The sequence below is a fragment of the Rhododendron vialii genome, chromosome 2a (assembly GCF_030253575.1).
Source record: "Rhododendron vialii isolate Sample 1 chromosome 2a, ASM3025357v1".
NCBI lineage: Eukaryota > Viridiplantae > Streptophyta > Magnoliopsida > Ericales > Ericaceae > Rhododendron > Rhododendron vialii.
The window spans coordinates 18,883,825-18,955,913 of NC_080558.1; the positions used below are offsets into that span (position 1 = coordinate 18,883,825).

At 39.9% G+C, this 72,089-nt stretch overlaps 3 protein-coding genes and 2 non-coding genes across 8 annotated transcripts; 4 read left to right on the forward strand and 1 right to left on the reverse strand.

Moving 5' to 3' along the window:
* The first annotated feature begins 2,645 nt into the window (after positions 1-2,645).
* On the forward strand, positions 2,646-4,094 carry LOC131317257 (uncharacterized). Its single transcript, XM_058346821.1, has 2 exons — positions 2,646-3,975; positions 4,090-4,094. The coding sequence occupies exons 1-2, from the start codon at positions 2,646-2,648 to the stop codon at positions 4,092-4,094; spliced, it is 1,335 nt and encodes a 444-aa protein (XP_058202804.1).
* Positions 4,095-12,250: 8,156 nt separating this feature from the next.
* On the forward strand, positions 12,251-30,152 carry LOC131312047 (helicase-like transcription factor CHR28). Of its 4 annotated transcripts, none has more exons than XM_058339761.1 (12): positions 12,251-12,763; positions 15,077-15,173; positions 15,329-15,799; positions 15,905-16,986; positions 21,764-21,835; positions 22,433-22,510; positions 22,626-23,523; positions 25,870-26,000; positions 26,166-26,387; positions 28,404-29,000; positions 29,103-29,312; positions 29,591-30,152. In XM_058339761.1, exons 1-12 carry the CDS (start codon positions 12,623-12,625, stop codon positions 29,693-29,695), a joined length of 4,104 nt encoding a protein of 1,367 aa, XP_058195744.1. In that variant the 5' UTR covers positions 12,251-12,622; the 3' UTR covers positions 29,696-30,152. The 4 variants fall into 4 exon arrangements, with proteins under 4 accessions (XP_058195744.1, XP_058195754.1, XP_058195762.1 ...); XM_058339771.1 differs by having other exon boundaries at positions 12,269-12,763; positions 15,377-15,799; XM_058339779.1 differs by having other exon boundaries at positions 12,269-12,763; positions 15,077-15,116.
* Positions 27,367-27,474, forward strand: LOC131318332 (small nucleolar RNA snoR100). The gene has a single exon (XR_009197655.1). It is a non-coding gene; the product is annotated as a small nucleolar RNA snoR100 (small nucleolar RNA).
* A 2,252-nt stretch (positions 30,153-32,404) lies between the features above and the next one.
* TRNAQ-CUG (transfer RNA glutamine (anticodon CUG)) lies at positions 32,405-32,476 on the forward strand. Its single transcript has one exon. It is a non-coding gene; the product is annotated as a tRNA-Gln (tRNA).
* A 5,373-nt stretch (positions 32,477-37,849) lies between these two features.
* On the reverse strand, positions 37,850-40,027 carry LOC131312065 (caffeoylshikimate esterase). The gene is made up of 2 exons (XM_058339799.1): positions 39,301-40,027; positions 37,850-38,429 (listed from the first exon to the last, which is right to left on the reverse strand). The coding sequence occupies exons 1-2, from the start codon at positions 39,937-39,939 to the stop codon at positions 38,115-38,117; spliced, it is 954 nt and encodes a 317-aa protein (XP_058195782.1). The 5' UTR covers positions 39,940-40,027; the 3' UTR covers positions 37,850-38,114.
* Positions 40,028-72,089: the final 32,062 nt, after the last annotated feature.

Consider the following 72,089-nt stretch of genomic DNA (forward strand, 5'->3'; position numbering starts at 1 on the left):
TATATTGGATTGTAAGTTTTTTTTTTCATTAAGTTTTTCTAGATCCACCATTGCATGCTATTGTGACTCAATAACCCTCCCCACCACATATTCTTATGGGATCTATACACGTGGTACTGGAGCTCTACAAGAATGTGTGTAGAGACTCGTATTTTGAGACCCATATTTTTATTTAAAAAATGTATAGCTTGTCGAGATGTACGGTGTGGATTTACGGTGAGGCGTATTCGTGGAAGGATATAAGAGTAATTAGGATAGTGGTGCATGTGTGAATGTGTGGTGTGAGTGCGTGGGATAATTTTCCCACCACTCATTCAATAATTTCTTCAGGGGAAAACTTTCCCCATTTCTCATTTCTCTCTCGGCAGTCTCTCTCTCTCTTCCACTGTCATCTAAATCTTTATCTCTCATTCTCTTAACCAAAAACCCTCCAAATAACCAAAAGACCCAAGAAATTCAACCTCCAATATACCTCCTACATGTGATTTCAACCTCAATTTCAGTGGTTTTAAGCTTGGATCGAAGTTTTCCAATTGATTTCAAATTTTGGAGTCAAGGGCTTGGGTAATCTTGTGGGTTCGGCCTTGAAACTCGAGGTAGGGATTTCTTGCACATATTATGTGTTTATATGAAGTTTATGTTGATAGATCGTGCTTATTATTGTTATTAAGGTCATTTGTTTGCATTTTCTGAAAATCTATTGAACTGAGAAAAATCGTTTGAAATTTTCAGGTTCTTACGGTAGAACTTCATCCCTACCAGTAGAAATGGCCTCCTACTGGTAGAACTCCTTCCCCACCGGTAGCAAAACCTATGTGCTCTAGTCGTGTCCCTTCTGACTTCATTTTCTACCAGTAGAACCACTTTCTTACCGGTAGAACTTCAGTGTTTTCTAGCAACGAATTTGGTGGCTTCTCTGGATTGATATTGCATCGGTAGGACTTCTCCCTTACCGATGGAGCCTCTTAGGTTTCCGAAAAGCTATGCTACTCTGCATTTCCTTTCGTTCCGCCGTACAATACATTCCCTCATATGATCAGTTCTAGTCGCTTTCGATTGGTGTTTCGTCGTCTCGACTTCCAAGTATTTGGAACACACTCAGGGTATTCTCACTACTACAATAATAGATATGCGTCACACTAAGGAGATTCACAAAGATCACAGTTTTCAGTAAAGCGTGATAAAAAATTATGCTTAAAATTTTTTATCTCAGTTTAAGTCTAAAGCTGAGATAAAAAATGGGTTTTAGCGCGAAATAAAAGATCTCGCTTTTGTGGCGAGATAAAAGAAAAACAACCTTACCCTTGCGGCGTGATAAAAGATTTTAGGGCGGAAAAAAATAAGATAAAAGATCTCGCTCTTATGGCGAGATAAATTAAAGAGAAAAAACCTCACTCTTGTGGAGTGATAAAAAAAAGAAAAGATCTCACCCTTGTGGCGTGATAAAAGATTTTTTTTTAGGGCGAAAAAGAATGAGATAAAAGATCTCGCTCTTGTGGCGAGATAAAAGAAAAAAGATCTCACCTTTGTAGTGTGATAAAAAACTTTAGCACAGAAAAAAGTGAGATAGATGATCTCACTCTTGCGACGAGATAAAAAGCTTACACATTTAGACGCGCAATCTGAATTTTTATGTGGGCGAGTTGTGATCTTTATGGTTTATTGTAGTAGTGAAATTTAGTTATTTCAGATGCCTTCCAAGTATACATTTGACGTATTAGATAAAAAAAATAATTATATTATTATGGCTTAACCTTGTCTTAAAAGGATTTAAATCCAATTGGAAAGCTACCATTGAAATTGAAATTTCAATATAAATACAAAATCCATGTGAAATTGTTAGTTTATAAAAAAAAAATCTAAAGTTTGTCAATAATGTGACAATTTGCAGGCTATGATAATTTTCATAAAAATACAAAGTGCACACTACAACAAAAAACACAATTGTCTACTAAATTTACTAGGTAAAACTAAATTTTTTGCCCCAAGAAAATCCTTTGGTGACCAACAACTAATTTTGATTGGCAAAAGATTTGTTGTTATATTTAAATTTTTTTTAAACAATGCTTATATATATACATTTTAATACTCCCTCCGTCCCGCAATGTTTGGCACTTTTGGGAATTCCCACTTTTAAGAGAAAAAATTTGATGTACAACTGTGAGCTAATTTTCCAATTTTGCCCTTATGTAATTTCAACACTATTTGAATTTTTTTCAAATTTGAGGCAGAGACCAAAAAGTATTGGCGGTAATTCTGACTCCCAAATTGAATTGAAAATTGAATTCAGTCAATTTTTGCCGCCAGATACAGCTGACAACTACCCAATATAAATTCAATTTCCTTCTCAAAGTGTCTCTCTCTCTCTCACCACTTCCCTGTTCCCACTTCCCACTTCCCAGTTCCCACGTATCTCTCCTTCTTTTATCTTTTCCTTAATTTTCTCCTCTAATCACAACTATTCTCCTTCTCCAAGCATAATATTTTCCTAAAATTTAGCCCATTATCTCTAATTACCGTCTCTCTCTCTCTCTCTCTCTCTCTCTCTCTCTCTCTCTCTCTCTCTCTCTCTCTGTTTTTTCAGTTTTTTTTAATGGGGTAATTTCCTACTCTAAATACTCCACTTTTCTCCTCCAAAATCAATCATGAATCATGCACTTGAAATGGCCTCTCTTCATCCAAGAACAAAAAGAAATCTAACTAACCAACAAAGAGAAGCAATTTTTGAGGCTGTGTTGCTACAAAGTGTGAATGGAAAATTAAAAAGAAGTTCTGTAAGGGAGGTTGCTGAATTGTTCTCGACTAGTGTCAACACAGTGCGTCGAATTTGGAATCGAGGGATGGCTTGTATCACTAATGGAGTGATGGTCAATGTTTCCAGCAAAATGCCTTCATGCGGTCGCAAACGAGTACCAATCGACTTCACCAAAATGAGGGATATTGATCGTGCCCGGCGAACAAACATCCGGTCATTGGCAGCGGCAATGAAAGTTCCAAAAACAACCATTCACAGGCGAATTAAAGAAGGTAAAATTCGGCCTCATTCCAACGCATTGAAACCATATTTATCGGAACAAGCTAAGAAGGCAAGACTCCAGTTTTGCCTTTCAATGCTCGAGCCCAGTGATGATGCAAATCAGCCAAGAAAATTCAAGAGCATGTACAACTATGTTCACATTGATGAAAAATGGTTCTACATGACAAAAGAAGCGGAGAGGTATTATCTACTCCCGGAAGAAGAAGAACCTCACCGCACTTGCAAAAGTAAAAGGTTCATCCCGAAGGTCATGTTCTTGGCTGCGATAGCTCGGCCTCGATTTGATGCTAACCAAAATGAGGAATTCTCGGGTAAGATTGGTATTTTTCCTTTTGTATTCAAAGAACCAACCCGACGATCTAGTAAAAATCGCCCCGCGGGTACATTGGAGACAAAGGCAATATTATCGGTAACCAAAGATATTATTCGCTCTTGCTTGATTAATCAAGTTTTGCCTGCAATCCAGTCTAAATGGCCACGTTATAGTGCACATGAAACCATATTTATTCAACAAGACAATGCAAAACCACATATCCAACCATTCGATCTTCAATTTGTTGAAGCGGCAAAGAAAGATGGATTTGATATCCGTTTATCGAATCAACCTCCAAGTAGTCCGGACATGAATGTTTTGGATCTTGGTTATTTTGGAGCGATTCAATCATTGCAACATCAAGAGGCGCCTAAAACCGTTGATGAGCTTGTCAATGCGGTGGAAAAATCTTTTGAAGAATTATCGGCGGATAAGCTTAATCGTGTGTTTGTATCATTGCAAGCGTGTATGATTGAAGTGATGAAAGTTCACGGGGGAAACAATTACAAGTTGCCTCACATTGGAAAAAACCAATTGATTCGAAGTGCGATGCTTCCTTCTCAACTCGAATGTGAAAGTGGTATCATGGAGAGTGCATTGGCTCATTTACAGAGTTTAAATCAAGGTACTCCATGTTTCTATTTTCCTTCTTTTTGTTTAGTGTTACATTCTCATTTTCTTCAAATTTTTTTTCTCTGTTTTATGCATTGGTGATACTTTCTCTTGGTTTTTTTCCCAGGTTAACTCCAGAAGAAGCTGCTAAATTTTTGGGGCCAAGTCCTTCAATCAACTGTGGTGGTTTTTTGTAAAGTCAAGTTGAAGTGAAGCATTTCCAGTATTTTTTTGTTACTGAAAAAAAAGAACATGGAGTTTTTGTTGGCCAAGTTCTTCAATCTTGTTGTTAATTTCAATTGTAAATGTTGACAGGGCCGTATGTAAATTGGTAGTGCATGGGGTAATGAAAAGTGTAGTTTTGTTCCTTTGAATAGATTGTTGTTTAGTGTGCAAAAGAAAATGGTTTAGTGTGCAAAAGAAAAGGGTAAAATGGGAAGTTCACATAATTTTGCTATTGACTTTTCAAAGTAGCCAAATATTATGGGACAAGAAAAAGCACCAAAGTGTCTAACATTGTGGGACGGAGGGAGTATCATGTTAATTGCATTTCAAAAAATTCAGCAAATTTTAAGGAAAAAAAAAGTTCACACTTTAGGAAGTAAATATAAATATTTTTATTTTCCTAATATAACATAAGTTCTTGGCTAGCTTAGTGGTAAGGGCTTGGAAAATCAACTTAGGGTGTGTGGGTTCGAAACTTGGCAATGGCAAGAAAAGATGGTCTAGTAGATACAAAGAAAAGATCACGCGCAATGGTTTTCCATCTCAGTTTATGGTGTGATAATTTTGAATTTTCAATCAATCACAGTTATAGACCGTAATCTAAAGTGACATACAATCACACCCAAAAAAGAGAAACAATCACGGCTTATAACCGTGATAAAAGAGAAACGATCACGCATTTTGGCCGTGATTGTTTCTCTCTTTCAATCACGGTTTATAACCGTGATAAAAGATAATGACTTACAATCACACTCAAATCCATCACGGTAGCAAAAGCGTGATGGAAAACTTACAATCACGGTCAATAGCTGTGATCTTTATGGTTTATTGTATTAGTGTCTAGAATTACTTTCAAACATGATTGTTTGTGTTCCACTGATTCGTTGGACATTTCTGCTCCCTAGACACTTGTAAGGTGTTCTCTTAGAATCGTGGGAAATAGAAGAAGTACCATAAGGTCGATTAGGAGTATATGAGTGTGCCGAGGTGAGCATCAAGGATAGAATGTAGTAGAGATCTTTATGAGCTAGAGCGTTGTGTTATACTCGGGGATAAGATATGGACTTATGTATCGATAGACGTATATGATGGTTGATTGTCGGTTATGAAAATGGGATTACGAATTGTTGTTTTATTAAAACGGGATAGTGGGAACGTGAGTGGATATTATGACATGAAATGAGAATGATTGATTCTCTAATATTGAGGACACAACGTGTGTGTGTGTGTGTGTGTATATATATATATATATATATATATATATATATATATATATATATATATATATATACACATATATCGGGGCGGTTCCGGGGACACCCAAAAAAATACCTAAAAAAATACCTCATAGTTTCCGATCAAATTTTTATGATCCAAGCCGCTCAATGTGATCAAAACGTGATTTTAAGGGTACTATTAAGAAATTGGCCAAAAAAATGACCGGGAAGGGCTTGATCCGAACAGTTTCGAACAATTTTTTATTGAACGGTTCCAATAAAAACTGCTCAAATCAAGTCTTTCCCGGTCATTTTTTTTGCTAATTTCTCGCGAGCACCCTTAAAATCACATTTTGCACACATTGAACGGTTCGGATGATAAAAATTTGATCGGAAACTATGAGATTGAGATTTGGGGTGTTTTTTTAGGTGTTTTTTTTTGTGTCCCTTAAACCGTCCTGTATATATATATATATATATATATATATATATATATATATATATATATATATATATATATATGATACTCGGATATCACCGTTCGGCTAGAATCCGATATGGTGAGATGACCGTCATGGACACTGTCGATTCCGCCATGGACATTCGATGAGGTAAAAGGAGGAGCAACGCTACAATGGGTATCACTAATATGTGATATGTCCCGGAGTGAATGGGTATCACTAATTATGTGATATGTCCCGGAGCGAATGTGTGTCACTAAATATGTGATATGTCCCGAGGTACGCGTGATACATGCGAAAACTGTTGTGCCGAACATGAAATTGAGAATATAACAAATCAACAAGCGATAAACAAAAACACAAGATTTACGTGGTTCCCCAAATTGGGTACGTCCACGGGAGAAGAGCAAGAGGATCCTTTATAAACAGGGAGATAACACACAGAGTCGGCTATACCCGTAACTCTCGTTGAAGTATCCAATTACAGATATCTAGGGACAAATTTCTGGCGGAACCTGATAGGGATACTAAAACCCTAGATGGAACCCAATAGAGCATAAACCAAAACCCTAATATCTAATTTTCAATATGAGAGATGATCCCCTAGGAGCCTCTCCAAAGGGATTCCCTTAAGAAGTCCAAAACCTAATGAAGAGAATAAAGCTATATTTATTATAGCCACAGAGTCCTTCCTAAAATCAATACTTGGCCAAACAAAATTCCTTGCACCCAAAGTCTAAACCAACAAGGAAACAAATCTTTTAGGAAGTCAAATACCTTTCTTCGACCATCCCAAATTCAAGGCATATCTCCAACAAATCTCCACCTTGACTTAAATTCTCTCGAACTCAATACTATCGGCAATCCTCTCCTTCAATCGCTCTTCTCAATGGCCAAACAAAAATCCCCCCCCCCCCCCCCCCCCACGGGGCAACAACGGCCAAACAAAACCCCCCACGGGGTTAATCACCAACGGTACGCACGAGCAAGGCTCAAGCACGATTGCTTGACCTTGTAAACGCGACTATGAAAATCTAGCTGCACGTGCCTCCAAAGTGAGCTTCCATCTTCAAACGGGCACCGCCCACCCAACGCATCCCTCCCGGATACACACGAAGATCTACTCAAACTCCCCACGGAGTTAACAACCGATTCCACCACATAGTTACTTACCGAACAAGTATACCGGTAAATGTAGTCTCCTCTTCAAAGTCTTGACAAAACTTTATACTTCTCCTCCAACAAAAACCCTTGAATAATCCTTGTTGAACAAACTTCTCAACTTCGTAATTTCGAAATGAGTTGCCATTGAAACGATCACCAATTGCACAATACGCAACGGAAAATAAAAGCCTCGGATTAAAACCCAGAGCTCTGCTACCAATTTGATGTGCTGAACACGAAATTGAGAATATAACAAATCAATAAGCGATGAACAAGAACACAAGATTTACGTGGTTTTCCAAATTGGGTACGTCCACGGGAGAAGAGCAAGAGGATCCACTATAAACGGGGAGATAACACACAGAGTTGGCTATACCCGTAACTCTCGTTGAAGCATCCAATTACAGATATCTAGGGATAAATCTCTGGCAGAACCCTATAGGGATACTAAAACCCTAGATGAAACCCAATAGAGCATAAACCAAAACCCTAATATCTAATCTTCAATATGAGAGACCCCCTAAGAGCCTCTCCAAAGGGATTCCCTCAAGAAGTCCAAAAACTAATGAAGAGAATAATGCAGCCACTTTGTTCGGTTCCCATTTCATTTTAGTTTTAGTTTTGTTTTCAAATTATTACCCTACTTCTTTCTCCAATCATTACCCTATTTTTTCAATTATTACTTTCTCATATCTCTTTATCTCTCTCCAATCATTACTCCTATTTCCAATCATTACCCTATTTCTCTCTCTACCCACTATCAAAACTAAACTAAACTAAACTCTCAACCAAACAAAGCCGCTATATTTATAGCCACAGAGTCCTTCCTAAAACCAATACTTGGCCAAACAAAATTTCTTGCACCTAAAGTCTAAACCAACAAAGAAACAAATCTTGTAAGAAGTCAAATACCTTTCTTCGACCATCCCAAATTCAAGGCATATCTCCAACAAAAACCTTGATTGATGAGTTATAAGATCTCAAGAAAAAGAAAGAAAAACTGGTTTTTTTTTTTTTTTTACTAAATTGGATTGTTTAAAGGGGAAAATGATTTTTCTATTAAAAATCATCCGGTTATTCTTGAACGAATCAACGGTTTTCGATATTCGTGCACAGAATCAATGGACTCCGGCTATTCAAAACTTGAATCAACGGAGCTTGACTACTATAGGTCACGTATTTCTATACATTATGCCTATTTGGAAACAAAGGAGATTTTGACGACAAATGAGAATAAAAAAAGGAGATTCGATGATGACACGAGAAATATGAAAGATTGTGATATTGGATGAGATGTGATAGTATTGTATCAAAGCCGATGCTGACTTGTTATTTGGATTGATGTGAGGGTATTAATGGTCCTCATATGGGGTATATACAGTAGGGTATTGCGTATTTAATTGCTTAAAATCCTTTTGCCATAGTGAGCTTCTTGTCGATAGTCATAAATACTTTGGGCGTACCTGTCTAAACTCATTCACTCTAGAAGCATACTCAGCATATTTTCTTATAACTTGTGCATAGATTTCTCTATTGGGCGTATATTTGCTCAACCTACCATTTCAGGTTCCTTGCAGGTCATGGTCATGGAGTGCTTGGAATACATACTGACATTATCGAGTAAATCTATTTTGGAGAGTACTTTATTATTTTCTTGTAAAACAAACCGCTTTGTTATGAAATTCCTAATTTGGAAGATTGTATTTGTAGACCAGTTTGTGGAATTGGAAACTGTATTGTATTTTGGGGTAATGTACGTACGATTGTGATGATTTTGTATTTCAGATGGTATTCTTAATTATGTTAAAAATTAAGGGCGTGACAATGTGAGATGGTGAAGGGTATTGGAGTATCATGTGGTTGTGTCCCGAGACCATTACCTATCATTCTCGACAAGTGCGCAAACCAAACGCGAGAGTCTTTGAACCAGAATCGTAACGTGCCCCCAAACCACTAAACAATCTCTGAACCAGAATCGTTTCCTATGATTTTGCGAGTTCCTTCGAGTCTTTTTCATCTAATCTAACGAGGAAAAAAACGTGAAAAAAAAGGGGGATGACACCCACGTCAGAATGCATCCAAACGTTTTGTATTGACTAGTGCATAAAAAACTAATCAAGTCAACATGTGCTAATTATTATCGAAAAATCTATGAGTACCGACCATTGGGGGAGGGAAAACGTACCGACGGCCGCCGGCGGACCGTCTCCGGCCACCGGACGGCCGATCCGAGCCGTTCAAAAATTCTACAAAATAAAACCGAGGGGGTCAACGCGGGAATCAAGGGCATCCGAGGTGTTTAGGGTGCTTGATCAAAGCACCCTTTTTTCGTGTATATATGTATGTGTACATATATACACGAAAAAAGGGTGCTTTGATCAAGCACCCTAAACACCTCGGATGCCCTTGATTCCCGCGTTGACCCCCTCGGTTTTATTTTTTAGAATTTTTGAACGGCTCGGATCGGCCGTCCGGTGGCCGGAGACGGTCCGCCGGCGGCCGTCGGTACGTTTTCCCTCCCCGTGGTCGGTACATATAGCAATTATTATATATGCTAACAAGATTGGAATCGTATATATTCTTCATCAAATGCATACTAAATTTAACATATAGTAACAAATTAAATCACTTTACCTAATGCACTTAGAATTATTAATGCTAGATTAAAAGTGTGATCAGTAGATATTAAATTCACACTAGTGGAACAGTCTCATCTATGTCTGACCAATAGTCTCATAACACACGATACAGAGTATCTTTGAGAGCGTCAAAATGGTAATTTACTCATAAAACCTCGGCTTCAAAATTAAGGATGTCAATTTTTTTTTGAAGGCTAGCTTGTGTGGTAATTTGATATGTTAAATTTGAATATACCTTTAAGATGCCCACTCCAACCATCGTGTCAAATTTATTATTTTAGGAAGTTTTAGAGAATAAAGCAATGAAATATAAAATTTGACATGAGAGAGAGAATGCCAAATGGTACATAAAATATTTTACGTTTTGGTTGGAGTTGCTTGGCATGTCAATTCTTCAACTTGGCATGCCATGTCATATTTGACATTCTTATTGGAGATCTCCAACACTTGACTTCAAATTGGAGATGCCAATTTTTTTTTGAAGGTTTATGTGGCATTTTGGCATCTCTAATTTGACATTTAAACTTCATCTCCAACCCTTATGCCAAAAAAATAGAGCTCAAAAACTTAAAGGAAAAAAAAAAAAACTCAAACTTGCACTATGTTTGAACTCAAAAGGTAAGTTTTTGAAAAGGAAAAAACTCAAATGGTAAGTTTTGTATTTTAAACAGTTAGAATTTGAAAATTGGCATAGGAGCTAGGGGTTGTCAAAATTGGCAGGTGGGTAGGTGGTGTCAAAACCACGTCAGCTTTGACATAAGTGAAGTCATATGGATTGAATTGAGAGTCAATATCAAAAGTGACCGTTAACTTATCTACCACAGCTAGGAGATGCTCTTAACTATGTAAGAAATTATGGATTGTGAAAGTAGACTTTGAACACTCGTTAAATAAAATGTAGCAATTTGTTCAATGCTCATAACTTGTTTCTTTTTTAACTATCCTTATAAACACTACTTGTCAAAGAATATCCAACAATTTTCAAAGCCAAAGCTATCTTTATGATATTTACGTGCTGAGAGTTTCGAAATTAGACGAGAAGTGTGATGGACACAAATGTTCAAACATATATTAAAATATCAAATGTGTTCAGAACCACTGGATTCACGTGGGTCTCATACAATGCACATGGAACAAGTACACATTGTATGGTACCATATGCATTTTGTGTTCGTATATATATGTATCAAAACATATATGTCGCAAATCATGTGTCCTTATCAAGTGCTATCAACTCCTTTAAGTCTAGTTTATACGGAAATTCGTCCCGATTTTAATTGGGTCCCCGGCCCGCGGGTGGATGGTAAGATTGGTCGCTTATGAAAAGTCGATGTATATATAAGTTGGTCCAGATACCCAACTTATTAAAAAAAAAGAAGCATTTTCCTTGTTAGATAGTGATGCTGCAATGATTAGTGATACTCCGCAGAATGCGAGAGCAAAATTTATTTATCATCTTTTGATTAGCGAGAGCCATATGGCTCACCTTTCCGGGATTAGGAGGAGAGAAAATTTTGGGTTGAGCCATTTTGCATGAAATTACCAAGAAGGGAAACGCCAGAAAAAGTTTTTGAGTGCACAAAATTTGGTACCAAATTTAGAGATGGCAAATGTTTTCGTTGAAATTGTGACTTTAGCAAAGGTGATGAGCCAAGAGATTATAGTGGAGTGGAATTCCTTATAGAGCAGTGCAGAGCAGTTGATTCGACAGTCGTTCATCTCGGCAATCGAGGGCTCTGATCTTAACCGTGCCATGGACAGTTTAGATTTATATGCGAGAATTCGATTTGAGCCGTTTGTGTCAAGATAAACGACCGGATCGACTGCTCTGTACCCGTTCGACAGCATCCCCAGGTTAGTGCAGCGGTGCAAGCTCGGCGTTTAAAAAGAGTGATATTATCCAGTTCGAGCCTAAGAAGCCCTCTCACACGTGAAAAAGCATGTCAATATGATGCTGCTAAGTGTATAGTAATCACCAAATAATTGCCCCCTCCGAAAAGAAACTACTCCTCCAAATTCAGGAATCATTTCTTTTGTATCAAAATTTTTCGTACTTTTGTACCGGTGTATTTTCGGCCATTAGATCGCATAAAGACCCAAAACTCAAAAAATACTTGCAATAATGCTACTCACACAACAATTCAAACATAACAATTTACACAATTTCTCACATATATATGAGGCCCACACATAGTAGTATATGTGTGAAGCTCATATGTATGTGAGAGGTTGTATTTGATATTGTGTTTAAATTATTACGTGAGTATCATTTTTTAAATACTTGTACAAACTAAAGACTCAAAACATCTCAATCAAAGGTACACCAATTTTTCGGTACGAAAGAGTGCCAAATCCATGCTCCTAGTGTGAAAAGGACACCAGCAAAAAAGAACGAAGAAAAGGCGCGGAAAGGACAACGAATAATAGTAATACTAACCGACTTTTCCCACCCTCTCCCAGTTAAAATTACAAATACCCAGAAAACAAGGAAAACGCACGAATCAGTCCTTAACCTGCGCACTCCCCCCTTTCCCCTATCCCCCTTCAACACCCCCCCCCCCCCCCCCCCCCCCGTTATCCCGCGCCTCACCCCGTCCTTCACGACAGACTCTCTCTCTCTCTCCAAAATTTATCACAAACACAGAAACCGCAACGAAATTTCTCGCTCAACGAAATTTCTCGCTAAAAGCCCCTAGAATACGAAAGAATCAACTCTCTCTCTCTCTCTCTCTCTCCCTCCCCCACATATATATATATATATATATATATATATATAGATATATGCGTGTATGGATACATATCATACGTAAGTTCGAGAAGTCTTCCCAGTGGTTTCGTTGATAAGGAGAATTTGACGTTGTCTCTGGAGTCCATGCTTCGTCCGTCGAGGGTTTTGTGATCGAAGGCCGGAGATACGGAAGACTAGGGTTTGCGGTTGATTTGAAGGAATTGCGATGTTGATGGCAGCAGACGATAGATCGGACCTGTGGCAGCAGAGCATCGACATCGACGACGGCGACGACGGCCTCTCCATCGACATCGAGTCGCTGTGGGAGATTCTCGGCGAGAGCCCTCCTGACCCCGGCCCTTTGCAGGTCGGTTGTGATTCGTATTGTTAGGGTTTTGTTTGTTGTGGAAGATTCGCAAGTTGATGCATGTGTGGTGTATTAATCGTAAAGCGCCTGGAATAATTCAGTGTTGTTTGCTTTCTTATGATATCTGAAAGATCATGTTAAAATTACGGGAATGCTAAAGAGAGCGCAATGGGCTTTTGTTAAGGTTGAAAGGGTGTATTGAGATGTGCGGAAAGTGTAGTGAAAAGCGTAAAAAATGTATTGGACGTTGTGTTTTTTTTTCCACTTTGTTTAGCTTAATGAAAACCTAGTGGGCTTTCGATGGCAGTACCCTAAAATGACATTTGTCATGCTCTATCTGCTTTTGAACTATATAGGGCTTGAGTGGAAGTAAGTGAGCTATTGTAATTTAAAAAGGTACACGTGTTGTCAAGTAGTAGTAATTGGTTTTGGAGGTGTACATGCTTACATATTTAGACATCTACGGAAATATTACTTCATATGAACCTGGCATCTCTTCCCTCCGGGTTTGGACTGCAGAGGGCATTCCAAGAACTCGGAGCCGTCCAAAAATGTTTTCAATGTAAGAAAGTATCTTACCGGTAAGTATCTTTTGCAAATCTGGACCAATGATCATCAAAATGGATGGTTGAGACGAGACTGCTTCCGGCAATCCAAATGCGGACTGAACAGAGAAGCCAGGTCCTCATAAATGGGTGATTTTGGGAATTGGGTTGTTTGTTCGGGTGTGAATAGGTTTCAAGTATACACGGGAAACGGTTGTCCAGGCTGGAATTCAAGGGTTTTTCTGTACACGGGAATCGGTTGTCCAGGCTGGAATTCAATGGTTTTTCTGGTTTGTGATAGCTGAAGAACCATGTTGAAGAGCATGACATGTTTAGGTTTTATTGTGAAGTTGAGATGCATATGAGAATTAGTAGTGAAGAGTTTGGAATTAGGTGTTCTTTGGTTTGTGATATCTTAAGAACCATGTAAGAGATCATGACTTGATTCGGCTTTGTAGTAAACTATTCAAAGTCTGGAGCAATTAGGATACACATTTGTTGTGGTCCTGTGGAAGGTTTAGATACAGGAATCAGTTGTTAGAATTCTGGAATTCAGATGGTAGGTAAAAGGCTGGAATTCTGTGTTCTTTGCTGTGTAATACGATTAAATCTAAAGAATCATGTTAACGAAAAACGAGGATAGCTATTTGAGTAGATTACTATTTTTTTTTCCAGGTGTAAATAACTGGTTAGATATATTACCAGAAAACTAGATTTTACAATTTACAATGAAGCTTGTTGCACTTCCCCAAAGGGCGCACATCCGAGCAAGCCAACTTCAATTGGAGGAAACACTCGGACTAACCCAGAAAGATTACTCTCACAACCCAAGAAGCTAGGAAAAACCACATCTCTCAGTGTCCCAAACGAGAGGAACATAACTGTACTTCTATCTGTTGAGATACTTGAACTTTGATCTGATATATTGTAATTGTTATATCGAAAGATACACTTCATTATTTTTTTTTTTTGTACGTTTACTTGCCTGTATACTATAACATTTATGTACAATAAATTTTGTTAATAGTTTGTCAATGGGTGCTTGGGTTAGCTGATTAGAAATGATATTTATTCTAGTTATAAGAGTTCTGATAATGTAGGCCAGAGGGTATGCAGTGTGTAGCTTTTGCCTATAGTGGGATGATTTTCGGTTTTTTTGTCGTTAAAGAAAATTAGGTGCAGGGTATGGTGTTTTCAGCGTTTAGTGGCTTTTACTTAGGAGTTAAAAAATAATATAACACATCCTTGAATGACAGTTTGCTAGAATGAGATTGTAGGGGGTAAATGTTGTGGGTAAGTTGATGATGCAAGGGAGGATGGGCCAGTTTTAATAATTTAGCTATGTTATTGCAAGTAGCCAACCCCAATTGATTGGGACACAAGGCTTGGTTTGGTTGGCTATGTTATTGCAATAAAGAGTGCTCTGTTTCTTCAAGAATTTTTTGTCTGTTTATGTGGTTCCATTATACGCTTGAACATGTGGTTTCTGCATCTATTTGCAGTTGAATTTTTTCCTTTAAATTCAGTTATATTGCTGCAGGCTGTCACCTCAAAGTAATTTCACATCCTGAGTGACCCATCTTCTCCCACTGTTTTGCTTTGAGAAAGGGGTCTAAAAAATGAAAAGAAAAAGTAACATGTTATACAAGTATTCTGGCAGTAGTTGTTGTTTTTCCATCTTAAGTTATTGCGTAAACAAATTAGTTGTTTTAGCTTCTTCAAGGAGCATACCTGTCTTAGACACTGAACCACACAAGCTGATTTGCAGGATAATCCGGGGGATTTATCAGGAGGAAAAGTGCAGCAAGGTCAGTCACCGTCTGATTCAGGCAACAATGAACACTCCATCCTTGGATTGGATAAAAGTGTGATTACCTTGTTGATATTTTCTTAGGGCTTCTCGTTTTTGTGTGTGTGTAACTGCACAAGTTTCCACTTTTTCTGATGAAGTATTTAGGGGAACTTGTTTTTTATTAAGGTTGTTTTCACCATGCTTGTTCTTTTCTACATTGTTTTTTAGGATTACCCGAGTTGGAATTGAGATCTTCATTTGGGGATGGGTTACCAGGATCTCTCACTTTCTCCCCTTCACACAACTTTGAAGCTCCAGATTCTAGGATGGGGACTCCTGACGATTCTTTTGAGTCCGCTGGGAACTCTGTCACATTTGACCATGAAAAGCAGGGACTGCCAGCTCAGTCTGGTTCTCCAGCTAGCTGCTCCGGAAGTCTAGCAGATTGGATGCTGCCAGCTTCATGTCGTCATTCTTCAATTGCAGGAAGTAATGGAGTTATTCAAAGTGTTTTGTCGTACGGAAGAGATTACTGTGAAGAAACTCAAAATGAGATTCCAAATTGTAGTGCTGCATTTAGTTTCACTGCCGGAGTTGCTAATGATGCTTCAGATTTTCGAGAGGTGTTGGATTCCAATCAACTGAAGAGTGAGACTGAATTTCAACTTGGGCATTCGGAAGGGGATACTTATTCCCAACGTATGTGATTGTCTTTGCATAAACGTTTACTGTCTGACATTTCTGTTGTGCATTTAAACGTACTGCATTGATGATTCTTGTTCATTCCATTTTATGGCATTTCAGATGGATCTCTCCACGCATTCATGGGAAAACCAGAAACATTGGAAACTTCCATGATGGGTATTGATGCACTCTTGCCTTGGGCTTTGCATGATGGTTTCAACCTTCCATATATACCCAGCAGTGATGAAATGACTACCTATATAGAGGATGAATTAGAGGAGCTTCCAAATCAGACTTCTCTTGTACAAGGTGCCACTGTGTATGAGGCTGAGGAGGTAAAAGCAGTTGGATCTGTCTTCGCAGAACTGATGACCAATGAGCCTGATGTTAGTGGCCTTAATGTCAAATGCAAAAGTTACAATCTGCTGTCACCAACCAGGGGAGACTCTTTTGGTAACACTCATGATATAACAAAGTCTACGAAGGCATTTTTACCGACCTTTACTCCTACTTTGCCAAACATGTCTACCATAAACCCAATGGTTTGCGTGGAAGATGAAAAAAATGATGAATCTGTGCTAGCTCTGAGAAGGGGATTTGATGTTAAGTTGTTGCCGCCTAATCTGCCTTCTAATTCAAGTAAGAATCTTTTGTTTCGTGCAAAGGATGAAAAAGAAGATCTATTCATTGCATCTAAGAGAGTTCGGCATCATCTTGATAGCAATTATTGTCTGGATGCAAAGAGCTTAGAGAAACCTCATGTGCAGCCATACACTTCAATGAAGAAGATGGGTTATGATGACGTAGAGTGTGAACTGATTCAACCTAAGAGCATGGAGACTCATATTTCTAATTTCAGCTGCCAAACAATTCAGAGTAATGCCAAGGGTAACAGCTACTGTGTCGATGATGATGAAGATATCTGTATTATTGAAGACATCAGTGCTCCTTCACGCTCAAATCTATGGTCTATGAATTGGAAGGCCCTTGTTACTCCACAACACTGTACAACTGAAATACAAAATAGAAACCACTTGTCAGGTGAGAAGCAGGAGGAATTCTGCAGGCAAGCACAGGCTGTACTTGCCCGAAAGGAGCAGCATGAAAAGGCGAAAGTTGTTGACCCCCTAAACCCCATGGGGATGGGAGGTGTGAAGCCTAGAGCAAATGAGGAACAGCTTATTGTTCAAGTTGTGTTGCAGGTGAGGTGTGATAGCATATACCTACTTTGCTTATAAATTGGAGTTAAGTGACATGCAGATTTCCAATGGTTTAGACTCCATGTCTGAAAATAGTTTCAATCTATTTATTCATGACCCTTCGGAATATCCTTTTGTTGAAGTAGTTCGAACATTGGAAATCTTTCTCAGTACTTTTTTGGTCATACCCCATTCATCCTTTACGAACCATGGATATTTATTAAGGGGATTCATGTTCATATTCTATCTTTATTTGACACCATATATGCTTTGGAAATTCTTTGCAAGTTTTATTGTTCTTCTACTCCAATGTGTTCCTTATTTGGGTAGAAATAGTTTGAACATTGGAAATTTTTCTTAGTACTTGTTTGGTAGTACTCCATTCATCCATTATGAACAGTGGCGGAGATAATTGAGGACCAGTGGGGGCACAGAACCCCACTGCTTTTTTTTTTTTTTGGGATTTGTAGAAAAATTTCTTAGAAGTTTTATTAGTTTATCACCTTTAAAAAAGGAAAAAATTATTGAGTGCTCTTGGGGTGCCACCACATGATGTTGCAACGCCCTTCTCCACATATTTATGCAAGACTCAAGACTATATGTATGAGTCTCACCTAAATATGTGATTAAGAAGAATGTTAGGGCACCTCGTGGCAATGCCCTAAGACCAGCGAATAATTAATTACTCACAAGCAAAGCCCCGATTCATTGAATTTTCGCCTCAAAACTTTCATGTGTTTAGGGAATTATAATTACTGTATTATCATAAAGTGTAAGTCAAATGAGACTCTTTTTTACATTTTCCCTCATCTCTCTCTCTCTCTCTCTCTCTCTCTCTCTCTCTCTCTCTCTCTCTCTCTCTCTCTCTCTCTCTCCCCCCCCCCTTAAATCTTTCAATAACTCTTCTCTCCTTTATGTCGAAAAACAATTAGTTGAGAACTAAAAATTGAATTGTTTTACGTATCAAAATTATAACTGTCTAGTACATGACATTATTTTTTATTATTTTCTTTGTAGCTATTTTAAGTGTGGTAGTTAAATGTCATATTTTTTTACAGTCGGTCCAAGCCCGGATAAAAAAGTAGGGTTGTGTGTTATGACAGCCATCATGTAATAGCCCCGTTAGATCTCTCTGACATGAATCCTAATATGAATACGCGAAATGCTAGGGTGTTCCCCTAAAGAGGCAAAACCCTTCGGGTGTTTCGAAAAATGAGCAAGGGGCGCCACATCGGCTCGCGGGTGTGGTGATAACTGAGCAAGGGTTTTCCTGCATTTATTTGGACGAGCGCGGGTAAAGAAGTTAGCCTAGGAGTATAGGGTTAGGTTAGCAACTTGGAATATAGGTACATTATCGGGTAAGACTATCGGTAAGACTATGGAACTAGTTGATACTATGAATTGGAGAAAGATTAGTATAGCTTGCTTACAGGAGACTAAGTTGTCAGGAGAGAAAGCTAGAGAGATAGAGGACACAGGGTATAAACTCTACTATACCGGAAAGGATAGACATAGAAATGGTGTGGGTATCATAGTAGCTAAGCATCTTAGGGATTGTGTAGTTTCAATTACGAGGAATTAGATGGGATTATTTTGGTTAAGCTTGTGATTAGTGAGAATATAGTTAATATTGTTAGTGCCTATGCGGTCCAAGTAGGTCTAGATGATCTTCCTACAGAGCAATTTTGGGATAACATGGATGAAGTGGTACAAGGGGTACCTACGGGAGAGAAGCTATTTATAAGTGGCGATTTCAATTGTCATGTTGGAGTTAATAGGCATGGGTATGAGGAAGTTCAGGGTGGTTTTGGGTTTGGTGACCAAAATGAAGTTGGTAGAAGTATCTTGGATTTTGCAGTGGCTTTTGATCTTATAGTTGTGAATACTTCAAGAAGAGAGAGGAAGAGGAACGCCTAATTACCTTTAAGAGCGGGTCCAATAGAAGTCAGATAGATTACTTTTTTGTTAGAGGCATTGAACGTTTGGTATGCAAAGATTGCAAGATTATTCCCGGAGAGTGCCTAGCGACTTATGGTGTTAGATATTTGCTTGAAAGGACAACATAGAACAACGAATGAGACTAGACACCCATGAACTAGATGGTGGTCTCTAAGAGGAGAGAATCTAGAGATGTTCAAGGGCAGGATGCTTTGACAAGTAGGGTGGGCATTAGATGGTGATAGTAATAGTATGTGGAATACAATGGCAGACACTGTTAGAAGGGTATGGAAAGAAGTTATTGGAGAGTCAAAGGGGAAGAAACTTGGTGGTGGAATGACGATGCTCAAACCATTGTAAAAACAAAAAAGGAATGCTTTAAAAAGTTGCAAAAGGATCGGAATGAGGATACTTGTAAGAGTTATAAACAAGCCTACAAGGAAGCTAAGAGAGCCATTAGGGATGCTAAGATGGGAGCTTATGATAATTTTTATGCTAGATTAGATAGTAAAGATAGAGAGAAGAACATTTATAAACTTGCCAAGCTGAGAGAGAAGAAAACTAGAGACTTCTCTCAAGTTAAGTGTATAAAAGGTGATGATTCGAGGGTGTTGGTGAAAGATGAGGAGATCAATGATAGATAGAAAATGTATTTCGAGAAGCTGTTGAATGAGAACACTTAGACATCTTTGGCGAGGAGGGATTTGGTGGCCCTGGTGAGAGTCTAGAATATGAGTTTTATCGTCGGATACAATAGTCTGAAGTGGCCAATGCTTTGAAGCGGATGAGAATAGGGAAGGCCTCAAGTCCAGATGGTATTCCTATTGAAGTGCGGAAAAACCTTGGTGCAATGGGGTTGTCTTGGTTGACAAAGTTATTCAACAAGATTATTATGACTAGGAATATGCCTGACGAGTGGAGGAGGAGCACCTTAGTACCTACATTTAAGAATAAAGGGGATATTCAAAGTTGGAACAACTATAAAGTCATTAAGTTGATGAGTTATACAATGAAGTTGTGGGAAAGAGTTACTAAGCATCGCTTGAGAATGGTGACAATAGTGTTGGAGAAGCAATTTGGATTTATGCCGGGGAGATCAACCATGGAAGCAATTTATTTGTTAAGGAGGTTGGTAGAATAGTATAGGGATCTCCATATGATTTTTATAGACTTAGGTGGCCTTCCGCTAAGCACTTTATGCACTTTTTTTGGGCTTTTTCTTGTTTTATCTTGCTTAAAAATAATAATTTTTTACTTTTCCTATTCGTCTTGACGAGACGAATCGAAAAACCAAAAAATTGACATGCAAAACTAACAAGCGCGAAAAAATTTGAACAAGGGCAAAACAAGAAGAAGCCCAAAAAACTTAGTAGAATGCCACCTTAGAAAAAGCCTATGATAGGGTACCCAGGGTTATCATTTGGTAGGTTTTGGAGCCAAAGGGAGTGACAAAAGGATATATTGATGTGGTTAGAGACATGTATGAAGGTGCCCTTACTACTATTAGATCACTAGTAGCGGAAACAAGCGAATTCCCTATTGTAGTAGGGCTACACCAAGGGTTACCTTTTTACCTTAGTTATGGTTCTTATGGATGGGCTGACTAAACAAATTCAGGATGATATTCCATAGTGTATATTGTTTGCAAATGATATTGTCCTAGTGGATGAAACTGCAAAGGGGGTTAATGCTAAATTAGAAATTTGGAGAGAAGCATTAGAGTCCAAAGGATTTAGGATAAGTAAGAGTAAAATTGAGTGCATGCACGGTAAGTTTAGCAACAATAGAAGTGCCCAGACAGAAGAAGTGAGGATTCAGGGTCAAGAGATACCAAAGAGTGAGCATTTTAGGTATTTAGGTTCAATTTTTAGCAAAGGTGGAAAGATTATGGACGATGTAATCGATAGGATCCAAGTTGGGTGGCTTAAGTGGAGAGCCGCTTCGGGTCTTAACAAATTGAAAGGGAAATTTTACAGAATTGCTATCCGACAAGCAATGCTTTACGGGCGGAGTGTTGGCCTAGAAGTGAAATGAGGATGTTGAGGTGGATGTGTGGTAAGACTAGAAGTGATAAAATAAGAAACAAAACTATTTGTGAGATGGTAGGAGTTGTACCTACACAGGATAAGTTGATAGAAAATAGATTAAGGTAGTTTGGACATATTTATCGTAGACTTATAGACGTTGTAGTCAAGAAGAGTGACATGATAGTAGCGGATAGTCGGGCTAAGGAAAGAGGAAGACCTAAATTGACTTTGGATGCCGTAATACGAAAAGACTTGGGCTTACTAAATGTAAGTGAAGAGGTAGCCCTAGACAGAACTCAATAGAAAAACAGTATTCATGTAGCCGACCCCAATTGATTGGGACACAAGGCTCGGTTTGGAATCGTTAAAACACTTTTCAAATAGGAATATCTCTTGAAGAAAAATTCAAAGAAAATCAAGACATGTTAGATTCTTAAAAAAGAGCGATTTTTTTTCACAACAAAGTGGTGTGTATGGATTGTGCCCCCACTACTACAAATTTCTGGCTGTGCCACTGGTTACGAACCAACCATGGATATATATTAAGGTGATTCATGTTCGTATTCTATCTTTATTGGACACTTTATTCTTTGGAAATTCTGGATTAGTTCTTCCACACCAATCCACTCCTTATTTGTTCTGGAAATCGCCATGTATAACTGTATACAGATCATAGTAGAAATGTTCATGCTTTGAAGGATTTATTGAGACCGACAGAGTTGCCTTTCTGCTGACTGGCTTTCATTTCTACCATGTTTTTCTGCTGTTGTCTTTGATGGCCGAACTTTTAATGAGACTGGTTTTGTGGCTTTCAGGATCTTTCTCAGCCGAAAACAGAAGCTAGTCCGCCGGATGGGCTTTTGGCAGTACCTCTTCTAAGACACCAGGTTTTGAGCTCTTTATTGGTTTATTTTATTGTGTAATATGGGGTTTAGTTAGCATTGGTTCACCACCAATTTGGAGTTTGATGCCTATCTGCATATTCATTTTAGTACCATATTTAGCATTGTTCACCCATAGATGAATGACGCAGAAACGTATTCCTCAAATTTTCTTAGAAGTAAAGATATTGACTAGGCGGGTGGTTGACATCTTGTGTGGAACGGTATATTTAAGGCGTCCGTTGTAGTGAAGATAAATGTACTGTATCATGGGATTTTGTTTCTAGAATGGCTTCCAGAACAATTACTCAGTTGCTTAAAGTGAATTTGGTTGGGTAATGGTGCACGTAATCTAGTATTTTTGGTAGTTATTTCGATGAAAACAAGACAAACGTTTATGAATTCAGTCAACAAGGATACATGGGGTCGTTTATGGTAGTCTGTTATCTGAATCAACCTGTTGTAAAGTGGATGGCGTTGTCCTAAACAGGCCGTCTGTAGTTACATATGAACTAGAACCTGGTTTACTTATGTGTTGGTGGCGTGTGCATGTTTTCATGCCTTTTTCATTGCTAAAATGACATTGGGTGAATTTCTGCACAGCGAATTGCTTTATCTTGGATGGTCCAGAAGGAAACAGCCAGCTTACCATGCTCTGGAGGGATTCTTGCAGATGATCAGGTTCCTTTTCTGGGCTTTTTGAAATTTTGATACTTTTCTGGTGTTAAGTGAGGATATTTTAGCAAACAAACCTATCTTGATGTTGTTCTTAGCTTGTGCCGTCATGCTCTGGCAGGGACTGGGGAAGACTATCTCAACGATAGCACTTATACTCAAGGAAAGGGCTCCATCTTCTAGAGCTGGTCCAGACCATTTGAAACACAGTGAAATGGAAACCCTCAATTTGGATGAAGATGATGACTATGTGTCTGGGGTTGATGGACCAAAGCAGGATGTAGAATCGTTCCAAGTTTTGGGTAATGGACTTTCACAGAAAAAGAGGGACACTTTTGTGCAAACAAAGGGCAGGCCAGCTGCCGGGACCCTTGTTGTATGTCCTACAAGTGTCCTACGTCAATGGGCTGAGGAGCTCCTTAATAAGGTGACTAAAAAAGCTAATCTATCTGTTTTAGTATATCACGGCGGCAATCGAACAAAAGATCCTTGTGAGCTGGCCAAGTATGACGTGGTCCTCACAACATACTCAATCGTGAGTATGGAGGTCCCGAAGCAGCCTCTTGTTGATAAAGATGATACCGAGATCGGAAGGCAAGAAGCTCATGTTGTTTCATCTAGTAGGAAGAGGAAATATCCTCCTACTTCTGGTAAAAGATCTGCAAAGGACAAGGAGGGAATGAACAACGGAATATTTGAATCAAGTGCTAGACCTCTTGCTAGGGTTGGCTGGTTTAGGGTTGTACTGGATGAGGCACAGAGCATAAAAAATCACAAAACTCAAGTGGCTCGGGCTTGTTGGGGGCTCCGTGCTAAACGAAGGTGGTGCTTATCAGGGACGCCTATCCAGAATGCAGTTGATGATCTGTATAGCTACTTCAGATTTCTTAGACACGATCTATATGGTGTTTATAAATCTTTCTGCTCCATGATAAAAGTCCCCATTAGTAAGAATCCAGTTAATGGCTACAAGAAGCTACAAGCTGTCTTAAGGACAATAATGCTGCGTCGCACAAAAGGTGAATCAATGATGAGGATTTTTTCTGTGAAGATAAATTCTTTATTAAGTGATTATATGAGATGAAGATAAATTCTTTGCATGACAGCTACATGAATTTAAGTAGTATGGTCTCTCTCTCTCTCTCTCTCTCTTTTCTTTCTTTCTTTCTATGCATGCTTTCTAGTCAAACTCCATGGAACCTTTTCCGTTCCCTCTGTATATCTTATGGTTGCCACAGTTTTATTTTCATCCATGTCCCCCTCCTAAGGTGTATGAGTTGGGCCAGGCATTTAACATTCTAGTGGTTGAGCATAGTAAAGGACTTTTTGGACCTTAATTATTGCGATTGCTCCAGGATTTTTGAGTCCTACTCATTTCTGGCTAGTTGTCATATCCTGTGGAATTACGTAGTTATAGTTGTCCTGTTAATCAATCTTGGATTGGACTACTATTTTTCCATATGCTGTTTAAAGGGAATAGGTACAGTCGTGGTCTGGTTCACTTCGCCCTAGCACGTGAGGAAAAATTGTGATCCCTGATTTCCAGTCTAATTGCAAGCCAATGGGCTTGCTGTAGACTGTGCTATGGTAGCACCCATTACATGTACTCTTTCGATATGTAGATCAGTCTGCTATTAATTTTTGTTTCAATGATATGCATATCTTGTGGATGCCCATACTTAGGGCTGTAAACGAACCGAATCGAGCCGAACCCTGTTAAGTTCGGCTCGGGTTCGGCTCGAGTTCGATTCGAGCCTGAACAACTTGGCTCGAGTTCGGCTCGTTAAAATTTTTCAAGGCTCGGGTTCGGCTCGGTTGGGTTCGTTAAGATACTAGTCTGGCTCGAGTTCGGCTCGGATTCGGCTCGGGTTCGATTCAAACTTGAACATCTTGGCTCGAGTTTGGCTCGTTAAACTCAAATGAATCGAGCCGAGCGGAATCTAAGCTCGAATTGAGCTCGTCAAGACTCAGGTTTGATTCGGCTCAGTTCATTAAACTCAAGCAAACCCAAACTCTCATTGATCGTATAGAATTTGGGAGAAAAATAAGTATTGAATTATATATACAACCTTAAAATTTTTTACATTTACAAATAGATCCCTATTGAATTATTAATTAAATTTAAGTATAGGTTCGCGAAACTAACCGAGCCGAATACCGTTAGGCTCAGGTTCGGCTCATTTACGGAACGAGCCTAGAATTGAGGTTCAGGTTCAGTTCGTTTAGCAGACGAATCGAACTCGAACGAGCTTTTACCGAACCGAGCCTCGAACAGTTCGCGAATGGCTCAGTTCATTTACAGCCCTACCCATACTTACTAGGAGCAGTTTAGTTTTGTATTAGGTATTTGCAATTGTGTTACATCTGTCAGCATTTGCAATTCTAATTACATGGATAGAAATGTCTTTTCTTTCAATTTTTTAATGATGTTTTGTGAACTGCAGCCCCTCAAGTTTTAGAAATTCTACTTTTGCCTATATTTTGACGAAACTTCCATACATGCCCTTTGAAACTGACACGTGCCCCTAGATTTTCTATGAACCCACTTTTCTTTTCTTTTCTTGCCCCCACAAAAACCCTGCAATTTGCTTGAAAACTGCTTTCGATTTGTCTGTTGTCTTTGGTTCTCTCTACGTTGTTTCTTTCTCCACTCACCCTTATATTTCGCTAGAAGTTTACTATAAGTTGCTTTTATTGTCGAGGAATTTATTTTTGCACTCCGCTTTTGTCCACTTGCACTCCCTTTTCCCTATGTGAAGTCACGAAACTACAGTTTAATATGGTTATCCCTAACTACTTTTTCAACATGGATGGACGAAATTGTAATTCTACTTGAATAAGGCCAAAAAGGGGTGCAGGTGAATGAAAGGAGAGTGAAAAAATCATTACCCAGAACATTGACCTATCTATCGGGATAAAGTTGTCAGATGTCGTTACTTGCTGCTAAGTGTTGAATTCATCTAATTCTAATGCCCATGCACAGTACCACATTTGCAAAATACTTATTCTATTTATTAAGGGTGGAACAATTGTTACTAAAATAGAGCATTGTGCGTACATAAAGGGAAGTTCTCTACATTTATAGTAAAACGTTGACATTTATACAGTCTGGTGCATGTCCCACAAGGCATAGTGTACACATCCCCTGATGCTATAAGTTTTGAGGTTAAACCTGGTAATTCCAAGAATTTAGAATATTTATTTAGCAGTTGCACATATCAAACCTCTATCTTTATTAAGTTTCCACAATTCTGTTGCAGTTTCGTTAGTGGTCTTTTTTGCGTAAATTGCAATTAGGACAGCATCAATATATGATCTGGTCCTGGTATTTATGGTTGTCATTTTGTTGTAATGTTTTTCTCTAGGCACGCTTCTTGATGGAGAGCCCATCATCAACTTACCGCCGAAATCAATAGAATTGAAAAAGGTGGAATTCACGGATGAGGAGCGGGATTTCTACTGCAGATTAGAGGCTGATTCCCGGGCTCAGTTTGCTGTATGCTTTTACTTTCAAAATACTATCTAATTTTCAATTTATACTTGGTCCTGCTCATGAGACTTAATGGTGTTCGCGTTCTTAATCTTCCTTTTCCATGTGTTTTTTTTTTGCTAGGCCCTTTTCCATGTGCTTCCTTTAACCTTTTGATTGGTGTGCTGACAGGAATATGTTGCTGAGGGAACTGTCAAACAAAATTATGTTAATATTTTGTTGATGCTCCTGCGCCTCCGACAAGCTTGTGATCATCCACTACTTATTCGGGGATATAATTCTAGTTCTGCGTGGAGATCTACTGTTGAGAAAGCAAAGAAACTTCCTCGGGAGAAGCAAGTTTGTCTTTTGAATTGTTTGGAAGCTTCTTTGGCAATTTGCGGCATATGTAATGTATGTGGTTCCTGGCCCTTTTATGGAAACTTTTGGTTTTTATTCATTTCCTTTTTCTTGATTGCTGAAAGAAACTCTCTGCGATGTTCTAGTTGAAGATGCCACTAACAATACACAAATGAACAAATTCCAAGTTCATAGAAAGGGTAAAATAGGATGCATTTTGCTTATGTTTCATACATTTTCTCTATTAGGCTTCATAGTTGTTCATAACTTAGAAGTTATCAGGAGGAATGAGACCTCTTAGGTCTCTTAATTGATCTATGCTGATTTCATAGATTCTTGATTCCAATTTTTTTTGTTTTGTCTTTTCTCATGTGATGTGGAACTCTTTGCCCTTTTACATTTTTTCTTCCTTTTCACCCTTTCTATGTTGTCATCCCACTAGATGTGACCTACACTGACCTTGTACATGATGCTCTTTTTGTTGTTTGTGATAGATCTGTGACTGATCTAGGTGACCTAAATTAAGTATTCAAAAAGTTTTGTTTCCTTGTATGTTGGACGAAATAAGGAAGGAGCACACAATAGAGGTCTTAAGTCTTTGAAAGAACAAACAAACGTTACATGAAAATAAAATCAGGACGATTAAGTTAGAATTTCCTAAATGAAACATTCAACACTGGATTCATTTGGGTTTGATCCCAATTAATCAAATAAACTGACCAAAGTCAATTGAAGGCAAGAAGAATAAGCGGGAAAAGCCACTTGTTGAGTTCCAAATAGGAAGCCATTGGATGAATTATTTTCTGGAAGGTTTTTGCTTTTGGATCCTTGAGCCTGAATTAGGTGAAGGTTCGCATCATCAATTGGATATAATACTACTGTCTCTGGTAGGGTGCGTTTTTTCTAGGTCTTGCCACTTTGTCCTAGTTTCCTGTGCACTCTTTCTTGGAGGACCCCTCGTGGGCTGCCTTCTTATTGGTTTATATTTCACTCTATCTTATTGTTATTTATTTATACCGATGCTCTGGATTATCAATGAAGGAAGCATGGTAATGTGCACATAAATTGATTTGGGTCTCTAGGCCTGCCCTCTCTGATGCCATTTGGCTTTGATTTGGGGGCATGGTTCTACAACAAAACGTCCCTGTAGCTCCTCGGTTCTTGGAGGTTTAGGGGGGCCACTGTTTCAATGATATTCTAAGAGCAGCCACTTTGTGCATATATTGCCAAAGGTTAGGTCTGTCTCCAATCATTCCCCGCCCATACCCCTAATGATTGGGGTCTAGATGGGTTATGTTATGTTGTTGTTGTATTTATTTATTTACATAGAAGACAATGAACAAATACCTATTGGGAGGTTCTAATGTACCATTTTACAAAGCATTGGTTCATCTCCTTCGTGTTCACAGTTTTTCCTTACAGACAGTGAAATGAATAGAACATAATTTCTGTTTATGGCTGGATATATCCTTATTTAACGGGAATCTTTTGACTAAGGCACAATGACCCTTTAGGTATGATGAAATCTCAGTAATGGAAACTAGAGATGTTCCATGCCTTTACAAGTGGGAAGTTGCAAAGATCGAGTTTGCAGCTTGTCAGTCCCAGTTCTAGTTTTAGCATTATGAATTGGAAAATGGATGGTATATTGGCCAAACTGCAATAGAGGGAGCATGCTTTGGTGGAACATAAGATGCATCCATGTTTGGATGCCTTAGTTCTGCATGTGGGCAATGCCTCCAGGTTTCTAGATGCTATCGTTGTAGATTAGTAGAGCAGTAGCTTTTAGAAACATAGATTATAATTATATGCTATTGATCTGCAGTATAATAGCAGTTGTATCCTACTTTAGTGCTATATTTGATATTGATGCAATTTTAAATGTAAACTTACATAACAGAAGCTGTACACTGTTTCTTGTTTTCTTGTTTTCAACATACATGGGTTTGATTTCATATAGAATCTGATATTAAAGGATTATGATTACTGATTGAATCTTTCTCAAATTTACTTCCTAATAAATTGGCGAGGTACTTATATCTTGATATATACATATGGTTGCATTCATAGGATCCACCCGAGGATGCTGTTGTTACAAGCTGTGGGCATGTCTTTTGCAATCAATGTGTCTCTGAACATCTGACAGGTGATGACAACCAGTGCCCGACCACAAATTGCAAAGCTCAACTCAGTGTTTCTTCATTGTTTTCTAGAGAGACATTGAAATGCTCTCTCTCTGAGCAACCTGCTCAGGATAGTATCCTCGATTGTTCTGGTTCTGAGGTATCTGACAAGCTTGAGCCTGGTTCCTGGAGCCACTCTTTTGATTCCTCCAAAATCAAGGCTGCTCTTGAGGTCTTGCAGTCACTTTCCAAACCAAGAGATTGTACACCCCGACCTTGGTCATTGGAATCTATTGAAGATGGCGCCACTCATCTTGAAAACTCATCAGATCCTCTCTTCAGTGGTTCGGACTTCGTTAAAGGTTCAAATGATTTGATTAGAGTTGCGGGAGAGAAAGCTATTGTCTTTTCCCAGTGGACAAGGATGCTGGATTTGCTTGAAACTGGTCTTATAAAGTCTTCCATCAAGTATAGGAGACTTGACGGGACAATGTCTATTACTGCCAGAGATAAAGCTGTGAAAGATTTTAACACCCTACCTGAGGTTTGTGGGACTTTTGGCTTTTGTTTTTAATATAGGCTTTAGAATATTTAACTTTCTTGTAGTTGAATTCTTGATTATGGTTGCATTGTACTTTTGGTGTAGGTGTCTGTTATGATCATGTCTTTGAAAGCTGCTAGTCTTGGACTCAACATGGTTGCAGCTTGTCATGTTCTTCTTCTGGACCTCTGGTGGAACCCTACAACTGAAGATCAAGCAATAGATAGAGCCCACCGGATAGGACAGACCCGCCCCGTTACAGTTTTGAGGTTGACAGTGAAGGATACAGTTGAAGATCGCATTTTGGCTCTTCAGGTATATATTCTATGCAAATCTTGTAGGGCTTTTCAAAATTCATACCTGATTTGCATTAGTGTGGTGAGATCTGGTTAATATTCTCTCTTATTGGGTAGTTTCTGTCTAAACCATTGAACATTCACAAGGGAAGTTGCGTTTACAAGGTTTTATAAACCATTTTGTACATCATATGAGAAACGTAGTATGCACAATTTGAGTGGCCGAAATCAGTTCTGAAATTGGTTTCAGTAATCCTGCATCTTGTGGAAATTCTCATGAAATATTTTCTTTTGCAGCAAAAGAAGAGAGAGATGGTTGCATCTGCATTCGGCGAGGATGAGTCGGGCAATCGCCAGACTCGTCTTACAGCGGAGGACCTGAATTTCCTCTTCATGAGTTAACTAGGCCATTCTTTTCACAGTTTAACTGCCTCTGCCCCCCCCCTTTTCTTTTTTTTTTCCCATTGATTCTTCATGAGAAACACCACCTTCACAGTTGAAGCTGACAACAGATCCTTAGAAGTAACTAGAAAAGAAATTCTCATTTACAAAGAGATCATCGGAATTGTTATTGGATGAATTCATATTGACCTCAGATTGACAATGTATAGGGTTTGGTTTGAATAGGTTGATAGGGAATATAGGTTCCTAATGGCAAATTTTTTACGCCGGACTGTAAATTGTAGAGTTCCTTTTTTCCAATTGTCCCAATACAGATTGCTGCAAAGTTTTAGTTAGGTTGGTAAACAAGATCATTATTTCCTGTAGTGTTGGCGTTTAATAGTTGAGCTTGTTTGTTCCAACTTCCAGTTATGCTGATATTAGTATATAAACATTGTTGAGAGCTTGGTTGGATTGATGTGGCCATCTTTTTTCTTTCTGATTACATGTTCTTCTCCAATCAAACGGATAGATTTGTTATTGTGAGGACTCTGCATTCTTTTTCTTACACTTGTGTCTTGTCATCCCGGTTTGGTTGTATTTTTGCTGCTGGATAAATGTTCGGCGGGGCAGTATATCCTCCGCCAAATGGGCCTTGCAGCTGGGACATTCGGTTCCTTAATTATTGTTGGCAACTTCTGGTTGTTGGTACAGATGTGGATTATTACTAGTAGTTCATTTTTTGTAAGCCGTGTGAAATCCAGTTTTTACGGCCAAGGCCTAGCTCACGTTTGTACGGCTGCAGAAGATACTGAAGCCCTCCAAACCAATCATTGAAAGAAGCGCAAAACGGAACTTCAAATTGAAGATAGTCACCGAGTTGTGTGATTCAAGCCTTTTCTGAGCTCATCAGCAACGAACACTTTTGTATTGGTAAGTGAAGTGAAAGAAAGTAAAATAAGTCTGCAAGATTCTTGCTACTCTAATTTTGCTCCTTTCATTTTTGGAGTGGCGGTGAAAGTATTAGTGTAATGAGTGTGACGTGATGTGTGTGGAAGAAAAAGTACACTTTGTTTGGTTGAGGTTTTAGAAAGTTATTTTTGAAAGTTGAGTGGTAATGAGTGGAGAGAGATAGAGAGAGAAATTTATTGAAAACTGTGTCGAGAGTAAAAGTTACTCTCAAAATAGTGAACCAAGCGGAGCGGATTCATATGATTCTGTTTTGATGTGTGTGGAAGAGTTATTAGTGCGTTTGAAGAATATGTGTGTTATGGAGTATGATGTAAGCAATGATGTGTGTGAAGTAATGTGTCTCCCCTAAAAAAAAATGTGAAACCATTCTTCGGGTGTTACGTTTTGTTTTAGTCTTTTCTTTGAAATACAAAAATTAGTGGGGTGATGTGTGTGGAAGAAAAAGTAGTAAAAGTTTATTATGATTATGTTTTGATGTGTGTGGAAGAGTTATTAGTAGTGAGGGTTTGTTCCTTCAGTTTTGGGATTCCTTTCGTTAAGGGTTTCTGCTGTTGCTTTTTCTTGGCTGCGGTTTCTTCACTAGTTTTTTTTTTTTTTGAACCGCGGTTTCTTCACTAGTTTGGCTGATCTTTTCAGCACTCTCCTTCCTGTCCTGGAGCTTTTGTTTTGTTTGTTTAGCTGTTGTACCTATTTTTCTTGTAGGAGTATTATATTCTTGTTTTGCACTTTTTTTTGCTAAGATTGTAATCATCAATGGGGTTAGCTGGATATTAGTAAGGTTAGTCCACAGATGATTTCAGAGGCTATCCGAAGTCCTGAATTTTAAATTGCTCAAGACAGGATTCAAACCTTGGCCTCCCACATGGGGAGGTCCACATTTGAAAAGTCATTATCTGATCTTTCTCACCATTTTATTTCAACCGTTTACTCACATTTGGATAAGTTTATCGGATTGAGAATATGCAAATCATATGTTGCCATAATTATGGTGAAATAAACTCATGATTGAAAAAGGCCTTTTAAATTTAAGTTCTTATTGCTCCAAGAAGGCCATGTATGGACGGAGCCACCTATATGAATATACATTTAAATAGTGGCACTCCCAAACCATAAAAAATTAACTATACACCATAAAGAAAATTAAATAATCTTGCAAAAGTAAGCAAAGGTTACTTGTATTTTTATTATTTTACACTCCTCATTTGAGAGAGTCAAAGATAAAATAAACTAATAAAAATTTAAAGGGGACTGATTTTATAACATAAAGTATGATAAAAGTTGGGAGCTGATTTTGCCACTTCCGTATTTGTTAATGCCACTCCCCTTTTTGTTTTTATTAGGACGAATTTACTAAAACACCTTTCCAAATGCAAGGGTGTTTTAGTAAATTCACCCTAATAAAAATAAAAAGGAAAATGACATTAACAAATAGGGGAGTGGCAAAAATCATTAGCCTAAAAGTTTTACACAAAATCGTTTGAACCGTGAGAAATAAGTCAACGATGCATCTACCATTCTATTTCGCCAGGGGTAGTTTTTATTAGTACAGTTTCATGATTAAATTTCAAAATACACGAAATCCTGACTTTGTCTATGGCCATGGATTTTGTCGCTAAAACTATGTCGTCCCACTCCTATCCAGACATCAAGTGGTCGGAATCTCCAACTAGAATACAAGATTTTCCGTAGGAGTTGATTGGCATGTAGTGTTAAATTTGAGTATTTAAATACATTAACAGATGACATCGGACACAAAATGGTCCCATGGTCTAGTGGTCAGGACATTGGACTCTGAATCCAGTAACCCGAGTTCAAGTCTCGGTGGGACCTTTACCGTTTTGTTATTTTCCCCTTTCGTTTTAGTTGTAAACTCCAGTAACCCGAGTTCAAGTCTCGGTCAGGACACCGACCAAAATGCACCGATAGTGCACGAATCGAATAACTGCAAGTGGTTGACCTAATGTACTAATTTTTCATTATAGGATCATTTGTGCGAGACTCAGATGTGGGTTCCCTGCATGGATCGGCGCTCCATCGGTGCACTTCTCGTCAGCTCCCATAGAATTTTTCGCAGGTAAAAGTCTGTCTTGTTTCATAGTGCCATGAAAATGCTATTAATAATGCCCTTGTATTAATCCTTAGTTTGCAATATTCAAACTCTTCAATGCTAGTAATCGTATTATGCAGATTGGAGGGACTGTTAGAGAGTTCTTTTTTTTATCGAAGTCCTTTAGCCGGACCTTTTGTTTGATGAGCGGGGCTGCCACGCTTGTCTTTTTACAGGAACTAGTAAATGTACACGTGCGATGCACATGAGTAATTTGTTATGACAATATTTTTGGAATGTACTCAAACATGAAAATTATATCAAATATTGTTTGTGAATATTTTCTTCATAGTCAGGCAAGTCATGTTAGTATTTGATATTTCATCGAGCATATACTTAGCTGTATTGTTCGACTGTTTATATCATTGAACAAAAAATGGAAGGAAATTAGTTAAAGAAGTCCTTTAGCTCTTTGGCATATCTCAATCCTCTATATCCCATGAAATCTGTTTTCTTTTTTGCTCAAACCCAAATCTGAAATGACTATTCAAATAGTTTATCTTGTAGCCCTCAAGGCCTCACACTACATTGATAGGTATATATGAATTGAATATATATTATTTTTTAATCAAAACTAAAAATGAATATTAGTGCAACGATGTTTTTTCTACAAGACCTTCGAGCACAGTCAAACCATCCTCATGGCCCAAAGAAGTGGGGTCTGATGGCATATGAATAACTTTATCCCTCCAAATAAAATTTCAGATAAAATTTCTACCGTACAAAATTTTGCTACCCACTCCAGATAAAAATTTTATCATACAAAGATTTGGTAACTGCGAGCAATGATATTTTACTTGGAAATGTGCACAAGCATGTGACAACACCATTGTCATATAAACTCTTGCCTTGCGCCTATGGTAACCTATCAAAATTAAGAAAAGACATACATCATATGTATCCGAAAAAAAGAATCTTCGATCCAAATAGAAATAAAGTGAAGTACAGGTCATTGTAAGCCGGATATGCAATATGTATCGAGTTAAGCCCTTTTCGAGAAAAGGTCTCCAAGATGCCTGCCAACAAGGTACATAACAAACTAAAAATTCATTAGAGTTATTACCGGTACGATCTCTGGTTTCAGCAAGCATGACCAAATAGAGATCTTAATCTGCTCATGTAAATTACATATTCTTATGAATGTCTGAGTCTCTGGTAAAAAATAATTTCGCAACTTCAAATGAAAGATCACAAAACCAAAATACTAGCAAGTGCTCAAGTCACTTATTTTCTTGTACGCAATTGTAAAAAAAAAAAAAGGACAACAAAATAAACAAGCTCTTGAGGGGCAGCACAAGTTAAGTCAGCTTCTTACTTAGTTGCAATTTCATTTGGTGGCTCTTGCAGGACTCTAATTTCTACAAGGCTTGTGCTTCGAGTTTAGGTAGGTTGTCAGCACATCCAGCAGCTTATTTGAGTATGTTGGTGATGGACCTTTTCAGCTTCGGTTCACAGTCATATATCAAAGATCTATACTTCTGAGTTGCATGACCATCCTTCGTGATTGGCTTGAGACTGTATTGCTGAGTTTAACTCCTTTGAATCATTTGTTCTCTCGTAGCTTTGGGCCTTGAAGAATGCTTCTAAGTTCAGCCTCAAAGCTTGTTACTTCCTCCAATTCCCTTTATAGGCTATAATCCACTTCCATGTATCCCTCATGCCAGCAGCACCGAGACCTCCTTGAGGACTTCCATTAGTTTTAAGCTTCAGTTTTCTGCAGATGGATAACCTGATTTGATTAAAATGGGTAGTCTCACATTACTGAATACCAAAGTGTCACCGAGCACCTAAAGATAAGTAGCAATCATATCATTTGATTGGTAGCTAGTGGCATGTGAATCATCAAGAATATCAGAGAGTCAACTTTACTAACTAATCCTTCCTTTGATGTGCATAAACTTTTTTTCCTCAAGAAATTCTATCTCTTCTAAACTTCGTCTTCCAACGCTTTATTTCTATAATGAAAATGTTGTCTAACTCTAAAAATCTAAATGATTTGAGCCCTTCCAATGACATTGAGCACATAGATTGTGTTCATGCCATGGATCTATGAATGGAGTTATTAGTCAAAGAAACATGGTAAGGAAGCCAAGGAAATTTTTTTCGCTACCTTTCTTACTCTCCGTAAAAGGCAACAAATTCATGATCAAAACACATCAAATGCGTAGACTTCCTTTTGATCTTTCCAAAATTTTCATACAATGCCTTAATACAACCAAAAGTAAATGTGTATACTTCCTTTTTTTTTTTTTTTAGCTAGAGGTACATGCTCAGGCTATGCAAGTAGTCTTGGATTGTGGACTATCCTACCCCATTCATATGTTGAGGTAGGAACCGCATTTCTTCTTAATACAACCAAAAGTAGCCGAGCAAAAAAAAAAATACAACCAAAAGTAAATGTCAATTGTTGAGTACTTTGCAAAAAAAAAAAAACAACGGAAAAAGCCTTTTATAGCTACAGCTTTGCTCCACATTTCAACGTATTATCTTATAACCTTTCTCCATTTGTCTTAATTAGTTCCTTGGTACCTATGAAACTTGAATTTACCCAACAAAAATATAGTATCCAGTATGGTAAAACGTAGAGAACAATGTTGCCTGCCCCATAGCGTAAAAGTTTTGGAGCGCTTTCCCCACTAAAACTTCCTACCCTTTGGAATCCCTAAATATAGCATTATCTCCGCAGTGGGAATAACACCCGATTTCAGTGCTAGAGTAAAGTTACAGTGCATATTCTACACTAAAACACAAGACATATGCATATGCATTTTATGTGACCAAGAAAGTTGCATTATTCAGAAAAGGATTAACAAATTCACAGTATTTTTACGGAAGTTTGGGCCCCCAAGATATGATTTAGCTTGGAATAGATAATCTGTAGACAAGGGATGGAGCGGATATGCTTTACCTTGGCATGATTGTTCCTTGCCAACGTTTCCATCCTCAAGCCAACCTCCTGCAATAAACAAAGCATACAAAACTTGATTTTGAAATGATAAGTCGAAGTGGAGTTGCGATTCACAAAATGGTTTATTATTAAAAGAAAATCAGAATACCTATTTGCTTTCCGTAGCCTGATGGATGTATTCCCCTTCATAAGATCAAAGTGCCAAACTTCATTTTCTGTAAAAGAGAAACCATTCTCTCCCTTTCTTGTTTTCTTGTAATGGTAATATCCAACGCAAAGACACCAAACACAGTAAGAGAAAATCTGCAAGGGCCACTCATATGTGGCATCACCTGTACTAAAACTTATACCAAGTAAATGAATCAAACAGTTGATGTACGTGACTCCCATAGCAACTGTGTTTCAGGGATATTATTTTTGGGATGTCCGTTCTATTACAGAGGACAACAAATAATGGTTACAGAAGTGTGAACAATGGAGAAATTTTAACTTACTATGTCATGTTTGTCTATAGAAGTTTTCATCTCCTTGTTGAACCCATCCATGGAGGACTCTTCTATACATGGAAATTGTGGAATATATAATTACTTTTAGATACATTTGTCATGTTTCGAATACATGTGTTACCTGTCTTGGGCTTCTATTCGAATACTCAGTTCGGTATGCTTTTGTAGTATCAATTTGCCGGAAAGCGGAGTTCAGTGGATTAGGAGATTGGACTGACTGAGCGATTTTGGTGTGAATGACGCAACGTTTTTGGGAAGGCTGTTTTTCCCTGCCCAGAGAGGTGTGTCCTTTGGAAGCCAGGGGAGGCCTTTGTTGTTTTGTATCATTTCGTTGCAGCTGTTGTATTGTGTCAGTTGGGAAGAGATGTAGGATAAGATAGGTATTAATTGCAAGTGTTTAGGGCATTTTTGGAAAACAAAATGTAGAAAACACCTTCGTACATTTAAAAGATGTAGTATAGATACGATGTACAAGAGTAATCGTACATTGCATGCTTGTTTGCTTTCTTTTATCTGGTGCCCAATTGTAGGAGCACCCTAATTTGACTAGTAGTTTTCAGAGAGGAGCAATTATGTTTTCAAATTGGGAATGTATGGTGTATTGTTTTTCTTATTTTATAAATCGTATCTGGATACGCATCGCGGATCGTAAGATACGTTATGAAAAATTGATATACAATTAAAAATTGGTATATTGATATACAATTAAAAATAGTTATATATATATATATATATATATATATATATATATATATATATATATATATATATATATATATATATATATATATATATATGATAAAAAAGAAGTTTTTAGGATGCAAATTTATAAATTTCTCAGGTGGGGTCAATGTGCCCTTATTTGATTGATGCAAAAGATGCATGTTCTTTCTTCTATTTGAGCCCGAATGGATTGAGGTTGGGTTTTCTTCAAATGGTTTGAATGTAACCATAATTAGATCAAACGTTTTAGAACATGCTTGGGGTTTCACTTCTTAAAATACGGTCTGATTTTTGGTCAATAGGCAATCGTAGGAAACAAACTGTATCCGGATACGCAAATATATCGTAGGATACGTCATCGTATCATAGAATTTTTGTACAAAAGGATACGATGTGGAATACGTATTCTGTATCGCATGTTATAAATGCACATTGCACTTTGTTTGCCTCGTTGTAGACTTTAGTGTATGCTAGCTGACTACCCCAAGGGTTTGATTGAATGGGTGAAGAAGTTAACAAGTGTTGGTCCACCATAAAGTTGCATGTTTAAATATTACAGAAGTCAAATATTCCAAACTATTGGCCACAGAAAAATTTGCTCGATCGTTAACTTCAGAGTCCCAAAATTAGTCTCTTATTACCCAAACAAAATAAGAAAGGAAAATCTACAACAAGAATCTGAAGACTCTATAGAGCTTAAACTGCATTCTTCTTTTTCAGTGAGATGAGACTAGTCGAAAGAAAGAACTAGCACAACAATTTTCGTGTCTGATGCAAAAGAATTCTCCATTGAAGACTTCCATCAAACACTCAGCCCTGTTCCGCTAAGAATTACTTATTTTTTTTGAAATAGAGATAATTTATTGTGAGAGAATGACCTATCTCGTAAAGTGAAAAATAAATACTTAAAAGTAAGAATCTTAGCAAAACGGCACCTGATCAATCTTAGTAATACCACATTTGTGACTAACACGGAACATCTTCAAATGAACCCGTGAGAATTTCACCCTAATTTCAGGAAGAGTGATCAGTACAATTATATCGCTTTGTCCTTTAACAAGCTTTGAAAAAATCTTTTTACTACCATTTGCATGGTTCCTAATAAATTTCTTTATCTATCTCTTTTCATTCATTACATTAAATATTTTTCTCAAAACTCAAAACCTGATTGTTCTTCTAAAGAGTGCAATGACGAAAGAAAAAACCGAAAAAATCACAACGAAATCAGCATCTATCATTCAGCCATGAAAGTATATCACTCCGGACGATTTCAACGTTCCCATCGGTCTCTCCAAACAACAGCGAATGCATCATCCCGTCGTAAATCTTTATGGTCTTGTCCTCGCTCTGCGCTTTATCAAACAACTCTCTGCTCACCTCCGGATCGGTCACAAAATCAGCACTGCCGTGTAACACGATGAACGGAATTCTCACGTCGCATAACCGACTGCTCACGTAATTGGTAACACGCAGAAGCTCACGCACGGTTCCCAACCTGGGTTTCCCGTTGTATCTCATCGGATTCATCCTCGCAATCGCCTGTAAGTTTCACATTAAAAAAAATTATGTATATCATAGTCGCTCAATAACACTAGATTAACACAATACTTCCGCGTTCTCAAATTCAAGTACATTCTTACTATTTCTGACATCTTAAAGATTTTCTATATTCTCATTATTCTTTTGAGATCTTTGCCTACAAGAATTAATTGTAATCTTTAATTTGGTAATCATTTTAATTTTCTAACACATCATTTATAAATCTCACAAAAAGGCATAAGTACAAAGAAGGAACGAAATGGGACGAAAGAGTTAAGATTTTACAATTGTTCTCTGATGAATTTTTGGACATAATTCTATTGTTTTTAGGAAAGCCAGTGCTTGATATCGATACCAGTTGATCCTTTTTTTTTAGCCGATCAAAAAAAAATTGATCCTTTTTCCACTCTCTATTTCTAATATTTTCGTTTTGAGCACATTTATTACTCAATTGTTAAATTGTGAATTACTTGGTTTGAAAATGTTCATAATCTTGGACTAAAGCCTAGAATAGAATAGGATTTTCTACATAATACAGTATTACGCAATTTTTGTTAAGGGGTTCAATTGACCACCTGCGGCTTAACTCTACAATAATGGAATCCAATACTTATTAAATTTGTAGATAGTCTACGCCCATGGCTCAATATTCATCGCTCACTTCACCGCTCTTAATCTCAAGCTCTTTTTTGAAATCCAAATTATTAATTGTCAAAACGGATGGTGAGATATTGAGTGGCGACGGCTGACTGGACATAATTACCGTAATACTAACACGAAAACGTTAGATTATTGCCTTATACTATATAATAAGAAGAAAAGCGAATAATACTCAGATAAACTTCTCCAGAGTCCAGAGTCCAAAATTTACCTTCTTCTCCGGCGACTTGACAGACTTCTCCAAAAGATCCGCCGTCGGCACAATCGGCAAAGTCGGCGCAAATCTCGCAAAAAAACTCAAAATCTCCGGAAGCGGCCACCCGGGTCTGACCTTATCCGAGATCTTACACATGGGCGCGATCAAAATCGCCCCATCAAACCCCTCCAAATTCCTCAAGTGAATCAAAGTACAAATCGCCCCGCCCATCGACTCGCCGAACAGGAACCTGGGCACCCTCCCGAGCTCCGCATCACTCTTCACGACCGAATCGAAGAACGAGACGCAGTCTTCGACGACGTCATCGACGCTCGGCACGAAGGCCCTGAGGCCCTGCGAGAGGCCGTGGCCCTGCATATCGAGGGCGAAGCAGGAGAACCCGTTCTGGGCCAGAAAAATCGGGGTGGATTGGAAGTTCCAGCTGATGTCGGTGCCGTAGCCGTGGACCATGCAGACGGCGGCGCGTGGGGGGGCGGTGAGGGGTTGCCATGATCTCGTGAAGAGGGTCAGGCCTCTGGGCGAGGTGAAGAAGGATTTGGTGGATTTGATTCCCTGGGTGGAGTAGTACTCTTCTTCTGGTGTGTTTCCCCAGTAATTGAGGCGGTTCTGTTCTAATTCTTCTTCTTTTTCCATTGTGTTTTTTGGTTGGGGGGTGGGGTTGAGAGATGTGGGAGCTCTGTGGATGGTGTTGATTTCCCTGTTGATTTGTGATGGACCCTTTTTTTTTTATTTTTTATTTTTTATTTTTTATGTTGGGTTGAAGGTGTTTTGGGCTGGGTTGGACTCCTGACTCGGGCAGTGACTCAGTGAGTGGACTCGGAGGGTTATGGAATTTTTTTTTTGGGTTTATAACTAGGAGTCCTGGCCAAATTTTTTTTTTTTTTAAGGTAAAAATTTTATTGCACCAAAAAACCTCAGGAAGCTACAAAACTCACGGGGCATATCGCTAGCACACCTATACATCATAAACGAAAAAAGCACAGACTCTTATCTACACATATTGATCCAAAAAATTTACGAATTTAGAAGCTAATCATCACACAAACTCCTATTCTGGACAGTAAACTTCACTATGGTCCAAGACCTTAACCTAGCTCGAATAGCATCAAAAATAGCCCGAACAACCTCAGGGACACCTCTGGATTTACCTTGAAAAATCCTGGAATTCCATTCACCCCAAAGAAAACAACAAAGATAGCTTATAAATGTAATTTCGAAAACCTTTACTCGCACAATTCTGCCCAGCCCATTCAAGCTCTTGAGAAAGAGGTACAACAGCCTTATAAATGCCATTACGGATCAGAATTTGCCCCCAAATAGGAGCAGAGAAGTCACACTACAAAAATAAATGATTATGAGACTCTATATCATTCAAACACATCACACACTAGGAACTCGCAACTACACCTCAACTGATCACTCTGTCTCTAGTGGACAGCCTGCCCAGAATAGCAAGCCACTTAATAAAGCTCCACCGTGGCACACCTTGATTGAACCAGACCAAGGGATGCCAAGGTTGGATAGGAGACCGATGTCTACATGCTTCCCAAGACCTCTATTGGTCACCACAACCTCCCCAAATCTCTGATATAAGGCACCTAAGAGCATCTCCAATCCAATACTCTATTTTTGCCTTCATTTCTTCATTTGAGAGTATCAAAATAATATATTTTATTGCAAAAGTGATTTTGGAGGAAATCTAACTCCAACCCAATACTCTATTTCTGCTTCTATTTCTTTAAAAACTCATCTCAAATCTCAAACTTCTCCACTTTTCCTCCAAAACTCAAATTTTCATTTTTCTAACTTCATTAAAAAAATACTCAATATGAGTCTTATTTTGAAGATATTGTACATATCTTTTGATTGGTACCAATTTTATAAAAGATTAGTGTATCAAACTAATTTGATGAACAAAATGGGATTTGGTGAGGGTGAATAGTGAAATGGAGGACATCCTCCATTGTTTTCTCCATCCTCCATATTTGGAGTACCAAACTTGATCCTCTCAAATGGAGGAGAAAATAGAGGATGGATTGGAATAGTATTTCCTCAAAAAATGATCCTCTCAAATGGAGAAATAGAGGAATGGAGGGTGCATTGGAGATGCTCTAAGGGGTGCCATTTATCCGTTCAAAGGAAGGTATCCTCACCATTGCCAATAATGTGTTTGCTTTTTGCTAAGGGCCCACAAGTGCTTCATATTAACAACTTTATTCCATTCCTTCAATGATCTAAAGCCAAGCCCCCCTTCATTTTTTCAATGATCTAAAGCCAAGCCCCCATTCATTTTTTGGAATGCAGAGATTTACCCAACTTACCTTAGCTCCAGAGTGTTTCAGATCAGTACCTGACCAAAGGAAGGCACTCAAAACTCCTTCTATTTCTTTGACAATGCACAGTGGTAGGGTAAAAATTGAACTCCAATAAGATTGAATGCTAAAGAGAACTGATTGGATGAGCTGAGCCCTTCCACCATATGATAAAAACATCCGAGTCCAACAACAGATTCTAGCCAAGATCTTATCCTTAAGCACAGAACAATCAGTGGAAGTGAGTTCAGAACTAATCAGAGGCACTCCTAGATACTTGAGTCCTGGCCACCTCAAGCGTAACTCAACTAATCGTGGGATCGTAAAGGCATCGTCCTCTAGTGGGGCCCACTTGAAGCCGGATCAAATGCTCCGTATGGATTGATCCCAAAGCTGTTGATAGCACCAAAAGATTTTGAACTTGAAACTTTAGGAGGGTGATGTTGGGTTTTTGATGGTGGACATTCGGTTTTTTTGATCAGATGGACATTCGGTTGATGTTGGGTTGAAGGTGTTTGTGATGGTTTGGAGTCCTGACTTGGGTAGTGAACAGTGAGTTGACTCATCGGGTTATATATATATATATATATGTATATATATATATATATATTTTTTTTTTTAAAGCATTGTTTTTCATGATGGAGTCAATATATACTCCTACCTGATTTTGTAAAAACGGTGACACCACGGCGGAGCTACCATGGCTTGAATCCACTTCCACATTTACCCATTCAATGATTAATGCCTTGTTTGGATCAAGATTTGGAAAAAAAAATTCAACTCAAAAAATACTCATTACCTCTACTTTTAATCATTACTCTCTACTCATTATCCATATTTCAAATTATTGTTCTCATTTTTCTTTTTATCTCTTTCCATTCATTAATCCCTTCATTTTAATAGAAAAAATGCCCCATGCATATATGAAGCAATTTCAATAAAACTATAAATTTGTCCTCTTTTTAACACTAGGAATCAATAAGTGTAAATAATACTCATTGAATGCTAAATAAGATTTTACGAGTAATACACATTTTTAAGAATACACTTGTGTAAACTTCTATGCTTAATTCATTGTTTATAAGAACGACATGTTTAGCGCTGGCACGGGCCGGGTCGGCACGAACACGGCCCAAGAACAACATGTTTAGCGTTGGCATGACACGGTATGGGCGAACATGGCACGAACACTAAGGTGGGCCAGGCTCGGTCATCGTTTTGGAGCCCACGACATGAGTATGGTTAGGAATGGGCATGACACGTATAAGGACACAACACATATGTTACACCCTCGATTTTTAACATAAACAAATAATCTATTTCAATAACTAATCCTCACATAATATAGACAATACCTAAATGAGAGTTCCCAAATGATCATTTACAATCCAAGTCCCCAAGTTTAAAGGTTTACAACATTGGCACTACGGCCCAAATTTCATAGTTTGACAAAGATAGTAAATTTAGAGATTACATGATATCTAAAGTTAAAAGAGTTCAGATGAGTTTGCAAATACATCTTTACAAAAGGTCATACAAAAGGTGATGGAATCACTTCACAACGACGGCTTTTAAAAGGCATGAAGTCAAGCATGCACACCATGCACTCCGCGTCAAATCCTTGAGATATACCTGAAAATGATAGGTTGAGCTACACTAGCCCAATAGAGAATTCTATACTCAAGCTATATGTAAATGCGATGAAACATGCAATGAGAATGAGATTTCTACTAGACGAACAAGAGATACAGAGGGGCACCATAATGAACCGACGGACCATGACTACGGGATTCTGTATGTCATAAAGGTATCCCTAACCATTCGTACACCAAACTAAGAGCAGCATTAAACACACATCCATTTAAATAACCCACGACAGTTACTCAAATCATCTTAAGTTTCCTCAAATGATTGCTACTATTAACTTTCTCATCCTTTACCATTTATCATCAAACCTCTTTTTCATAAAAGGAAACATTCCTTTTTTATTTTCAAAATAATTTTGAGAAAATACTCTTGACCTCTACGGGTCAAGCTCCATTGATTCTAGTCTGAATAGCCAGAGTCCGTTGATTCTATGCACGAATACCGGAAACTATTGATTCGCTCAAGAATAGCAGGAGGATTTTTCCTAAAAATCCTTTTTTCAAAACCAAGTTCCTTTCTTTTCAAAATTTTTGATGAATTCAATTGTTGTTTCCCTTTTTCCACAATTACAATCTCAAGCAATACACGGCCCAAGCAACAGCGTGAACTTCAACAATCAGTCATAACTTCCTTTATCATGCGAGACATTCAACTGTATTACCACACCTTGCGTTACAGTGAATTCTCCTGGTTTTCCACATTATCACGCCTTACGTTGCAGGACCCTTAATTCAAAGTGCACAACTCACACAAACACAAAAGCATTAACGATCCGAATACAACATGACAACACTTCCCAAGGTCACAGTCTATCATTCATCATCATTCAATGTATTATAAACTCACTAACATGTCCTTTTGTACATTACTAAATACCTTAGGTTCACGTTATCCCTCAAAGTTTATCACGACGCCCTATGTCACATACCGAACCCATAAATGACTCTACGAAAGACCATTCGCTAGGTTCTAAACGAGAATCTTATAGATTGGGTGCCAAAGGAACCTAGGAAGATCAACGAGATGAGGCACGAGGATACGGGTTACCCTATTCTCATCCGAACCGCTAGGAAAATCCCCATCGACCAACTATGCACCCTACGATATACTTTATGGCCTACGATATTCAACAACGACTCCATAATACATTTCTCAATTTGCAAATCATTACATCATGTTATAACACTTGACAAGTCTATATCGATCAATGAGACATACCACAACATCTATTTCAATCAACCAAAAGCGTAAAATAATGTACGAGTATCCTAACCATTTAATTCTACACTTTTCTAAGCTACGACGAGGGCCCAAAGTGGTCGATTGGTCAATGAATCTTTCGAGGTACGAACAATCAAGTTTTGAAGTTATTTGAAGCTATTCAAAAGGTATTTGAAGTGTTTGGGGTTCAAACGGGCACGAGAAGAAACAAATGAACCAAATCTGTCCGGAACAGAAGAGGGGTATTGATACCCCTGATCGAGGTATCAATACCAGTGTGGGCTCCCCGACCAGCGCGCGCCCGAGAGAGTCGTCACCCGGATTTTTGAGATGGATGATCCGAAAAATCGATGACTCGTTTTTTTTTTTAAAAAAAAAAAAAAAGGGCTTTTGGTCTAGCGAAAAACGTTGAGACTTTGGGTCCGGGAGCCACGTTATGAATGGGGAAGGTTTTGTCGAAAAGCACTCCACTCGCCCAGTGAAACCGGTCTCTACTAAACATTTTCAAAAGGAAAATTTTTCATGAATCTTTTGAAAAATAAAGCTCTTTAATAAGCAAGTAAGAGGGGAATGGACATGGGAAGTATATCACATTGACGTGCACGTGGTGCTATCTGTTCAGAGGTGATAAAGATGATGCAATGCAAAAAAAAGGGGGGAGCTTCTGGATAAATTGTCTGGACCACTGTCATCTCCTTCACAGCATACTGTAGTGTCGCGCACGGCTTTACAATATGCCGTGTGGGGTATCTGTTCCGTTGTCAGACTGTCATCAGCTCTTAGGATATCACGTGCAACATTTTTATGAAATATCAGAAGATGCACAATCACTGGATCGTCTCAGGACAGTACCATTTCATCAAGCCATGATCGTAAAACAACTTTTAGTATACTTTTCCACTTGAAATGTTCAAGAAATTGTTTATAAAATGAAACATGACTTGTAGATATGGTCTTATTTCTGAAGACATTGATGATTGATTCCTCAACAACAACACAGGCCTTACAAAAGATGGCTTTGGTTCAGACAGTTTGAACAAGAAAATAGTGGCGGATGAAAAGCCGTGTGTCTGAACACACTACGCCGCGCGACGCATTGAAACGCTGCGCGGCGTGGTGCCTTTCAGGACAGTGGCTGTTTTATTTTCTAAAAATGATTTTTAAGTCAAAACTTAACCAAAAGGGAGTTAAGCCAGACAATAAAAAAGCTCCCTTAGAGTCAAGACTGAGCCTAACCCAAGGAAATTTGGTTTTTACCTTTGATCTTGAGCTTGAATGAGGACAAATGACGGTGGATGAGCGTTGATAACGTCGGTTGAGAAAATGACGGTGTGGATGTGTGTAATAGATGGGTATATTGGGTAGTTGGGATCTCAAAGTGAGTAAAAGGACTCACTTTCAATGATGAGGAGAAAAATAGGGGACTTTGAGAAAGGAGAAGCCCAGAGAATGTTGTTTTTTTAGAGCAAACTTTCTTAAGACTTGGAAGTGATGAGTGGGTGTGAAAGCATGATGAGAGAGAAAGAGAGTTCAAGGCCCCTTTCCCTTGAGTGGAGGGGTGTATTTATAGGCAAGAGCCAATGATTTTGAATTCACATGGTGGAGGTATTTTCTGAGCGGGCCAGAAGTGCCTTTTCAGCTTAGCCAACTTGTAGCTGTGGCTCAAGTGGGTGTGGCCGACAGCTTGCTGAGCCAATCAGAACTTTACCTAAAATGTCGTGTGGTTAACCTCATGACCTCGTGCGTCATAATGAATTCTATTATGCCGTGTGGTGTAGAAGTGTTCCGCGCGGTATTATAGGTCCAGTCTAGGGCTTTTGAGCTTTTGGGCTGAAGGAGTCCTTTGTCCAAGCTCTCAAAGGTATTGTTTCATTTATTTCATCATCGGGATGTTCAAAGACCCTTCGAGGTTCCGATTGGGGTGTCTACAGTAGTCCCTCTTTAACGTAACTTGGACACCATCAATTGGTGTGAGTGACGCTTAAAGAATAGGCATCCCAATCCGTTGCTCTAAAATCTTTAATCGGAGACAAAAATGAATGAAAACCAAAATGCAAGCTAATGACGATGGTGGTCGCGCTCGTGGAGCTGCCTACGTACCTGGAGCGCAGGGATCAGACCAACGTAATTCAATCGGGACAATGCAAGCGAAAATGAGTTCGGGAGGACAAATAACAAAATCATGTAATAAACTTGAGAAGATTGAGTGCCTGTGGTGCTGAGTGTTGTGAATTAAATGTAAATAACTATGTGTGTGCGAGACGAGTCCTCGGAGGGCGAAAATTAGAGACGAGCCTTCGGGAGGCAAATTGAGACGAGACGAGCCCTCAGAGGGCAAATATTCGAGACGAGCCTTCGGGAGGCAAATGGAGAGGAGACAAGACGAGACGAGCCCTCGGAGGGCGAAAATTCGAGACGAGCCTACGGGAGGCAAATCAAGACGAGACGAGCCCTCGGTAGGCAAAAATTCGAGACGAGCCTTCGGGAGGCAAATTGAAACGAGACGAGCCGGGAGTACTGCGAGTCCCGAGGGACGAGAAATCACGGTAATCCCCGGAGGTTGAAAAATTTTGAGAAGCCCCGAAGGACGAATACAGTGAAAAACACATATATGGCGAGTCCCGGGGGACGAAAAATCAAGAGTCACGGGGGACGAAAATTAAAGGATCCTATAATCAAGGCGCCTCATTCTAACAGATTCTTCTGCAAAACGGCTGGAATGTTTGATTTCCAAGGGGATTTTGGTGGCTAGGTTGATCAATTTCCTAGAAAAATAATTTAATCATGCAAAGCTAAAATGCCGTGCGGCTCAGCATTACAACGCGCGGCATTTCATTTTTTCATGCAACTCTTCGATTTTCGAGGACAGTCGGCTGGTTTAAGGGCACCCATTAATGCAGGCGTGCCCGTTTGTCATCTTTATGAAGGGAGGGTGGTGCCTCATTCTATGCACCACCATCAAAAACTCTCAAATCTTTTCATATCCCTTCACACTTCTCAAAATAGGTTTGTGAAACAAAGTTCTCATGGCAGACAATAGTCTCGCGGCGCAAGTGGTTTCACTGGAGGCCGAAATGGCCTTCTATCGTGAAGAGATCGAGCAACTTAATGCTCAAATTGCGAGGCTCATTTCTACAATCCGTTCTCTTTGCCGTGCTGTCTCCAATCTTCAGGACTTCACCTTCGACCAATTGGACGACAAGCAGGACCCGGAGTACGCACTGGGACATGAGTGCGGAGGATTCGAAGGGGAATCCGAATGGTTCGGATGACCGTTCGGACGGTGGGAACGAGGCTTCCGGCGAGGGGAGAGATTGAGGAGGAGGATGGAGAAGAAGAAAAAGCAAGGGGCAGTAGGACTTTCTTTTTTTTTTTTCCTTTTTTGTTGTTGTTGTTGTTGAACGAATGTAATGAAAACCCAGGGATTACCTTGTGTTTTATGCAATGAAAAGTCCCCTTTCTCTAATTTTCGATTGCCTGTTTTCTTTCTGCTATTAAAAATTCAAATGATCATAGCCTCAAATGCCAAGAAATTGCCCAGAATTCGAACTGTCAAAATAAGCTAAAATGCCATGCGTAGCTCTCAGAAAAATGCACGTTATGATGAAATACCCTATATGCCTGATCAGTACGCCGTGCGGTTTGATCGAAATGCCATGCAGCGCTCTAGGCTGAAAACCGGGTCCAATTTTAATTCCAGACGAACCGGCTCAGGGGGGGTATATACGGGTGAGGCATACACAGTACGCCCCACCGTTCAAATTTCCCTCTCTCTCTCTCTCTCTCTCTCTCTCTCTCTCTCGTTCTCTTTGCTCTCTCTCTCTCTCTCTCTCTCTCTCTCTCAACGTCTATCCCTCTCTCGATCATCTCTCTCTATCACTTTTTCTGCTCTTTCTCCCTCTCTCGTTACACACACACACACTCTCTCTCGCTGCTCTCTCTCTCTCGCATTTCTCATAATGGATGATATTGACATGCCCGGGGGTGATCAACCATCACATGTCGAGATTACTCTGCCCCCAATCCCTTTAGAGAGTGACGCGGTGATTGAGGATGTCCCAGAGTCCATAGGGGACTCGGTTCCGGCAGCCATGGCCGAGGAAGCCATGACCTCGGCTGCCATGGTAGGCAATGATGGTGGTAGCAGCGGAGGGGTGGCCGGTGATAGCCAAGGTATGGAAGGCTCGGGTGCAATGGAGCCGAGGGGCGAGGTCGAGGCCGCGGACCAATCGGGGGCCAATGACGGTTTGGAGAAGAGGGCCACGGAGGCCAAATATGGTGGTGGTTTAGACCGGGCAGAGGAGGAGACGGAGGCCTCTCCTGTGAGAGAGCCTCGGGTCGACTTGGGGAAGGCCCCTGTTGTCGAGAAGGAGTAGAAGATACCGGCTATGTTTGTGGGCAGTGGCCCAGGTGCAGGGTCGTCACGCCATATAGGAGTGGGTGACTACTTAGAGACGACGTCCTTAGAGGACTTAGTAGGGACACTGCGAGGGGTTCCTGGGTTGGTGGAGGCTTTGCTCGAGTCTCGTGAGCGGGAATTATGAGCCGAGCTCGAGACCGGAGCGGCCGAGGGGCCACGGGTAGAGAAGGAGGAGGTTTTGGTCCCGAGGAGGACCGTAGTGGACGAGGCGACTGCGGTCCTTGGGCAAGACCGTCCTTTTACCAAGGAGTTTTACATGCCACTTCGGCACGTGGTGGTGCCTGCGCTGCTGAACGCCTACAGGCCTGAGAGGACCGCCTATGATGAGGCTTTGGTTCTAAGGGACCCCCAATAGCACCTGTCCTTATGATGAGACGAGGTATGCTTTAATACTTGTATTTCAATACAATGCACTATGCTTCTCAATTCCATGCTTTAGAATATCATGCTTATCCTGAGTATCATGCATGTTTAATGAATATTATCCATTTGTTGTAACAGGCGATCACGATCTCGTGCTACGGGGGTGCGGCCGATATGCCGAAGTTTTGGGAGAGACTCCCAGAGGCCTCGAGGGAGATGGTGAGGGTGGCTGGATTTGTAGAGTTCGTCAATGTGCTGACGAGGGCGAGTAATGATCGCCAGGTAATGAGGGCACTTGCCGAGAGGTGGTGGGACACGACAAACTCGTTCCACTTCTCTTTCGATGAGATGACGGTGACACCCATTGGACTTTGCGGCGATCACTGGTCTGAGGGTCGAAGGTGACTCTGTCCCTTACGATGCTGTGGCGGGGAGAGACCCCGAGCTTCAGAAGCATCTCTTGGGGTACAGGCTGAGAGCAAAGAGGGGGATGCGCCATACACTCAACTGTTGGAGTTTTGGACAGAGCCCCAAGAAGGTAGAGTTCAGGAGGAGCAGATGGTGAGGTGTTTCTTGTTGTATGTGCTCGGTGCATCTCTGTTTCCTAACAGACGCAACTGAGTACATTTGTCGTTTCTGCCGGCACTGAGGAATATCGGGGAGATTGCCCGTTTTGACTGGGGTGGCGCGGCTTTGGGGGCGTGCTATGCGTTCATGGGGTCTCTTTCCCGATGAGTAGGGAAGAGCCTTGGCGGCTATTGGCGAGTCTGGGAGGTATATCTTGAAACCTTGCTTTTTCGTGTTAGCTTTCCATTCATTCATTGCATGCCTTATGCTAACTCTTAATGCTTTGATTTGTAGCTTTGGACGTACGAGGTACTGGATATGTACCCTCCCACGACGTCGTGCCCTGATGATACGATACTCCCTCGGGCCCTCCGTTGGTCAAAGGAGTATCGAGAAGTAAAGAAAGGAAAAGGCGATCTGAACGCCTATCGGCTGTACTTGGACGAGCTACATCCCGATCGGGTATCTATGCTTCCTTTCATGTTCCCAACACATTTTCATTGAATGATTTCCTGATGCATGCCTCCCATTGCAGGTACACTAGCGCATCTGAGATCGCTTTAAGGTTACATATGTAGCTCAGAGCAAGGTAGTGGCGAGAGGGAGGGTGCTGCTTGAGACCCCTTACGGTTAGGAGTGGTACCTAGGTGACCGAGTATCACGTCAGTTGTTAAGGTTGGACATTTTTCGAGTCCCTAGGCCACTTCCTCCCTTTGTTCAGAGGACGAGCGAGTACACGCTGGAGGAGGTGGAGCAGTTCACGCAGCCAGACCCTCAGCTTGAGCCATTGTTTCAGGCCGGTGTTGACTACGCAGAGTACCAGGCTCAATACCTGATGCTGGGCTTTGGGATTCATGTTGTCTGGAAGGTGCAGCGGCAGACGCAAGGTGGTAGAGGTGGTAGGAGAGGTAGATGGGGAAGAAGAGGAGATGGAGGAAGAGGTGGTGGAGGCAGTGGTGACGGTGCAGGTTAGAGCGGGGCTAGGTTGCCTGCGCTCTCCTGGACAGTGGACGTGGTGACCGCTCAGGGAGTCTTTGCCCTTGTGGAGGTGCCATACCCTACGGTTGAGCCTCCAAAGTTCGTTGCTCAGGTATATCCTATTTTTGTTTCCTTCGTACGTCTTGTCATTGTCACTACACGTTCTGATTTTTCCTTTCAATGCACAGGTGACTCCGGAGTATGATAGGGAGATGGCGGCGGCCATGATAGGCCTGGAGCAACTAGTGCGGCAATATGCCATGGGCCACTCCCCACCGGTACTGACTCGCGCTGGAGTGACGATGGTAAACCCTTAAATCTTAGTCGCTTTCCATTACCCCTACTCATGATTATGATGCAAATGCTAGATGAATGATAATGCAGGCTAGAGGAGGAGTTGCTCGGGGGTTACGCAGGGAGTCTATTCGCATGCCTGTGCAACAGGCTTCCTCTGCTGGCTCTCGGGAGGAGCGTCCTTAGAAAAGAGACAGCGACACTCTGGCGGCACCGAGGAGGAGCCTATTGCCGTTTCAGACGAGACCGAGGAGCCTATAGACATTGATCTGGAGGATACCTCTGGTAGAGTGACTCGCACTCATGAGGTCGTTAGCTCTGAGGCGGAGGAAGAGGTCTCCGAGGAGGATGAGGAAGAGGACGAGGACGAGGACATAAATGAGGATGAGGACTGAGTTTTCCTCTTTTGCTTTTTGCCTTTTGATGGAGCCTGCATGCTTCCTTTTGTAGGGTGCCTGTTTACCCTTGGTAGATAGGATTTTGTGCATCAGGCTTGCAAGCCCCTTTTGTACTTCACTAATGGATGCCTGGAGATTTATATATTTATGCGTAGAAACTGTTCTTTCAATTTCTTTTATTGTTGCTTGAGCAACCAAGACTATTACCGTAATGTGCAACTAACCAATGATAAAAAAAAAATGAGTTTGGTACCTGGTTTGCAATGATAGATATGCTAACAAAGAAGTAGAATTCAAAGAAGTAATTGCTTGATCTTGGAAAAATTGACGTTTCACCCTAGAATTTACACAAATGCCCTTGCCACGGGCTCGAATATGACTGTGACAGCCCTTGAAATTTGACATATAACTCAGAAATTCATCTTTATGCTTGGAACATGTTAGAAAACTAAGAAAAGGTTGACTTTGGAAGGTGACGACTTCGAATTTTGACTCAAGACTCAAACTGGAATTCAGACCAAGTCACTTTTGACCGTAATGACCTGTGAGACTCAAAGAAATGGCTCGAAACGAACCAAGACATGATTTGACACCTTGACATGGCTTAGAAACAGGATTATGTAGACTTTCGGTACTATGACCTTGAATCTCGGGAGTTGACTTGAAACAAAACGTCCCTGAAGTCCCAAATTCATGTTGGAGTGTGTTCTAGTGGTTAACGGTGCCCCGAGGTGCCTCAAATTCATTTCATTCCTTTACTGTCAAAAACTGCAGAAATGCAGACGTATTATGCCGCCCATTCTTTCAAAATGCCGTGCGTCATTCCTAAAGATTTCACGGGGTACCCAGGCTACGCCGTGAAGTTTTTCTTGGATCCAATACGCCGTGCGTGGCTCTACTACGCCGCGCGGGGTTATCTTCCTGACAGTCTGCATTTTGTTGTTTCCTAAGGCAGATTGCACGATGGTTGAAGTTTGACCCATGCAGTGGCATTTCTGAGCCAGTGCATGTCTGCATTGTGCTTCCATGCTATGACCAAGTCTTTTCCCATGCAAGACCCATGGAAAATTTGCACTTTTGGAACCTAAGGCTCCTTTAAACTTGAAATTGTCTCCTCCATCCTCCTATAAATTCTGGCCTTCTTCTTTAAATTCTTTCCATCCTACTCAACTCTCATTCTTCTAGAGCTCACTCTTCCTCCTAATGGCCCTTCGCTTACCAGTTCACTCCGCCCATGGCTAGTTTCAATGGAGGGCGTTGATTGGCTCAACTTCCGGGCTCATGGCTTTTACTCCATGAGATACCTTCGCAACATCCGTCTTCACCCTGAACTTTTAAGGGCAGCCGCTAGTTTTTGGGATCTCGAGGTCCACGTGTTTTGTTTTGGCGAGCAAGAACTTTATCCCACCGTGGAGGAGTTCCGCGTGTATCTTGGCGGTTTAGGCTCGGGAGAAGTCATTATCCCTTCTGTTCGTGAGAGCGTCCACAAGGTTCTAACCACGGCCCTTGGATTGAGTAGTGGTGCTGCCCGCTACTTAGTTAGCGACGGTCACCTCAACGTGATGCGATTTATCGAAATGTTTTCTCCTTCGGGTGAACTTGCAGACATAGCTTATCAAACTCGGCGCGTGACTGCCCTTTGCATGTGCTTGCTCGCGGCTTACCTTTTGGTACCCTCCACTGGTCATGCTAGCTCAGCACTGGTTAGTATTGCCGTTCAAATCGAGGCTCGAAAGGACGTGGTTCCGATGGTTTTGGCTAAGACATTGATAGGTTTGGATAAAATTCGTTCTGGAGAGACTGAGACTTTCGGGGGTTGTCCTCTCCTCCTACAGGTTGACTTCTAACTCAGCTCTCCTTTTTCGGGTCTTTCTCACGTTCTTATTTTACCTCAACGCTCGGTTCGGCTTTCTATGGTTTTTTACTTATTTTTCTCTCTTTTGTAGATCTGGCTTTGCGATAAGGTGAATGTGCTGACCATTCCCCCTAGCAATTGGTCGTATGAGGCTAGGTTGTTGTTCCTCCGATGCTTCGAGTTTGCGGATAGGCGAGTTCTTGAGTGGGTCAACTTCTTTAGGCGTCTGCGAGCTGAGACCGTTTCGTGGAGACATTCGTGGTTAGACCTTCCTCCTATGACTATACACTTCATGGGCCCTTAGTGGGTCGTCCTTACTGGTTTGGAGGCCTTTACTTTCTATATCCCATACCGGATCCAGCGTCAGCTCGGCCGTAGACAGGAGGCCCCTGCAGAGGTTCTGGTCGATGTTGTTCTGTCTTTGTTTCGTCATTCCGTTCTTTGCAACTACGAGCAGTTTTAAAGGACTTGTGAAGTGACTGATGCACACCCTTATCTGTCCGTGATGGTTCGCGGGAGTTACCGGAAGTGGCTTAGGAGAGATATTGCCGCTAGGACTGGAGCTCAAGGAAACTGACTCAATCCTACTACCCTGACTCTGGAATAAATTGTGGATCCTATCTTAATCATGTTGTGCTTTTTGTTCTTGAAAGTCATGCTTAGCCATATGTATTGGAAGCAATTATTTTAATAAAAATGAGTCGTGGAGGGTTTCCCTTTTTTGATTCAGTGCTTTGCATTCTCACAACCTGGATTTTTATTTTGATTGATTGTGATTGGGCCTCAGAATAAGGCTGCCTACGTATCCTTATGGCAAAGGAATCAGGTCACAACGTAATTCAGGTTAAGGTTCGCTCTAGTTTTGACACTCTCCTTTTTGCGCTTTAAATTTTGCCTAGTACTGCCCTTTCAGGTTTTCGGTCTAGCGAGCTCATTTATTGCATACCTTAATTTTTGCCTAGGATGCCCTCGCGGGTTTTCATCCTAGCAGGCTTTTGCTCTAACTTTTGCCTGGGTTTGCCCGCCCTTGCGGTTTTCAGCTCAGCGAGCTTCTCTCAGGGATAATAGCGCTTGATTGATCCAGGTTGACCAAAGTTGAAAATTCATTCCCGTCCAAGTCAATGAGTTGCATAGCTCCTTCGGATAGGATGGTCTTGATGATGTACGGCCCGGACCACTTGGGTCGGAACTTTCCGCGTGGATCGTAGACTGGCGCCCGGATTTCCTTCAAAACCATATCACCTTCTGTCACGACCCTGACCCACCCCTTGAGGTCTTAATCATGACAAATGCTAGTGATTTCTCACTAAGGCCAAATCACAAATCAAATATCACCTAAACAAGTGATAACCAAAAGGGACTAAACATAACAGCGGAATCAAAAGTCAACTTTTATTGATAACAAACCAAAGTCTTACATAAGTTTTACAAACCAAAAGGTAAACCTCTTAGAGCTGTGCCTACTTACAAACCCAAAAGCTAGCAAACCATATACAAAGCTAAGTGTCTACAAGCAAAACTTCCTTTCTACAAGTTTCCAACAAAAAATACAATACGTCCCAAAAGTAAACACGCCACCACACTACACGTCGCTTCCTGAAAGGTGGAAAAGAAAATACATAAGACCAAGCTCGTGTGAATGATTAATACTTAACTCACATGCCTTCCATGGGCAATGCAAAATAATTTGATAGTATCTCAAAATAAAGAACTCAAATCCATAAGCCAAATATAATGCACATTCCGCTATTCAAAATTCAAAAGCTACCAGGCATCCCCGGTAGTGGATAAGCCAGACGTCTACGCATTATCCCAAAACACACACCAACCTCAAACATCCTTGCTAGCCATTAAGCCGTCCCCTAGCAAGACCGGACGTTGGGAATGCCATTAAATAGATTCGCAAATATTTCACAAATAGGTCCACCTTTCATTGTTATCCATGGAGTATATAATTTATAAAACATGTTCAAATAAGCTCGATAAGGAAAACAAGTTCAAAATCATGTGTTTAGGTATTAAATCACTCACCTCGGCTCTACAAACCACCCGAGCTTCCTAAAACAATTAGGCAATAAAAACATGATTAGAAGATGCTAAACAAGCCTATTTTTATGAACATAAGATCCTAAGGTAGACATATGAAGTTAAACAACCAATCTCAAGAAATAATTTCAGAATCTGTAATTTCATCAACTTCAACTTAAAATCTGACTTTGCACAGAAATAACTAAGGTACAAACTCCACATACTTTTTAAGGTTTATGAATCTAGTTTCAAAATCAGAAATCGGATTGCGATTTCATCGCTCGAGCTAAAAAATATGACCGTTTTCCTAACATGTGTCTGTGCAGTCAGCACTGTCCGAAACTGCTGGCTTCAAGGTCACGAATTTTTACAGAATTCAATAATTTGATTCTGATCCCGAAATTTTTACCATAGATAGAAAACTCATAAAGGAACTCTCAGTAAAAATCTCATAATTGTTCGAGCTTTGGAACTGCCTCAAAAAAAATTCACAAAATCAGGACAGATACGAAATTTCTACTCTGCAGATTTTCAGAAAATTACCTCTTGTTCTTCCTGCGATTTTCAACTCTTAAACCCATCCAAACTACTTCTTACTCGCATCAAAACCTCACTAATCATGCTCAACCTCATAGATATAGAAGAGCTACTCCAAGAACATCAATTTCATGCATCAAAACAAGTTTTAAACATCTAATTCAAAGAAACAAGTAGAGCTCTAACCCAAAGCCAAATTCATCTTGTTCCAATCATCTAGAGTATGAATTCAACCCCTATGATATGAAATTTAACATACAAATCATGGAATCAAGTAGGAGATGTAAGAATTACCAAGTTAAATCTTCAATTTCAAGCCAAGCAAGGTTTCCCTTAATTTTTCTTCTCTCTCTTCTTCTTCTCTTAATCGGTCTCTCTCTCTCTCTCTCTCTCTCTCTCTCTCTCTCTCTCTCTCTCTACGTTTTGATAAGAACAAAGAAAAAAAAAACATAGAGGACCTGTTTTGTTTTGCTAGGCTTAGGAAAAATTATTGAGTGTGTGTGTGCCATATGCCAACTTATGTTCCAATTTCATTTAGCTAGCAAATTAAGCCCAATAACTCACATATTAAGCCTTAAACACGTCACATAATTAACTTAAAACATAATTAAAGACTAGGGGTATTACACCTTCTGACAAGTCTCTAGGCTTTAACTTTTTATTGAACGCGCGTGCAATTCTCCTCTGATACCCTTGAATATGATAGAGAGCCCTCAACCGACGTTAATCAAACAACATGAGCTCTTCAAATCGATTACTTAACCATTCTGCTTCTTGGACCTCACACTCGATCATAGTTCGAAGAGATGAAACTTCCAACTCAATGGGGAGTACAACCTCCATACCATAGACCAAAGAGTAAAGGGTCACCCCTGTTGGTGTACGTACGGACGTACGATATCCCAACAAAGCTAGTGACAGCTGCTCATGCCAATCTCTTGCGGATTGAATGGTCTTTTCCAGGATGGCCTTGATCGTTTTATTAGTCGCTTCCACGGCTCCATTAGTCTGCAGCCGATAGGTGGTCGACTTGTGTACTTGAATCTGGAACTCTTCTAAGACTTCCCTGGCCCGTCCTTTGAAATGAACCCCATTGTCAGATACGAATGCCTGAGGAACTCTATACCGGTAGATGACGTTTTGCTTGATAAAGTGTGCGACCTAAACTGCGGTCAATGTGGCGTAAAAAGTAGCTTTTACCCATTTTGTGAAGTAATCTACGGCCACCAAAATGAATTTGTGGCCATTAGACGTCGCTGACACAATTCTCCCAATGACATAAATTCCCCATACTGAAAAAGGCCATGGTGAGGTCATTTGATGCAGTTTGGATGGTAGGACATGTGTGAGGATGGCATGGATCTGGCACTTGTGGCAACGCTGCACGTATTCCACACATTCTGTCTCCATGGTGGACCAGAAATACCCCTGTCTAAGGATCTTCTTGGCAAGCATCATGCCGTTCATGTGAGGGCCACACACACCTTCGTGAATTTCCTCCATTACCCTTCTCGCTTCTGCACCATGGATGCATAATTTGTGGATGCCACAGTGTGACCTTCGATACAAATTTCCTCTGCAGATGATGTATTGAGCTGCCATCCTCTGGAGGGCGATTTTGTCTTTCTTACTCGCTTCAATGGGGTATTCTCCTCTTTCCACGAACCTCCAAATGTCGTAATACCAAAGGTGACCATCATCGGGCTCATCAACAGTCATGACATGTTGATATATTGGTGTATCCCTTTGTTTGATTACAATCGGCCTCAGCTTCACAGCAATAGGGATTTTGACCATGGATGCCAAAGTTGCCAAGGTATCTACAAATCGATTTTCGAGCCTCAGTACATGAGTGAAAGTCACCTTGTTGAAATGGGGGATGAGGTCTTTGAGGTCCTGATGGTATGGCTTCAGTTTTTCCTCTTTGACTTTCCAGTCGCCATTGACCTGTGACACTACCAGGTTGGAATCTCCCACCGCCTCCAATTTCTCTATACCAATCTTAATTGCCGCTTCCATAACTACAATGCAAGCCTCGTATTCTGCTTGATTGTTGGTAACCTCAAAGTTTAGCTTGGATGCAAGTGGAATGTGAGAGCCATTAGGTGCTATTAGTAACACACCAATCCCAAACCCCTTCTGATTGGCAGCCCCATCAAAGTATAGCTTCCAAACATCCTTGGTTAAAGTCATTATGTCTTCATCGGGAATTGAAATTCGGCATCTTCACCTCCTTCAACTGGGCAGTCGGCCAGGAATTCGGCAATAGCTCTTCCTTTTATGGATTTCCTAGTGACATACCTTATTTTGAATTCCGCTAGCATTAGTAACCATCGTGCCATTCTCTCGATGAGAGCTGGTTTCTCAAACAAGTACTTGAGAGGGTCCATTCGAGAAATCAGCCTTATTGGGTAGGCCAGCATGTAATGTCTTAACTTTTTAGAAGCCTAGACGAGTGCCCAGCACGTCTTCTCCAACGGAGTATAACGTTCTTCACATCCCACCATCTTTTTACTCGGATAGTAGACAGCCCTTTCAACCCCATCGTCTCCTTCCTGTGCCAACATACACCCCATAAAGGTTGGAGTGACTGACAAGTATAGGATCAAAGGTTTTCTTGACAAGTATAGGATCAAAGGTTTTCTTGACAAGTATAGGATCAAAGGTTTTCCTGACATGGGGGGTGTCAACACTGGCGGATTTTGCAGATAAGCTCGGATTGCTTCAAAAGCTTTCTGGCACTTATCGTCCCATTTGAATGGCACACCCTTCTTGAGTAGGCGAAAGATTGGTTCACAAGTTGAAGTTAGTTTGGCAATGAACCGACTGATAAACTGCACCTTACCGAGAAAACTCCTCACATCCTTTTCGGAACGTGGCGGCTCCATTTCCAGAATCACCTTGATTTTTGATGGGTCAACCTCGATACCCCAGGTGGTAATCATGAATCCAAGCATTTTTTCGGCTGTGACTCTAAACGTGCATTTAGCTGGGTTAAGGCGCATCCTGTACTTTCTGATTCTTTCAAAGAACTTCCTAAGTGCAGGTAGGTGCCCTTCTCGTTCCTTGGCCTTGACGATCATGTCATCAACATAAACTTCCACTTTCTTGTGGATCATGTCGTGTAACAAGGTCGTGGCGGCTTGCTGATAGGTGGATCCAACGTTCTTTAACCCGAAAGGCATCACCCGATAGCATTAGGTTCCCCATTCAGAGACGAATGTGGTTTTCTCTCGATCCTCTAGGGCCATGAGGATTTGGTTGTACCCTGAGAAACCGTCCATGAAGGAAAGCAAGGCATGCCCGGTAGTGTTGTCGACCAGCACATCAATGTGTGGTAGCGGGAAGTCATCTTTCAAGCTTGCTTTGTTGAGGTCCCTGATATCTACACAGACCCTAATCCTACCATTCTTTTTAGGGACGGGAACAATGTTTGCGACCCATTGAGGGTATTTAGTTACCATTAGAAACCCTGCGTTGATCTGTTTAGTGATTTCTTCCTTTATCTTAAGCACCCAATTAGGTTTCATACGCCTCAGTTTCTGCTTTACGGGTTTTGCATCGGGGTAGAGGGGAATCTGATGTTCCACGATTTCAGGATCGATTCCGGGCATGTCCGCATGTGATCGTGCGAAAACATCTTTGAATTCTTTCAACAAACTTGTGAGAGCTTGACGCTCTTCGGCAGACAACACGGAACCAATCTGAACCATTCGGAAATCCCCCTATCCCTCAAATTTATTGAAACAATTTCTTCTTTTACAGGTTAAGCATGCGTTTCTTCTTCCCTTTCGATGAGGGATCAAATTTCTTTGGGGATATCCCCATCGAAGTCGATCTCTTTATCATCAAAGTCGGCACAATTTATTCTAAAGTTAGGGAAGTCGGCGAAATCAGATTCATTTATTTCATCATTAGCAAAGGCCTAGGGGGCACCATACACATGGGTGGACTTAAATTCAAAGTAAAAACCATGAGGGGTGGGGCCAAGAGGCGCCAACCCTGACTCGACTGATTTGGAAGACTCAAAAGACTCAGAAGACTCGGATTTAGACTCAAACTCGAACTCAGAGTTAGACCCTTGGCATGTTGCACTCTGTAGAAAGACCCAATTCTTGTAATCTCCAGTGGCATCCATGATGAGCGAAGTCGGGTCTTCGAGGACCTTTTGTCCTGGCATCAACATTTCAACTTCTACGACTGTACCCATTGGCTCGTCCTCTTTGAACAAGACCGCTAGACTTCCCATGCTAAGGACTTCAATCCAGTTGGTTGGCTTTGCTGGCTTCTTTGGAACCTCAAATTCTTCTTTACTTTCTGGCTAGGCATCGTTATCAAATATTTCGAATCCTGGTAACAAAGTGTTGGTCTCTTTATCCCAAAACGGTTTTGGCTCCCCCCGGTAGGCCTGTTTTGCCTTCTCCTTGACAAAATAGTCTTCCAGTCTGTCTCCCTTGTTTGTCTTACTGCCATTTGAGGGCGAATAACTGAGGCCGGTAGTGCGCATGAGGGTTCCGCGGGCCTCAAACTTCGCAGGCCCTTTGAGGTTCTTTCCCAATCCTAGACCTGGCATGTAGGACATTTTCTTCATTATCTTTATGGCAACATTGCTAATGACAAAGTTGTCATCAATTCTGACTGAGAAGACAACATTGCAAGTATCCAATGAGAAACCTCCCAGAGCAATGTCTTCTTCCCCATGCTGAATTTCCAATAGTGGGGCATTGTCTTCAGTAGGTGCGCGGATCCCAGAATCTCCATGAATGGTGAGCATTCCGGTCTCAAGTCCTGAACGGATTTTCTGGTGAAGAGTGGAAGGTACAGCCATAATGTCTGGTCGATGCAGCCAGGGCCTTCCTAGTAACAAGTTAAAAGAAGCAGGGATACTTACCACATGAAACTCCACCTTAGTTTGATAGGTTCCGAAAGTCATAGGGAGCATCAGGGTTCCAACCACATCGCGACGAGTGTTGTCGTATGCTTGGACCTTGATTTCTGATGGAGAGAAGTCCTTATTTTTATACCCCAAGCAGTAAGCAACACGGAGTGGGCAAACGTTGATGGTTGACCCATTGTCAATTAAAATCACTAGGACCCATTTGCCATGGCATTTTAGAGTGACATGGAATGGCTTATTGTGATCTGTTCCCTCGGTAGACAGATCTTGGTCGGTAAAGGTTATGGCATGCTTGATGATGAGTGCCACATGCTCATCTATGGTTATACCGGAGGGAACTTCCAGGTGGGAGTGGGCTTGGATGAGTCCTTCTCAATGTTGAGTGGAATGAATGAGCACATCCCATACAGACATTTTAGCTTGAGTCTGTTCTAGTTGTTGCTTGACCATCTTTTTAGGGTTTTTCTCAGGACGTAAAGGTTCTTTGGCTAGTGGGGCGAAAGGTTGGAAAGCATTTTTGGTTGGAGTAGTGAAAGGGTTTGAGGGCTCTTTGGCTGGTGGAGCTGCAGGGTTAGAGGATTTTCCAACTTAAAGGTTTGGAGATTGATATACACGGCCACTCCTAGTCAAGTGATCGATCTGACGGTACTTTGATTCTTCACTCCATAAGTCGATCGGGGCCTTGCGCTTGGTTTTGATGGAGGTATCCTGAAGGTTGGATGCTAAATCGACGATAACCAAATCTTCCCAAAGGTCCTCTGGTTTCTATTGTTCAGCTTCCATTATTGCCCTGTTCACAATCCATTCCTCATTTCCCACTTTTATGTTGATAACTTGGAACTGGCCCATGGTTTGGCTCTTGGTTCATCTTCCCATAAGTACATCATGGCAACGTCGACGTCTTTCAGAAAGGTGACCGAGGGTTCTGATCCCGTTTCTTCTACAATGTAATCCATGGGGTTAAATTCACTGCTGGCCACCTCTTCCTCAGGTTCTGGGGGTTCGTAGGGGACATTTGAGTAAGCTGGGACAAGCTCTGGCCAACCATAGACTGGTATTTCGGGTTGGTATTCCTCAGCGAACATTGCAGGTAGAGAGAACGTATCCAACGGGTCATTCCAAGCTAAAAGTTGATACTCGCTCGGGGTTGGATCCCATTCCCACTCAAAAACTTCTTAAGGGATCTGATAGTTCTCGTTCTGCCCTTCGAACATCATGTACAAAGAAAACCCATCGAGAGTTGGCTGCTTTGAACTCTTCCCAATCGGCTTGGGTTTGAGATTCGGATTGAGGTGTCCACAACCAGGCCAGAATCTGGTCTAAAGGAGAGTGGGGTATCGATAACCTTGATCAAGGTATCAATACCAGGCCAAATTTTGGTCCAGAGGAGAGTGGGGTATCAGTCCCCATTTTGAGGGTATCAATACTACGGAGTTTTTCTGCAGATTTTCAGCTTTTCAACAACGAAACCCCAACAATAAACAACGAACCAACGCACGATCACGCCACATAATAAACCCATAAACACATAGAGAGAGTAAGAAATCCCTACCTCAAGTGATTCAGACGATACCCAAGCGATTGGTCGAAGTCCAAGCGAGCCCTAAATCTCCAAAGCTCCGAAATCGACCAAGAACTTCCTTTCAAGCTTGACCCATGAAATTTCGAGCTCGAGAACACGATTAGAAGGTCGAAGGGAGGTTGATCTTCGAGGTTCTTGAGGTCTTGGAGGAGTTTTGAGTGAGAGGAGATGAGAGAGAGAAATTTCGGATGTGAGAGAGAGAGAGAGAGAGAGAGAGAGAGAGGACGGTAGAGAGAGAGAGAGAGGAGGGGAGATATATAATCTCCTACACACACACCCACTCTATATATACTCTTATATCCTTTAATCACACACCCACTCCCTCAGGTTTCAATTCCCTCATTTCAATCCCCAATTCAAATAACCACCAAATAAATCGTATTATCCTAATTAGCCAATTAATAAACATTTCAATAATTAAAAAAAAATTTATGGGTCTCTACAACAAATGTGATTTCTTTTCTTTTTTTTTTTTTGGTTTTCATAAGAAATACTAGTACGAAACATCCAAAAACTGATATTTTATTCCAATTGGGAATTGTATTTTGTATTTTAAGAAATGCAAATGATTGATGGTTAAATAGCTGTCTATCTTAGTTGGGATGTGTTCGAATTAAAATTATACATTTTTTTATTTATAATTTAATTCATTGTATTACAAAGTTTAATTATCAATAAAATATTTTGTATTTTTGGAATTAAATTTGTTACTTTTAATTTTAATTATTCGACGTTTCTTTTTTCAATTTATAAAAAGTGATGGCAATTTTTGTAGATGTATTTTTTAGCTTTGTAAGGGTTGAATGTGCATGGACATGGAAATCGATAGGGCACAATAGGACACGACATAGATTGTGGTGGGCTGTGGGCCAAATTGGACCAAAGATATTCTGAAATAGCACGGTACGGTACGACATGACACGATTATTAAACGGGATGACATGGTACGACACTAAGACGTTAGACACAAGAATAAACTGACCTAGCCCATTCGACACCTCTACCTAATCACTGAAGAGTTTTCTAGCCGTTAGGCATATCCAAAGTGGACTAATCAAAATTGGATAATCAAAAATTGCCACATCCCTTTTGATTATCCATTTAAGGGGTTGTTAATGTTAGCAACGTAGATGTCCACAGTGGCATAATCAACATTGAATAATAAAAAATTGCCACATCACCTTTTTAACCTATAAAATTTAAAAATTGTCACCATATAAAATATTTTTTTAAAGAGTTTTCAAACTAAAAAAAACAGGTTATTAGAAATAGAAAATATTTTTTTGAAAAAAACACATTTCGGAAAAAATTTTAAAAAACAGTTTTAAAAAAAATACATTTTTTTTAAAATAACAGTTTTTGAAAAAGAAAAGACAGTTTTAAAAAAATATTTTTTAATAAAAAAAAGTTTTACTATTTTTGCAAAAAAAATAAAAACATTTTTTAAAAATATGAGAGAGAGAGAGAGAGAGAGAGAGAGAGAGAGAGAGAGAGAGAGAGAGAGAGAGAGAGAGAGAGAGAATGTTTGGTTATTGACAAAAGGTTGGTACTTTTGATTATCCAAGAGTCAAAATTTGATGAGTTGCTAAGAGCTTGTTAAATTTGATTATGCCATTGTGAGCACTTTTTTGAGAAAATATTGCTAACTTTAACAACTCTATGGTTTTGGTTATTCCACTGTGAATGCTCTAAGAGCATCAGCTGTGGAATAAACAAATGTGAATAATTAAAACATGTCACATTCCACTGTGGATGCTCTAAGAGCATCAGCTGTGGAATAAGCAAATGTGAATAATCAAAACATGTCACATCATATTTTGATTATCCATTTAGAGGTTGCTAAAGTTAGCAATGTCAAATCTCACTTTGGTTATTTTTTGCCCAAAATCAAAACCAATGGCCCTCCAAATTTTTTCCTTCATTTCACGCGTATTTTTTGAAAAAGTGGTTTTTGAAGGGAAAAAAACTGTTTATGTTAGAAATAGTTAAAAAAAAAGTTTTCCAAAACAAAAAACAGTTTTTCAAAATACACACTTTGTTCACCTAAAAACTGTAAATACAATTTTGAGAAATTTTGAAAGAACTATATTTACACAAATAGTTTTGAAATTTTAAAAACTATAAGAGGAAATTAAATAGGCATCCTCTTTACTAGACTTATTTAGGTGCTAATCCTAGGGGTTTTAAATACTTATGTTCTCATCCTCAAATTATCATTTTATCCTATTATACCCTTCTCCTCTCTCTCTCTCTCTAAAGAGAGAGATATACTACAGGGACGTGATTTTCAATTCCCCCACAATACTAGGGATATACGTTATATATGGGATATACATGGACGTGGTTTCCAATTCCCAGATTAATAGGCATTATGCAAATCCCCCAAAAGAAATTTGTCTCTCAGTCTTCCTCTCTCTGGATCGAGAAACCCACGTTGCCACCGTCGCCGATCACTTCTACCGTCTCCACCCTATCGTTGCCGATCAATCCCACCATCGCCGTCAACGTACCCACCATCGCCGTCAATCCCATAGTCCACTTTCCCAATCCTTATCTCACTCAAAACAGGGAAAAAAAAGAGGGAGGAGTAGAACAGCGTCGATCGAGAGAAGATTTCAAATACATAAACTCTTTCTCTCTGGATCAACAAAAGCCACGTCAAAACAGTGGGGCGGTGTCGATCTACACCCCGCCTCCATGGCATATCGAACGACATCGATCTCAGCGGCGGCGGTGGCAATCTAAAGTTTGGGTGGAAAAGATTTCAGTTTTGGGTGTTCCCATTGGTTTTGTGGAAATTCTCCTCTTCAAAATCCCTTTGCAGGAAGCTCAAAGGAATTTAAGCCCAAAGCCAAATTTTGGGTTACAATGGGTATAATTGTAGGTATGATGTTTTACGAATTTTGTCATTGTTACTGAAATTAATTTGTCATATTTGACCTCATTTGTATCATGTTTTATGAAATTTGTCATGTTCGTAAAAGTTGCCATCGTTTCCGTCTTCTTAATCGCTACCGTTACCGGATTCCATCGCCGAAATATCAGTTTTAAGTATTATGTTTTTTGATTTTTGTCATGTTTGTGAATTGATGATGTTTTGTTCATCTACTTAGATTGAAACATACACTCAGTCTCTCTGAATTTTGTCATTATTTCGGTTTAGTGTAGATTCATTAGCACAATTTTACGATATGTGTTCATGATATTTTATGTTTTATGGTGATTTCACAAATTTTGTTATGATTTCGATATGTATTTTGATTTCTCTGAATTTTGTCATTATTTCGGTTTAGTGTAGTTTCGTCGGCATAATTTTACGATACGTGTTCATGATGTTTTCTGTTTCATGGTGATTTCACAAATTTTGTCATCATTTCGGTATGTGTTTTGATTTCTCCAAATTTTGTCATAATTTTTGTTTAATGTAATTTTGTAGAGAGAATTTTATGATATGTATTCATGACAAATTCATGGAGGATTTCAAGCTTGGTAGATATTAATTTTATTTTTAATGTTGTTTTTAGATATTAGGTGAGAGAAAATTAGAGAAAGAAGATTAGTAGAGAAAAAGATAGAGGAGAGAATGAGATAAATTAGGAAAGATAATGAGAGAGAAAGATTAGGAGAGAGAAAGGGTAGTTTAGGATTTATTTGAATTTGAGGATGGAAAGATAAGTTTTTAAACCCATTAGGATGAAGACTTAAGTATTTATATAGGAAGGGACTCCTATTTAAGTTCCCCATACTGTTTTTTAAAAACGGATTTTGTGTAAAAAACAGTTTTCTATAAAAGAGTTTTGAAATTTCAAAAACAAATTTTTGAAAAACACTTTATTTACTTATAGTTTTTAAAATTTTTGAAAAAATTGTTGTAAAAAAAAAAGTTTCTAAAAAAAAACAGAAAAAAAAATCTGAAAGTTACAGTTTTTTAAAATTATTTTTTGAAAACATTGTTGAGAGAGAGAGAGAGAGAGAGAGAGAGAGAGAGAGAGAGAGAATGGAAGAGAGAAGATTTTTATGTAATGTTGGTGTACTTGATTGAGAGATAAATTTTGGTTATTGACAAAATATTGTTTTTTTTTTTTTTGATCATTAAAATCTTGCCCACAGGGCTACAAAGGCGAAAAACAATCACTCAATAAAATAGAAGCAATAAAAGATGGGGGACTAGCCACCCAATTTCTAGGCAGAAGGCTCCCGAGAGATTTGGATGCAACAAAATGAGCCAACCCATTGGCTTCCCTCTTCACCCACTTGAAAGAAAAACTCCCACTTTGCTTCATACGCCTGATGTCTTGGACCACTGCCCCGACTTCCCACGGTGGAACCAACTCAGAAACACTAAGCTTTATAGCTAATTGATTATCCGATTCAATCTCTACTTCAAACAGGCCCAAAGAACTTGCCATCCCACAAGCGAGCCGAATGGCTAGGAGTTCTCCTTGAAGAGAGCTTGTGACTTTAGCAGAAATCACATGGCCATCAATCAACTTGCCTTCCCAATTACGCACCACAGCGGCACACGCTGCCTCTCGCCCATTCTTCATTATAGCTACATCACAATTGATCTTAAACCTGCCATGATCTGGAGCCCGCCACTGGGAGTTATCCACACCAGCAGGGTTATCCATACGGATCATCAGAGGAACCCTCACCTCCTGAGACTCCTTTAATGCTTCAATAACTCTCCTCACAGTTTTCTCAGGAATGATTGGGTCCGAGTTAAAAACAAACTCATTACGGGACTTCCAAATATACCATGCTACGACAGCCACTCTACTCAAATAGCAATTCAAATCTTTATTCTGCAAACTCTCCACCATTTGAGAAGTCCACTTAATCACCGAGTGTGGGGGTCCTTGAGCCCCCATCCACTGCACATTACAACCAAACCATACCGCACGGACCCAGCTACAAGAGAAAAGAAGGTGCTCGATGGTCTCCTCGTGTTCACCACAAATGGGACAAGATTTTGACACCCCACATTTCCTTCTCACCAGATTTTCTTTGGTAGCCAGGCTATTGCTACAGGCCCTCCACCAGAAATGACGAATCTTATGCGGGATCTCCAATTTCCATATTGATTTCCACATATTTATATGTGGAGCAAAGGAAGAGGATGGCTGAGGACTCCTAGCTTGACTTAAACCTTGCATTGCAACACGGTACCCCGATTTCACAGAATATCCTCCTGTTGGAGTATGATGCCACACAAGGTTATCCTCCCTCTCAAACAGAGTTAGCGGAATGGAAGTAATTGCCTGCACCTCGGCCTGTGAAACAGCTTGGCCTAACTTATCCTTGTCCCAACATTTCTTTTCCTTATTAATAACATCTGCTACCCACATTATATCATTACCATTAGGCCTGGAAGAAGACACCTTAAAAGCTGGCATAGAAGGAATCCACTTGTCTTCCCAAAACTTCATATTCCCCCCATCCTGAATTTGCCACCTGAGTCCTTTTGCCAATAGATCCCTGCCGTGAAGCAAACTCATCCAAATCCAAGAAGCTCTACTTCCCCTTTTTGTTTCAAGAAAGGAGCAAGAAGGAAAATAAAGCCCTTTTAAAATTCTACCCTAATAAGATTGAGGGTTAGACAGAAGTCTCCAACTCTGCTTCGCAAGCAAGGCCTCGTTCATGGCTCTATAATTCTGAACCCTAAACCACCCTCATCCTTCGATTGAGACATCCTTTCCCAGCTATTCCAATGAATCCCCTTCCTCTCTGGATCTCCTTTCCACCAAAAATTTGATACAAGAGAGTTCAACTTTTCACAAATCTTCTTCGACAACAAAAAACAAGACATAGCATAACTACAAATTGGTTGAACTTCAGACTTGATCATAATCTCTTTGCCCCCAAATGACATTTGATTCACCTTCCATCCTTGCATCTTGCAAAGGGATTTCTCAATGATAAAGGAATAGGCTTCGGCTTTAGACCTACCCCAGAAAGAAGGTAGGCCTAGGTACTTTGAGTCCATCTTCATCAAGGGCGCTTGCAGGAAGTTACAGAATAATTGCTTGTCATTGTCTATCATATTCGAAGAGAAAGCAACACCTGATTTATCGAAATTTACGCACTGTCCCGAAGCTCTCCCATATTTTCTAATAATGCTCTTAATGACATTGCAATTGCTAAGCTCTGCCTTCAAGAACAAGAGGGCATCATCTGCAAAGAAAACATGGGAAAGAACAGGACAAAATATTGTTAGCTTTGATTATCGAAGGGCTAAAATTTGGTGAGTTGTTAAAAGCTTGGTAGGTTTGGTTATTCTAATGGAGCATTTTTTTGATCCAACATTGCTAATTTTAATAATTTTTTGTTTTGCTTATTCCATTGTGGATGCTCTAAGACATATCCAATTTGACATGAGTATAAGGCAGAGTTTTCCAGCCGTGCATATCCAATTTGACTCGATGGGTTGACTTGGTAAGTTTTATGAAACTGTTTTTGTCCATCAATTAATCCCGCAACCGGTCTACAGAATATGTATCCAAAAAACGCAAGAGAATAAATTTTTTACATCGCTGGTGTAAATATTTGTTTCCTTCAAATCAATTGCATTGCGACAAGTGTCAAAATAGTGGTCCCAATTAATAAAACATAGCGACATGGCGCAATGCAACGTGGCGCAATACGATTGTTTTGGAGGAAATAAATGTTTACACCGTCGGTGTAAAGAATTTATTTTCAAAACGCAAATATACCAAGTGAAGATTAATACCAAGTGTAGATTCAATCTTCGGGGACTATGGGCATGCCCAAAATGAATCGGGGCCATTAACAACCCCTTTAGATCGAGTGATTTCTTTAAAAAAAAAAAAAAGGTTATGTTTTCTGACCAAATCTCATTGTTTTTTGTGAGAAATGGTGGGATACAAAACGAGTAAAGCTATGGATACTGTTCTCCTAAAAAATGAGCAAAACTAACAAGGGACCGCGAACGGGTTGTGCGGTTTGGTTGCGAGCGTGTTGCAGTCCGAATTTTGTACTAAGGTCTGAGTGCCTCAAATCTGACTTCTATAAAATGATTGTGTACGACCTAAGGGGTGATGCCGTATGTGATTTGTGGTTTGCTTTTGCGGGATAAGAACTTAAATATTTCCTAATCGTTGGTAGACAAAGGGAAAGAAGTAGGGCTGAATGAAATTAAACAAGCTTCATTAATGGCTTAATGAAGTTGATTGGTACAAGAGATTGAAATGAAACTAGGCTAGACTAGTTTGGATTGAAAGATACAAACACGTTCACTTTGCTGGAAAGTGGAAAATAAACTTGAGAAAGTTTTGAGTTGATTAAGCACTGGGCTTGTTGGTGCTGAGACTTTTGCTAAGGCTTTCAATTTTGGTATTTAGAGGCAAAGCTCCAGGCTTTGAGCTGCTTCTGCTGCCTCCACTTGCCCTTATACATGGCTGCCAAGTGTCCTCCTCCAGGCTTGAGCTGCTTAGTATGCTCCAATGCGTGATTGCCACATGTCCAAGCCTGGCTCCTTACTCCAAAAAAACGTTTGCATGTTTGAGAGGCTTATCTTTTTCACATGAAAAGTTTTCAAAAAAGGAACATGTGTTGAATTTTCAGGCCTTTTGACCATTCTAGAGCTTTCTCTTGTGGGCCCTCCAGCTATTTTAAGTATTTTAATATATAAAGTCATGGAGCAAAGAGAATTTATTGGAACTTGTGCCCCACTTCTTGCTCTTCATATATCTTTAGCCATTAGACCTGATTGAGCTGCTTATGAGTAGCTTGCTGTATGGATGGTGGCAAGGAAGCTGGGACTAGCAGAGCAGAGATGCTTGCTGTATGGATGGTGGCATATCAACAACAATAGAAAGTCGATACGTACTTCCATCCCATAGATTAAGTCATAACATTTGAACATAAAAAAGATGCAATCTCTGTACTCCCATTTGAAATCATCTGAGCTTGTCTGGTTGAGGACCTTGATGTGCAGGCTTATTTGAGCTGTTTGTGAGCAGTTTACTTAAGTTGCATGTAAGCTGCTTTGGTGGCTTGCATGGATGCCATGTGTTCTGAGCCTTGCTTCACCTTGAAGGATAACGGCTAAGCATGCCTTGAGCTAATTATAAGTATGACTAAGCAGCTTCAATTCTTCCACAAGAAGTCAATCAGTTGAAGGCCGAAATTGGTGACTCTTGACCCTAGGTGGTGGGCCCTCAGGTTTGGAACAATTATTTCATACTTCTCATTCCACCATATTCTCTTTAGATCTCCTCCTTATTGAGCCGAAATAATTTCAGACTTGATTAATTTAGGACTTTTACAAAATATGCCCAGACTTGAAAAACAAATTTGGGCCTTTAATCAATTGGACTACATGGCCTAGGCTTGACAATGAATCTAGGCCTTTATTGGCTTCTTTTTTTTTTTTTAAAATGTCAATATCATTTCATAAGCCCGAAGGCAAAGATTACATCGTAAATACAGGAATGCACCAAACTACCTACTCCGGGATTAACGGACACCCTGCAAGAGCAAATCAGCACTAGGTGCCGACATGAGAATCCTGTCCGGACTAGGCAGAAAGAAAATCGAAACGAAATCCCAGTACAAACCATTAAACAAAGAAAACAGATGTAATCAGAAAACAACCAACAAATCTCAAGCGAAAAAGAATCTAATCCCAACATTCATCGACTGAAAAGAGAAGCTCGATGGTTGGAGACCAAAACCTCCTTCGCCATTGGCTTGGGCTTTAACTAATTGGGTCATGCTTCAAAATAATGCGGACCAATCAATTTTCAAACTCTATTCAGCCATTCCAAATTCAATTCGGCCTAATTGTGGCCCATTATAAATTCAACCAAAGGCCCAATTTAATCAAAGCCTAATTCAACCAAGGTCCAATTCAATCAATGCCTAATTCAACCAAGACCCAAAATAGCATTTTGGACCATTAATAAATTCCTTTTTAGAATTTGGCCAAAATGCATGTAAATAGTTATATATGAGAATGCACATACCATGTACATATGAGTTCTGAGGAGCCCGCCTCGGGTCCCACAAAAATCATTCAAACCGCCTACTATTTTTAAAACATTTTTTGATGGAGCCCTGTAAAAAAAAAAGCTCAACCCGATATCGGTAATGATTTTTTCTGAATTTGCAAAGACTAAACTACTTAATTGCTCAGTTTTGTTCCTATGCATTCATGGAAAATCCTTACCGATATCAGATTGAGTTGATTTTTTCTAGAGCTCCAAAAAAAAAAATAATGAACAGTTCAGATCATTTTTGTGGGGCCCCGGATGAACCTCACAAAATTTATATGTATATAATGCATATGTACCTACAACAGTACTCATACAAAACAAGTCTTGCATTTACGCATAATTCTGATCACTTCTCACCTATTTATACAAACAAGTGCTAAGATTGTCTTTTTCTCTGTTACTTTCTATCCTAATTTGTTTGTTTAATTTTGAATCACAATTTATGAAGAAAACATAACGATTACCATTAAAAGGCATTGAGTTTTCAAAATACCCTCATCTTTTTAGCATTAAATAAGAGCACTTTTTTCAATGCATTTAAAAAGGAAGGGCATCAATGAGAATTTTCATGAGTCAGCTTAAAATGGACAAACATTTTGCAACAAGAATAAAGTCAAGGAGCTGTAGAATTCGGTTTGGACCATTTTCTGTGGTATAGTGTATAACT

What these genes read in the sequence shown, in the direction of transcription:
- LOC131312047 (XM_058339761.1), top strand. Translation starts at nt 12,623, where the DNA reads ATGTTGATGGCAGCAGACGATAGATCGGACCTGTGGCAGCAGAGCATC. An exon ending in TTGTTCAAGTTGTGTTGCAG is followed by an intron (nt 16,987 to 21,763) that starts GTGAGGTGTGAT and finishes TGTGGCTTTCAG; the next exon opens with GATCTTTCTCAGCCGAAAAC. An exon ending in ATTTTAACACCCTACCTGAG is followed by an intron (nt 29,001 to 29,102) that starts GTTTGTGGGACT and finishes CTTTTGGTGTAG; the next exon opens with GTGTCTGTTATGATCATGTC.
- LOC131317257 (XM_058346821.1), top strand. Translation starts at nt 2,646, where the DNA reads ATGAATCATGCACTTGAAATGGCCTCTCTTCATCCAAGAACAAAAAGA.
- LOC131312065 (XM_058339799.1), bottom strand. Translation starts at nt 39,939, where the DNA reads ATGGAAAAAGAAGAAGAATTAGAACAGAACCGCCTCAATTACTGGGGA. An exon ending in TCAAGTCGCCGGAGAAGAAG is followed by an intron (nt 38,430 to 39,300) that starts GTAAATTTTGGA and finishes TGAAACTTACAG; the next exon opens with GCGATTGCGAGGATGAATCC.